Here is a 72,089-nt window from a genome sequence, read left to right as displayed (position 1 = left end):
TTGTTTCTCAATGTTTAATTTGTTAAGGAGTCAAGCGACACCATGGTAAGCAATATGGTTTGTTAATGCCTTTACCAATTTCTAAACGTCCATGGGAACATATTTCAATGGATTTTATAACTGGTTTGCCTAACACACAAGCTAATTATAATATGTTTTGGACTATTGTAGATCGATTTAGCAAACAAGCATATTTCCTTCCATGCAAGAAAACATTAACTGCATCTCTAGCTGCACAGTTGTTTTTTAAGACTGTTTTCACTAACCACGGTTTGCCAAAATTTATTATTTCTGATTGTGATTCTAGATTCTGTAATAATTTTTGGACTACTTTGTTTGCTAATCTAGGTACTAAGATTGATTTCGCATCTGCATTTCATCCTAAAACCAATGGACAAACATAAGCTACTAACAATACCATTTTAGATCTTTTGCGTGCATACACAATTTGAAAACCACAAACATGGGATACACACTTGCATCTACTTCAATTTGTATACAATAATACACCACACACAGCTACACAGAAAGCACCTTTCGTAATCATTTATGGACATAGATTGCCTACGCATGTTACATCATTGTCAAATTAAGTTAAAGCTGCTAATGATATTACCAATATACATGCTACTATTTTTGCTAAAGTTAAAGATACGATTGCAAAAGCCCATCAATCATACACTAGACAAGCTAAGAATAAAAGAAAGGCTATGAGTTTCAAAGTTGATGATCATGTTTGGTTATGCATTATGAGAAACACCCAGCTACTAAATTAGCACCTAGATTTTACAGACCTTTCAAAATCATTCACAAAATCAATGACAATGCATTTAAATTAGAACTACCCCCACATTGGACAATCCACAATACTTTTCATATCAGTTTACTACGACCTTTTAGAGGGCAATTACCTGTCCACCCTATCTATGAAAACCCTCTTTTGTTAGAAGAAGAAACTGAAATCCTTGAACCTGAAACTATTCTAGATACTGATTTTATGAGTACTAGAACAGGCCATAGATATTCTAGATATTTGGTTAAATTTAAAAATCATCCTATCAAAGAGGCCCAATGGATGCACGCTCGTGACCTATGTGCTTACCCCTCACTGCTCACTCCACATTGAGCTAATAGAAATTAAGGACAATTGCTATCCCACCCCGAGGGTATGATGCCAAGAGGCATATTCTACGGTGGATTCCCTGAGACCACAGTGGATTCTTTGAGGTTTTTATTCCACGATGGATTCCATGAGGTTTTGCAGTGGATTCCGTAAAACTATATTTATTTGCCGAGGCTCGTACACAAGGTGGATTCCTTGTGCGAGAAGTTGACAGGGATGCCTGTCCTTTTCGGGTGTCATGTTAATTTAATGTGCACATGGGTGATTCCACAGTGGGTGATTCCACATAATACATATTTAAATTAATGGGGCGTTTATGAGTTTAGAGTGCACTCGTATTAAATTAAGGTTACGACAGAGTTCCAATCTATTTATTTATTTGATAGCTGAAGATTGCTAGGTATTCACTTTTGTCGATTTAATTTTATTATTTTCTAACAATTGTGAATACTTTAGTTGATGTATAGAGCAGACAATGGTGGCATTGGAAAGCACCGAGCGATGGCGTGTATTCAGATTACCTAGAAGAAATTATCATTTTTTATGGGCGTGTGCCTTATCATTAAAGACATGGCCCTAATATTTATTTAGGCGTGCTTATTTATTACATCGCTTGATAGACATCTATTATTTTGTATGTGCATAGGCACCCGGTTTAAATATTTCATTATTGGACATTGTATTTAGGCACAACCCGACCTTTGGGACGCCCAACCCCTTAATTCTTTATTTGGGCAAAAGCAAACACAAAATCCAAAAGCATGCTAATTGTAAACTGGGCTATTTTTGAGCTTAGAGATTAATAGATTTATAAATACATGCCTTGTGGAGTGCTCACACAAGGCATGGGGGGAGATTGTATCCAATTTGTCTTTTTGTCTCATGTTGTGCAAACTCTATTTTTACTTTTATGAGTTTTAGTAGAGTTATTTGTTCTTGGGGACCTTCCGGTGCTCACTACGTGCGCATCCAGCATCCAATTTGCGCACCATGCCTATCCATCTTCAACACAGTGTATATGCATTTTTTAAAACTATATAATGATGAGTCTCTCTCAAATAGAGATAGAGAAGGGGAGCACTACCCAAGAGAGGGAGAGAGCTAGCCAAGACAAGGTTTCAAAGAGAGAGAGAAGTAGCACCCCTAGAACATCCCTTCAAAGGTTTTGTGGGGGATGGGAGACCACCACGTAGCACCCTCTTGCAAACATTATAGTAGACTATGTGCTCTGTGCGTAAGACTTGCACAAGCATGGGTCTTAAGGGTGCATGTCGAGCAATGTTCTAAAACCCCCTCTCTTACCTCTCCCCCCCCCCCCCCCCCCGGCCCCCATCCCTCTCTACCTCTTCTCTATCTAAAGAATGGTGAACTAAGTCAAAGATAAAATACAAAAGTGGTTAAAAGAATTTTCTATAGAACTTTCCTATACACAACGCTGATTATGGCATTTCTTATCCATGTTTTGGTTCTCATCAAGTAAACCTTTCAATTCGAGTGAGACTTTACTTGGAAGAATGTAAGATATAATATTCTGTAAGTAAACATAGGAATCTTTTGATACAACCCCAAAGGTGATAATATCTATGCTTGTAATTTGTTGATTATCATTCCAAATATCAATCAAATAGAAAATTGCACAAGTTTCATAGAGAATGGATATTGGATCCAATTATTGTCTTTGTCTCGATGCTATACTTGTTAAATGACTTGCATATAAGTCAAGTATCATTACACAAACCTTTAGAAGAATTGAAATTTCTAGGCACCCTTGAATTTAGGAATATGACCATTGAAGTCTTGAGACTTATTATTAGTATGTGAGCTAGGATTGCAAGTGCCACTCCACGACCACTCTGTCAAATGTTCCATCCATGGTAAACCCTACTATTTGGTAGTTTCATAACTAAAATATTTTCCTTTAAGATGATATTTTGGCAATTATTTACAAGGTTAGTATAAATTAAGAGATCAAAGTAAAAGCTATAGACTTAGAAAAATTAAGTTTAATCATCTCTCTAAGAGACCCTAAGTAAGACTCCTCATGGAGTGAGGAGTACATTATGGAAACTAAAAGTCATACTTATGTGCATTGTTCGAACCTAAAATAGACCCCACAAAGGGCTAGGTAAGTGTAAATGTGTGGACCTATCTAACAAGGTAGTCAATCAATGTCCACACGTGTCGAGCTTGCCATTTTCTATAGTGATCATCCCAAAGTATATCTAGTATGACTCATAGATGGTACACAAAAAGCAAGTAATATGCAATCTAAAAATTTCGGTGTATCGTTACTCCTCCTCCTCCATTATTCTCTCTTTTCTGTTTCTTCCTAATTGATAGAATCCTCTTACTTTTTTTCCCTACTTTACTCCCAACCCTAAACTTCATGCAAATGAGTTCAAATAGTGTCCTTGCAACCTCTCCCACTCTTCACATATGCATGGATGATGGGTAGTGTAATAAATTTGGTTCTTCTCCTTCATAGGTACTTGCTTTCCTTCTTTGAAAAACTTGATTTTCTTCCTATAGACTTGAATCTCTTGCTCTGCACCATCAAGCTCACAAAGAGAGTAGCTAGCACTGTCACATACATGCTTCAAAGTGTATGGACCCAAACCATCTTTTTGCAAAGTTTCTAAGAGTGATGTGTTGATTATCAAGGCTAATATCATATATGAGCCCCCAATCTCCTTCTTCCACTGCTCTTAGAGGAAGTTGATACTTTTTATCAAACCTGTCTTTATTCTTTAACCTAGCTTCCTTCAACCCTATCACTGCAAGCTCTATATCCTCATGTATTCTCTCCAATTGTCAAATCCTTAGGGTAAGAACCTCTTATCTACTCATTTCTCTTCCAAAGTTACTACATTCCATGTAACTACAACTTTCTCTATCAGCATGATAGACTTTTGTCCATGCATACACTCTACAAACATATAATTTGTATTAGCACTATGAATAGTACAATCAATCCACAAAGCATAAGGAAGTAGCCTTGGCTACTCCCATATCTTCCCTCTATATGCTTTTGCTAGACCTTAATAATTGGGAAGTACACGATAGTTCATTAGCCAAGTCTCCCTTGCTAAAGGCAGCTCCAAGGAGATTTAGGTGGATTTGTTGTTCCACAAGATCCATTTGACATTGTGTGTTGAATTTGAATGGATATCCTAACAAGGTTCCTCATCCCATGCTTTCTCAATTTGGGATAATGAAAAAGAGCATTGGAATGCTTTTAATTTTGATAATCACCTTCAACTTGTGATTTTTAAAGACTTAATATTACAAAGCTATGTATGGATTTTGTTATGCATCGGATGGTATCAGCGATGAGGGCTGTCCAACTAAAAACTTATTTAGTAATAAGAACTAAATCTTTCCTAGACACTTATTTAGTACTAAAAACTAAGTATTAATATCTTTGCATGATAAAAATGTTTAGATTCAAGTGAAGAAAATATTTGCAAGCATGTTTCAAGGCAATGGATAGTGGGACTTGAGACAAGTTTTACAAGAACCTATGTGAGGGGTAGTAGGCTATTTGAGTAGTCGTAATGTATACAAAGAGTGACTTGGGGGGGGGGGGGGGGGGGGGACTCTAGGCATCTATGGTAAAAGAGATAATCATAAAAAAGCATCTTAGAAATAGTGGGCACCATCTACAATGATAGTTGCATTGGTTGTGGTTGAGGGCATATACATTGCTATAGCATTCTTGCATCAATATGAGGTTCCCAGTATTGGCATTGGCGTAACTTGAAGGACCTTATCACAATGGTGGACATGTGGGGTATGCCTCACTTTTTTTTTACATCCACTATAGATGGAGGTGACTAGTATAAGGTGGGCTGAGATCAACACATTCAAAGCCATTGCAAAGTAGTTTAATCCAAAATCCTCATGGAAAGATTACTCTGTCGAGTGCCTATCCTATTTCATACTATGTTCCACTAGTTTTTTTATCAGTATATTGTTGAGAGTGCTGCTTGTATAGGATCTTGTATAGGATGCATCCATCATCATGTGATCAGTACAAGACTTGGATTCAAACAAGCAAAAACTAGTCTTTACTACAATTCTTTCCAAGTCAAGATCTCCATCAAGGCAACCTTGAACTACATGCAAATTCTGATACTTAATAAGAAGCAAGGCTATCGAATACATAGACACCTCCCCTATTAGCAGATGAGAATGAAAGCCCACAAGGATAGGGACATATCGTCATGTACCTTGTTGATCTATATTGCGCTCCCAGGACCATCACTCTTACACAATGTGATATTCTACGAGCACCACAAAAACTATAGCATCACCAAACATACATCTACATGTGATTTCAAAGACAATCTATGAGACGCTTATGAAAACATCATCCAATCTCACAAAAATACTAGTATGATTCCCTAATTTCCACTCAAGCCACCGGTTGTTTTTCAACACATTATTGAAGTAAGTAACATTCAAATCAAAGAATGAGCTCATAAGTGATCAAAATATAACACAATAACACTATGTAGAGTGCCAACTTCGTGATCTCATCGTGAACGCCAAAGACCTGGAAATGAACATCATTGAGTAGACACAAATAAATTTACTTGCATCAGACCAGACACACCAGCAAATATGATCATCCAAAAAATCTCATTCATTAAAGACAACCCAATAAATTTTACGACAGCTCCAACATCAATTAAGTGCATTAGAACAATGTTGCATCAACATGAACTAAGATGTTATAGCTGACAAAAGGGTTCGGAACAATATAAGGTAGTACTTTAACACAAGAATAACAAATAGTCTACAACCATCTGATCAATGCAACATCCGATCTCAACATCGTTACTAGAATACTAGGTAGTGGGAAAAGCTTTCTCATATGCTACTATAGTCATATCTCATTGCCAAGAATAAAAGTGTCTTGTTAATAATGAGTACAGCAGTAGCCACATTTAGACTATCTAGCCTGTTGACCATGGTTCACTATCAATTTAAGATATTGGTCTATGTGCAACAATATCATGTATTATTACAAGAGACGAATGAGCGGTACATCGTGTTAAGAGAAGTAAACACAATCATCATTGACAAGATGTCGATGTTGACCTGAACAACATTTGATATAATAGTATGCTAGACTCTCTTCTCAATCTATTTAATGAAAAGCTCGTGATATTGTTCGGTGACCTTGCACAATTGCCATTGATCTCCAACCATTGAAACGAGTTCTGCCATTAGTATCACATCATCTCATCAACATATTGGGCACATGTGCAACGCTACACCCTTCACACTTTTGTTTGATATGCTCATGACCTACCATTTCTACAATTCCTACAAGTAAGTAGGTGCTGGTATCTAGCCAAGGAAGAGATATGATAGTGCCTAGACGAATGCATCTTTGACAAGAACAAGGTCCTAGAGTTTGTAGACTAGAGAACAACAATCATATGCACACAGAAGGAAGACATCCATAAGCACAACAAGTAGCTTCTGCATAAATATTACACATACGAACAATACACACTATGAAACTTCAAACAAATGCAACTAAAGAGCCAACATTCTGCACGCTCGACTTTCTTATATACTTAAAATATATATGGCGAATATTATGTTGGCACAGAGGGAGAATAGATGAGAGAAAAGAAAGAATCCATCTGCCTTTGCACCAATACCATACACAATAACATGACTCACACACACAAACAACACATCTCAGCATAGTTCAACATACACCACTACAATATGACACAACTTGAAAACATCGCCTACACTTCTTACGACAAGTACGAAACACAAACAAATTTGTTGTTTATTTTTTAACAAATTATCTCTTGTATTAGAATCCTTTCACATATACTAACATGATTACTTTTTGCTATTTTTTACAAATAAACAATATTCGTAAATGCAAAGATGACTCTAGATCAAGTACACATAATACAAATAGTATTACTTAGAACAACATCGAACTTTGTATGGAAATATTGAAGCTATATATTCAAAACCACAAAAACGCCCAACAACAAATTGAGCACTGTCCTATTAACGCACAACAACGCAGGTATCTAGTAAGAAACTAGATGAGAATGGCAAACATTGTTGGCCATATACCATCGACATACATTGACAGCTTTATAAACAATACTGATCTCTAAAACTTGATGGACACATGCAAGTGTATACTCAACAAAAACCTGCATGTAGAAGAGAATAGAATCACAAATAGTACAAACACTGCTATCATCTTTAATACTTTCTTTTTACTATCTAATCCTACTAACACAAACAAATCTCATACGCAAGACTTCTAAAACACATACTCAACAATTTCAAACTATAGTACAAAGATACACATGACAATCCAATATGAACAGTTTTTTCCCATGTCATACTAGACACTAGAACAAATGACATCTCCATATACTGAATCAAAATCTTATATTGCGGATTCAATATCTCGCTTGAGGCCTTGGCAGAAGTTAAAAAAGAAGAAGTTGATACAACATTCAAAAAATAGATAGTAGAGAACAAGTATACTCACAATCGTGAAAAAGCCTGTCGTGACTATTGAAAATGCCACATACTTGCTCAACAAAGACATCTACAACCGTATCCATGGCACCCAAAGTGATCCATTGAATGTGCTATCATATATCTGCCATGCAAGTACTCAAAATATAGCCTCTTTAAAACTCATAATATGTTTTACCCAAAACAAAAGATTGTCCTTAACAACAATAACACTCCTTGTAGAAGAGCAAAGTCCAGCAAACCAATAAGAAATCAAATTTCTAATGGTGCCAAAACACCAAGCTCAATTGCTACAAATGCTACCACTAGCTCAAACACAGCTTCATCATCCAATAATGATTCCAAGCAACACCTAAACCAAAAGTGACAATACAAGGAGACAAGAGGATGTACTTAATCTGTAGCATCGGATGCAAACAAAATGGAAAGGTCTATGTAGGCCACATGACGAACATTGAAAAAAAACTCGAGCTAATACAAAAGAAAACCCATCAAAAAATTGAAAAAAGACATCCAATGCTATCAATCATTCGAAGAAAAAATTGAGTTTAGTATTGAGGCAACAATTGATGGGATAGAAAAGGTCAAGAACTGGGAGCAAGATACGAATATGAAAAAGAATGGAACTACTACAGGCTACAACAACCTATATGGACACCCCAACAAGAATTTGAATAGCTTTTATTGTACATGATCTATTCCATGCTTCTCGACACTTAATAAATAAATACAAATATCCCACTTTGTACTTGATCTATGTCTTTCAAAAAAAAAATTCAAGTACATTCATTGTTCCTCCAAATCCAACCTTCAATAGAATTGTTAATTTTTCAATATACATAAATATAATACTGCTGGGTAAAAGGCCTCTGGGCTTGACCGTGTACACTGTGACCGCCCATTCTTTATTCATATATAATATGATACTGCAATAAGGCTGTCAGTTCAGTTGGACAACACCTACATTGCGTGTGCTCTTCTCTCCCGCATCTTCTTCTTCTCCTTCTCCATTGCCATTGCGTCCCCTTCAACTGGTATCAGAGCTTTGGATGAGAGCTTGATCGTGGAACTTGGACCAACATTACTTTAGCCCGGATTGAAGACCTAGAGCTTGGAGCTTCAATGCCAGCCATGGCTTCTTTCCCTCGAGGTAAGATTTCATCTCCCGCCTCTCCTCGGTCCTCATAGGCTCTTTGCAGGTGTTCCTTGGCTTCATTGGGCACCTTGTATGCCCCCATTTGCCCCCTTATCCTCAGCATAATCAGCAGGCCCCACAGTAGCAGCTCACATTTTTTTGCGCCTGTATCAAAATCTTGCTCAAAAATTCCATTTTTTCTCATATCTCGGGCATTCGAAACCTGATTTAGGCAAGATCCGAGTTTATGTACACAACAAGAAAATGTCATGCTCTTAGCTTATGTGATTCTCCCGAGGCTTGGTATTTGATGCCCAAATGCTTTTGGGGATGTTTGCCCAATGTTTTGAGATGCTTTGGGACTTGGTTTGAGCTTTCATAGCTCCATTTATGTAGGGACTTACTGCTGCACATTGTTTAGGTAACAAGGTTTTATCAGGGACGGCTTATGCATAATGCTCTTTGTTCACATTCGGGTGTCCTGTTGGATGTATTGATGCTTGGTCATCATGGTTTATGCCCGGATATGCTAATTGAGAGCTGTTGAGCCTTGATTTTGATGCGGACTGTTGGTTGGGATTTATGCTACCTTGGTTGACAGGTTATTTTACCTCTAGTTTGGTTATGCCTATCGTCTACGGGTGCTCCCGACTACTCAAGATGATATGCTGATGTATTTGGATGATGCCACTTTGATGTTTATGCTCTCGGATGCTTCTTTAGTAAAGAGTAGAGCTCAATTCTTGGTTCATTGTCATTTTCTTTGCAGCTGGCATTTCACTTGACAAGGTTTATGCCCCATGCTACCCATTAAGGGACTGATGTCTAATGTGGATGCTTTTGGGTTCAGTTGGAGTATGGCAGATGTTTGGGATTGAATCGACTTGCGTTTGATAATTTTGTGGAGCAATTTGGATTTGGTTGGCTTATCACTTATGCAGCTTGGATGCTATTTGGCCCTTAATGCCCCAATTATGGATCTTTGATTTACTTGGATGCAGATACATGTTTTGAGAAGTGCTTGCTGCATTGTCTTGGCAGTTGGTTTTTGAGATTTCATTGCTCATTGATGCTTGGTTCTTTGCGGGTTACTCCTTGATCACTAGACTTCTTGATAGTGCTTGGGTTTAACAATTATGGCTTTGTTGCTTCTGATTTGCCTAGCCTCTATGCTAGTTGGGTTGCTTTTGCCCATACAGGTCAGAGAGCAGTCGCTCTTGATGCTTACCCGGTTATACACTTTGTCTATTGTCATGTACTTTACAAAGCCACTTATTTGGATGTTGTTGTACAGATACTTGGGCTTCTCCTGGAGCTTGACCATTGCAGGATCTTATGCCACTTATCGGTCTTGCATTGACTTGGATGCTACTATGTGGTCTAATGTACTACAAAGTCATGTTTGCCATTATGGTTATGGGCTAATTTCATGGCTGAATACCATATGCTGTGGATCCATCTTTCAAAGTAGAGTACCTAGGCTTGGTCACCTTCAACAAAACCAATTCTCATTTTTAGAACTCTAAAGGTTGCCTCTTCTCATTAGCATACATCTTCATTTGGTTTTGAGCTTTCCTAAGATTCATCTTACACTGTTGAAGAAGGGTCTGCATTCTTTCCAATTCTTCTTTCCCATGAGGGTTGATTCTTTCATTAAAGATGACTGTGGGTAAGGGCATCTAATAGCCATACATATGATAGTGCAATAAGGCTGTAAGTTCAGTTGGACAGCACCTACATTGTGTGTGCTCTTCTCTCCCGCATCTTCCTCTTCTCCTTCTCCACTGCCATTGCATCCCCTTCAACTGGTATCAGAGCAAGTCTTCAAGAGCTCATCTCGGCCTTCCACACGAGGTATGAGATCTTAATTCTCACTCAATTTTCAGCTCAACAGGATTTTCACAGGTTGTGGGCAGCCATAGCTCACACCTCTTGGAGCTTCCTCACCTGGATCTTGCTTCTAGCCTATCAAGGCTTGCTGAGGCTTGGTGTAGGCCTTCTTTGGCCCCCATTTGCGCCCCCTTTGGGCCCCATTGTTGACATGTGGGACAACAGACCCCCTAGCCAGCTTACGTTTTTTTTGCACCTGTTTCAAAATCTGGCCCAAAAATCACTCATTTTGTCATATCTCGGGCATTCGGAACCCGATTTAGGCAATGTAAGAGTCTAAGTTGGGGTTTTGGCAAGCTCCGGATGCGATGGTGATGTCGGATTTGCCAAATTATAATGACAAAATATTTTGCAACAGATTTCAGATCCGAGACATCATGTATTTGTATGCCTATGGCTTATGTGATGCTTCTATTGATGTCTATTTGATACTGGATCACTTGTGGATGTTATGTCTCTTATGTGAGATGCATTTGGAGCTGATTTAGCTCAGCCATTGACTATTTTGAACAATCCCAGATCTGTCCAAAACAGGGCAGCCACCTGTTACTTCAATTTTATGATTACAGATCTTGGCATTTGATGCCAGATTATGCCCGATTGGTGCCTATACATACGGGAATGTATGCATATGGTTTGCCTATGGATTTGAGCTTGGATTGAGCACTGATTTGCTTAGTTTATAGAGGTTATATGCTGCTGGAAACTTCAGGGCTGAAGCTATTTATGCTATAGTTAGGTTACGCCTATTGGTCACGGGGTGCTCCCGGCTACTCAGTATGATGTCATGATGTATTTGGACTATGCCACATGTCTTGTTTATGCTCTGGAATGCTTTTGAGCTGAGATTAGAGCTCGATTTGGGTTTGAATGTCACTTCTTTGCAGCTGGCATTTCATCTATGACATGGTTTATGCCTAGGCTACCCAGTACATGTTATGATGACTTGGTGAATGCTTTATGCTTTGGCAGTGGATGGCAATTGTTTGAGCTCGTCTCGACATTCATTTGAGTATTCCCTTGAGCAATTGGACATTAACTTGGCTTTTTCCGTTACGACCTTGGATGTTATATGGGATTTGATGCTTCGATTATGGATCTTGGCTATTACTTGGATGCACTTATAGGTATTTAGCAGTGAACTGCTCCCTTGTTTTGGTAGTTGCCTATTGAGCTGTGATTGCTCGTTTGCATTTGATATGCGGATACTTATTGATCAATGGACTTGGATAGTACTTGGGATTTATAGTTATGGCTTTCTTGCTCCTTTGTTGTCTAGCTTCTATGCTAGTTGGGCTCCTATTACCCGTCCATGTTAGAGAGCAGATGCTATGTATGCTTACCCATCTATGCACATGGTCTATTGTTGTATACCTTACAGAGCCACTTATTTGGATGTTGTTGTATAGATGTTTCCTGGAGCTTGAGTCTTGCAGGATGCTTTGCTACTTGTCGGTCTTTACTTGACTTGGATGTTCCTTAGTGGCATGATGTGCTGCAGAGCTATGCATATGCATATGGTTATGGGCTGATTTCATGGCTGAATATCATATGCTCTTATGACAGATGTCTTATGCTTTACTGTACTGTGGTTGGTTATGTCATGCCGTTGGCTACGACTCTTCTTCATGTGGGAGCTTTTGCATCCTTGATTGATGCCTTTATGCCCTCCCATCCATTGAGGTTTCATGAGCATTTGCAGCATGCTTCTACCATTGATGTACTAGCAGATGACTGTCTTTATGAGCAGGTTCCCTATGTTAGGACAGCCCTCGACTGCTTGAGCTCCGTGGATGATATGGATAGCCCTATTCATGATGACTTGGATTCATTGTCATCTTTTACAGGTTATTCTACTTCAGATGTTGTTTGCTTCCATTGTGGGAAGCTTGGGCATGTTCAAAGAAAATGCTTTAGACGGATTAGAGAGTAGCAGAGATAGAGACAGAGACAAACTCGACATGAGCAGAGAGTCAACGATGTAGCAGGTATTACCACTCTTTCTAGTGGTGAGGTACATGCAAATACCCATGATAATGCAATTGAGCATGTCCTCCTGTCATCTAGTTTCCCTACAGCTTACTTGCTCAATGATCAGGCCCATGCCTTTGATTGGCTTTTCGACTCTATGGCATCTTGTCATGTTACCCCTCATAGAGCATGGCTCTCTTCTTATAGGGAGGTTGATGGATGTATTGATCTGGACCTTGAGCAGACTTATGCTATTGTTGGTACAGGGAACATACACCTAGCTTTGCCTAATGGGACTTCTCTTATGCTCAGGGATGTTCTACATGTTTCTATGTTCAGTAAGAGCCTGATTTTTGTTAGTCAGTTGCATGATGCAGGCTACTTTGTTTCTCTTCAGGATAGGTCATGGAAGATCTGTCATGGTTGCTTGGTTTTGGCCAGAGGTTTTTGAGTTGGTTCTCATTACCCAGTGCATGTCTCTCATGTGGGAGATTCTATGGTTGGAGTTATTCGGATACCACATGCATTGTTATGGCATTATCGCCTAGGCCATATGCACCATAGAGAGATGGAGATCTTATCTCGTTCAAACTCATTGCTGCCTCCTATGTCACTTACAGATCTTGATGCTTGCCTTGATTGTACTCTTGGTCCTTGTAGAGCCCCCTTGGCTTATGGTGATCGTATGAGGCATGCTCCTCTAGATCTTGTCGATTGTGCAGTATATGGACCTATGCCTTCCCGGTCACTTGGTGGAGTGTTGTACTTTGTGACCTTTGTTGATCATGCTACCCATTGTGTTTGGGCTTTTCCCTTGGTGCAGATTGAGGATGCTGTAGTTATGCTTGACAGGTTTATGGATTCTGCTGGTAGCAAGCCTAGGTGCTTGCGGATGGATTATGAGACTCATGCTCTCTCTCCCAGCTTTCAAACCTCTTGTTAGCAGTATGTCATTGATTTCTTATGCCCACGGTATTATGGGATTGCTCATGGCATGTGTCTGACCTTACAGGTAAAGGTTGCTTCTATGCTTACCACAACTGGGTTGTCTTATGGCTTTTGTGCTGAGGCCCTTATGACATCAGTCTATTTGGTTAACAGGACATCGTGCTTGACCTTGGATGGTATTACACCCCATGAGGCATGGAGTGGCATGCAACCCTTCTATGATTACTTGAGGATGTTTGGCTGCCAAGCATCTGTACGTATGCCACATGAGCCTATGTCACGTAGATGTATCCCCCTTGGTTATGGAGATGGTGACTTTAAAGCCTACAGATTATGGGATTTGGATGCCCAGCAGGTCATACGCAGCCATCATGCTGTCTTCTATGAGACGCAGACACCTCTCAGGCCTCTTGATGTGAGCGTTCAGTACGCTTTATGGCTGATTTTACAGCAGCTACAGTGCCATTACAACAAGCTGTTGATGCTGAAAATGAGGCACTTATTGGCCAAATGACATAGCTATGCATAGCAGTCAGGGTTAGGATGTTGGTGGTTAGTTTGCTAGACCCCTTGTAGGCTCATGAGAGCCGTTTTCTTGTAGTTTTGCAGGCTGGACAGCCAGTCATATGTCAGTCTTCCGCTTCGCTGGGGTCACATGTAGTCCTGAGACCCTGTTGGATGAGTGTCGGGATGTTGGCCCTCTTTCAGTGATTGAATCTGGAGAGTTTGACTGCTCTCCGTTGTCTTGTATGCGCCACGGTGATGCTATGTGCGACTCTGATGCTTTACATCCGTGCACTGATGAGTTGTGCTTGCTTCATGAGAAGCATTCTTGGATTGCTCCATTATATGGAGATGCAAGATTGCTTATCTCTTGGATGTCATGAACTTAGGGATGCTTGACTCTTCTTTTGTAGAGGTTCCCAACACTTCTTGCACAGCTCACTTTCCAATTGGACATTGGGTGAGATGTCATGATCCCTTATCTTGTCCTTTTTTTTTTCTTTTCTTTGTTTTCACTCCCTAGTCATATTGGCCTTTTAATGGGAGGTTGTTGGGGTAAAAGGCCTCTGGGCCTGCCCTTATACACTGTGACCGCCCATTCTTTATTCATATCTAATATGATAGTGTAATAAGGCTATCAATTCAATTGGACAGCACCTACGTTGTGTGTGCTCTTCTCTCCCGTATCTTCCTCTTCTCCTTCTTCACTGCCATTGCATCCCCTTCAAATACCATACCTTAATTTGATGCTGTTCTTTATAGAGGATTCATAAATCGAAAACAAATTTCTTATGTTTACCTTTCATTTCTTAGAAACAAAATACTAGGCATCCTTCTCTAAACCACTCAAAATCAACCACTTGCTTACATGTGTCAACCTAGTTTGTGAGACTCTCCTAATATGTGCCACGCAAGCAGGAGCATGTCAAGTTTGGCTTAGCCTTGGGAAATGTGAAAATTAAGAGATATGCAAATTAGTGTCAAAGGGAGATACACAGACACTGATAGACATAAAGAGCTTTCCACCTCTAGTATATCTGAGAGATACTCAAGGTGCCACCCAAGCCCAAGGCAGAATCTCCTGGCTTTTCAACACACACACACACACACACACACACACACACAAAGAACTCCTTGAAGATGATACAACTTGTAGAAGAGAACTATTAATGTCATGCAAATAAATGAGAGAGAGAGAGAGAGAGAGAGAGAGAGAGAGAGAGAGAGCTCTCCTTGAAGATGATACTTGTATGAGAGAACTATTAATGTCATGCAAATAAATTAGAGAGAGAGAGAGCTTGCTATTTTAGAAGAGAATATTATTTGTATTATGCAAATTGTATTATTTAAAAGCATTAGAAAAATAAAGTGATATTTTTTCTTGAGACTTTCATAATGTGTGCCACAAGGATTGTGTCAAGTTTGGCTTAGTGTCAAAAAATGTGAAAAAAAGAGATAAAAATTTAAAGTATTAAAAAAATAAAAGTTAAAAATAAGATGATTTTTTTTTTCGAGAGACTCTTTTAGTATATGCCACATAGGATCGTGCCAAGTTTAGCTTAGCCCTGGGAAATGGGAAAATAAGAGATAAAGAGAAAGAATATATAATAACAAGTAAAAAAAATGCAATTAAAAACACCTAAAGATTTTTGTTAAAAAAAAGGTTTTTAAAAACATAAAAAAGTGCAATTTAAAAAGCCGGGGGGAGAGGAGAAGGAGGCGGCGGCACGAAACGAACAGCCAGCCAGAAGAGTGGCGCAGGATAGGAGGAGTCGTCGTGGGAGAGAGAAGCGCTAGCGATGGCTGCCTCTCACTCTTTGGCTTGCCACAGCCCGAAGGTGAGCAATTTGAGGGCCTTCCGATCCCTCGTCTCGAAGCAGCCCGCGCTTAGACAGCCGCAGCCGCAGCAGCTCCTCCTCTTCTTCTTCCTCTCCAATGCCAGCAAGAGGAGGAGCATCAGCAGCCATGCTAATAGCAACATCAACAGCGACAGGGCCGCCTTGTTTCGTCGCTCCATCCATGCCTTCGGCAGTATGCGCACCCCGCCACACGTCGTCCCTCGGCACAGCCATCGCTCACCTTCCAGTAGATGTTCCGGCACTGCTGTTTCGCAACCTGAGGCCCCCCCTGCCGTCACCGCTACCAGCCATGCCTCCTCCGCGCCTTCTTTTCAGCAAGCTACCCAGCGCCTACAGGTGAGAGGCAATTACAATTGTTGTGTAGTCACCGGAGTTCTTTTTGCTTTGTTATTGTTATGGAACCTTTTACGAGCCCTTTATTATTCTGTACAATATTCATAGTCGTCTGTAGGTTGTGCAGTTATGCAATCGAGCAATACAGAGGTGCAACATCCTAAACTTTGTCTTCTGGCTTTTATATTGGATGATAAGTCGCTCAATCGTACATCATTTTATTGCTGGTCTCTACCAACTGGTGCAAATTGTGTCGTCTAAAATTTCAGGGGCACTGACTGGTTCAAGTCATCCAGTCACATTCTGCACATACCATTAGCCCTGTATACAACTGCATGTGTACTTGCACAATTGAAGGAAAGATTGGAATGTGGCTGTTACATGCACATGCGAATGCTTCTGAACTGGGCAAGCAAAATGATTCGCTGAGGCACTTTCAGAATGACTGCATTATGACATTGATAGACAATGGACATTTTAAGTAAGCAGATATTGCTTGTAAGTCAGACAGAGATGCTCTAGAGATTGCTCATCATTCAGGATGTCTTCAGATTGCATGGTTTGCCTTGGATGAGCATGTCAAATTAAGATAGCAAGTCTGTTAGCATCAGTACACATCTCCTGAACATACACAACTCGAGCAAGATTAGAGGTGGACACGGTCCATCTACTTGTGTACTAGAGCAGAAATATAGTATGTAGAAAGGGTACGGTTGCACAAAAATGTATCCAGAGCGCACAAACGGCCCATGTGAAGCTTTGAGGCTTCAGGCTGTACAATACAATCTTAGCACTGACCCACACTTGTGAGTGTGAATGCTTGCTATGGGAGTCTAGGAGAGGATGACGTAGACTGATGACAGTGGAGCTTGGAGTTGGGAGGGCTGGCCTTTTATAGGGGATGACCCTGGGGCTGACTTGCAAGCTAAGTGACTTACTGGTATTTCTTGTGACAAGCCAATTGCCATGTGACAATCAAGAATCTGTTCATTCCTCATACTGCCTATGTCTCTCTGTTGTGTTCTGTCTACCTGCCTAGCTAAGATTGACCCATCCAAGAAGACATGGAGAGGATGAGATGAGGATTGCATACCCTTCTGTTTTTTCCCTAGAGATAAGACATACTCATCTGAACATTGGTAAGTAGGGTGCCTCCCCTCCAAATATTAGCTGAAAGAGCATGCAAGAGACATGCTTGCATTTTTCCTTTCACATGTGAAAGAAAGAGTTATTTAATTAGGTCCTGTCACATTTATGTGTGACATTTAAAACCAGCTTTCTTAATTAAGCCTTTTAGGGAATAGGGTTCGTTCGGGTAACTTATAGCACTGACATGAAAACAAAGCAAATAATCCTTTTGACAAATAAGTTTCTCCTGCCCATACAGGAGAAATTATATATCCCTTTTGCCCTGCAGAAGTAATTGGTCCAAATCACACGGCACTACAATTTTCATCCTTTATCTAGAATAGGATCTTCCAATGCCACAGATGTTGGGGCCACGGGGGTCCTCAACTCCGTTCCGGACTTGGCAAGGGGTGTCCAAAGCTCCACCTAATCCACAAGTTGCCTAGGAGTGAAACACCATTTCCGTGGTTGGCCTTTTCACCACTCGACCCTCGGCCCATGAATCGAGTAGTGCCCTTTTCAGGTTGATCCGCGGTGCGATCTTGGAGGTGATCTACCCGTGCAAAGAACCTTTCCTTAATTAATTTCTTTAAGAATCAAGCACAATCAAGGCAGTTAGGCCTAATATCCTCTTCCAAAAAAACATTTCTTTATTGCCATGGCAATTTGTCATTACAGACCTCCACCATGAATTTACCATCAATCACAAGCACTTGGAATAATCACCCAAACGATAAACCAATAATGAGTTGAATGTAAAAGTATTTAGGACGTTGTTTGATCAACCAACAAAACCAATTATATTTCCAAACAATGCAATAATAGACGTGATAACATTTCCATCCGTATATTCGCTCTTCCCCTTGGGATCTAAGAGCGATACTATGCAGAAATTTACTTAACACTCCCTTCCTTCGGCTAAGGCGTATGTTAAGGTCTCATACAACTATACAAGGTGTAAGTTCTATTGATCACTTACATTGATCGATAACCCAACCTTCTTCCCAACAAGTATAAAAGTATCGGTCTTTCTTTGACTTAGGGTTTCCTAATCCTTGAGCTCTCCACTTGTCTTCGAGGCGTGGAGTTGTTTGTATCTAGCCTAACCTTGAATTAGATTGATAAACATAGTAGCTATCAAATGGATCTCAAGGCATCTTAGTTTTAATCCTTAGGATCATTACTTGTACTAACTACGCACATCATTAAGATCCTAATCTATTAAATATGAGCTATGAGTTCGTGATATTAGCAAGAGTCTGGGTAAAGACCCAGAGTTTCTAAGATGAATCTCTTCTCGACTAGGTTGCTTACTATGCAATCCATTAGGCGTGTAAGTTGCAAAAATATACCTTTAATGTGGGGAAAACATAACCACTAATTTGCAAGAAGAGGGAGTTGACAATACCTTGGAACCTTATATGCTGTTTATGCTACGTATAAATTTGTTGCATAGCATCTAGATGCAATTTACTTCTCTTGATACATGCACTCTGAAGACTCAGTGCGAATGTTTGGGATTTTATCCCTTTTCAATGATTTTATTTGGATACAAGGATTTGTGCGAATTTCAATGTACCATATGCATAAATCAATGCAAGATCATTTATGGTTATGGCAAACCTGATGCGGAAAGGATTATCCTTTGATTTCCTACGAGCACATAACCATTGAAAAATAACTTCATCTTCATCATTGTCTTTTTCATCTTCTTTGTCGACGTCATCCTCCAGTTCTTTCCCCTCGTCGTCATCCACTCCTCCCTCGTCACCATCGTCTTCTTCCTTCCCCCCGCAACCTGTTCGACGACGACAGGGGGGGGGGGAGGGTGATTAAAAAATTAAAATAATTTAATTGTTTAGGGGGGGGGTTCCTATGCAAGGGGTGGGAATATTACATTGCATTTATTGCAGTTATATCACCTATTTCAGTAGGTTGGCCAGATTTAGAGGCTTTTTTAGCAGTCAACCAGTTTTACAGGAGTTTGGCTATATATAGCGACAGCCCACACTTGATTGATTGCTTTTTCTTGTAGATTTCAGCACACTTTGGCTCCCAAACACTCTCCCACTTGGTGTTGCCATCATCTTAGCTTGATTTGGTGCCCTCATTGATGCCTTGGGCTGTGTGTAGGGATTGATCAGTCCACATCATTGTATTCAGCATTCATCTGATGTGCAGTATTTCTTCCTTCATTTTCTGCTCTCTCTCTCTCTCTCTCTTTCTCTCTTTGTGTTCGTGTTCCTTCCGTTGTGCACTCTCACATGGTATCGTTCTATGAAGGAGCACATCACGAAGATGGAGGACATGAGAGGTGAGCTTGCCTCTCTTGGATGGAAGATATCCTTTGAGGATATGGCTATGATCCTGTTGATGCAGTTGCCATCTTCTAGGTTTGATATTTTCTACACTAGTCTCATCACATCGAGGACTTGCGAGAGACTCTTATGGGAGGAGCTTTCACTGCTTGTCTTGAAGCATAATGAGCAATTGAGAGCGGTAGGGGCTAGTGGTCCTGGCTTCTCCAAGGCTTTTATTGTAGGTACCAATAGTGGGAGAAGAAGAAGGAGAAGGCCAAGGACAAGAAGTAGGAGGACATGAAGGACGAGAAGGAGAAGCAACCCAAGTGCCCACACTATGGGAAGGGCACACCTCGAGGAGAAGTGCTAGTAGAAGTACCCCCATTTGAAGTCAAAGGAGAAGGATTCGAAGGCCGCACTTGCCATGATAGGGTCGGTCTTCGTGTATATCTTTGCCGAGTAGGATACATCCCTTTCTTCTTTCACTCAGGTGAGACCATGACTCGTGGATGGTGGAGCTTCTTCTCACATGATCTTTCGGCATGATTGGCTTTAGGACTTGAGTTCTAGAGGGGTCATTGTCACCATTGGTGACAACTCTACGATTCTAGTTCGTGGACTGGGGACCATTCCCCTATTACTAGATAGGCAGTCTTCCTATGCCAAAGGTCTTTGTGTACCTAATTTGGGCTTTAACCTTTTGTTTGTCTATGGTCTTATTCGGCTAGGTATATGTGTGGTCTTCGCTAGAGGTGCAATTAGAATGGAGAATGAGTCTACAGGTGGAACTCTTTGGATAGACACATAGGAGGGTGGGCTTTATATGCTCAAAGCCTTAGCCACGAGATCTTCCCACGAGCTTGGGCTACTTTGGCATGCTCGGTATGGTCATTTGAACATGGATGTGATCTGATAGGCTTCTCGAAGGAAGATGGTGGAGGGACTTTCAGATTTCCCTCTTGTTTGTACCCTTTGCCCTAGCTACTTGAGGGGCAAGCACCATCGGCAACCACATCCATAGATTGCCACTTAGAGGGCTTCTATATCGCTCAAGTTGGCTCACACTGACCTTGGACCTATGGACACGGCCCCCCTTGGGAAGGCCAAGTACTTGATGTTGATTGTTGATGACTTCAGTCGTTATGTGTGGCCGTACTTCTTGGAGTACAAGAGTGAGGTGTACTCTCGTTTCTGCGAGTGGAAGGGGTTTGCTGAGAAGCAGATGACCTTCAAAGTTCGTGTTCTTTGAGCCGATCATGGTGGAGAGTTTACTTCTTACTGCTTTTCTCAATTTTATAGGGATCACGGCATTCGGGTAGAGTATACCCATCCGAACACATGATCCAAGAATGGTGTGGTGGATGTATGAATGGACCATGTTGGAGATGGCTCGATTGGTGCTGGAGCATCGAGGATTACCTCATTCCCTTTGGGGTGAGGCGGCGGCGATTGCGGTTCACATCCGCAACCATTCTCCTACCTTAGCTTTGGAGAATAGGACTCCATATGAGGCTTTGTTTGGACGAAAGCCTTATGTGTTTCACTTTTGCATCTTTGGGTGCTATGCATTTGTCCATGTGGACAAGAAGAAGAGGAAACCAAGCTCGACTCTAAGTCAAGAAAGCTCATCTTCGTAGGGTACAACACTACCACGAAGGGATATCGGCTCTATGATCCTACAACATAGAAGCTTGAGGTGAGCAAGGATGTAATCTTCGACAAGGTTGTAGCCTCCCAGGATCCGATTGATGGTTCTAGTGCAGGTGATTCTTCGTCATTGACTACCCCTCCCCCACCCTCTATACCTTCCCCCTAGGTTACCTCTTCGCCTCCTTGGTTATCGACTCCTCGCCCACCACCACCACCACCACCACCACCACCATCTCCTCCTCCTCCTACTCCAGCTTTCCTACCATCATTGACGGGTTCCTCTACTCCTTTCGAGAGTACCCCTACCCCTTTTGCATACCCTGAGCCTTCGGGGGATGCACAACTGTTAGTTGGGGAGCCTCCTTCGGCCAAGGAGGATGTACCTTCACTTAGTGAGGGGAAGTTCCTTTCCTAGATAGGTGCTTTACAGGTATCGGAGGCTCCATAGCCTCTCTTGTAGCATGATGAGTCTATCACCATTTCTCGGTGGTATTGGTGGCTCATGGAGGATGTAGTTGCCCATTTTCTTGCTGCTCCTACAGGTCCATGCAGATTACCTCGTTTAGAGGCCCAACGGGATAGTTCACTTTGTGTGAATTATGCTCTTATGACCCAGATTCTCCATGACAATGAGCCTACTTCAATTGTTGAGGCTATTGCACAAGATGTTTGGAGACAGGCTATGCAAGATGAGCTTGATGCTATCGAGCGAAATCAGACTTGGGAGTTGGTTCTGCGTCCTAGGTAGTGGAAGGTGATTCATGTGAAGTGGGTCTATAAGACCAAGTATCTTGCAGATGGTTCCTTGGACAAGCATAAGGCTGGGCTTGTTGCCAAGGGTTTTGCATAGAGGGCAGGATTGGATTATTTTGAGACCTTCGCACCTACGGCCTGTATGTCTACCATTTGAGCTATTTTGGCTCTTGCAGCCATCACCATTGGCCTGTCTATTAGATGGACGACAAGTTTGTGTTCTTGAATGGCATTCTTGAAGAGGAGATTTATGTCTCTCACCCTCACGGTTTTCTTGTGCAGGGAAAGGAGGACTATGTTTATCGATTGCAGAAGGCCCTCTATGGCCTGAAGCAAGCTCCGAGAGCTTAGTACTAGAAGATTGATCACTTCTTTCGTGACAGTGGCTTCCAGAGATCAGCTCATGACTCTAACCTTTACTATAAGGTTGAGGGTGACGTGTTTTGATCATCATAGGGAGCACTTCTACGGACGTTGCTTGGACTTGCGATATTCTGAGATAGGAGTTTGAGATGATGGATCTTGGGATCCCCCACTTCTTCCTTGGTTTGGAGTTTTATCAAATGGCACATGGCATCTTTATCTTGCAGCACTGGTATATCTCCGAGTTACTTTCGGAGTTTGGTACAGCTGAGTGCCGGCCTATTTCTTGCCCCATGGACCCTGAGTCCAAGCTTGTGGTAGCAGGAGATCCCCTTTCAGATGCTACTCGCTACATGTGCCTTGTTGGTCTTCTTTTATGAAGACTCCTACGAGGATCATTGGAGAGTAGTCATTCATGTTCTTAGGTATTTATAGGGGACTCGATCCTATGGAATCATGTATAGAGATGGGGTTACTCTTTCTGGATGGAGTGGCTCTCTGACTGGGGGCAGGTGATGTGGATTCGAGACGGTCCACTACAAGTTATGCCTTCTTCCTTGGGTCAGGAGCTATGTCTTGGAGCAGCAAGAAGCAGCCTACTGTGGCCCTCTCTTCTACGGAGGTTGAGTATTGTGCCCTATGTTTGACGGCTATGGAGGTAGTTTGGCTCCATCGTATGTTGGCAGAGATTGGCTTTCCACAGATAGGACCTAGGGAGTTGCACGTGGACAACTAGAGTACCCTTGCTTTGATGAAGAACCCAATGTTTCATACCCGCACGAAACACATTGAGGTTCAGTATCACTATGATCGTGAGCAGATCGTGGATTTTGAGCTTGTGGTGGCCTACTGTCCCACGGAGGACAATGCGGTAGGTCTCTTCATGAAGCCTTTGTCCAAGGTGTCTATGCTTCATCATATGAGATTGTTGGGTCTTCAGACACTTGGAGGATCTAAGAGGGGGTGTTAGCCTGCCCTTTTTAGTTATGTCAGTCTGTCATCTCCTAGTTGTGAGCTCCTGTCAGAGTCTGATGGAGACATTGGAGCTCTGATAGTTTAGTGTCCATTTCTATGCATTTCCTCCATTTCAGGCACATTTCTTGTGAATTTCCTTTGTTTGTCAGTTGGATTCCTTCCCTTAACAATGCCTACTTGCTCCATGACTACCTGGGATATTTTGTCATTATTTTTCCATTTTTTTGTGCAGTTGGACTGCATTTATTGCAGTCATATCACCTATTTCAGCAGGTCGGCCAGATTTAGAGGCTTTTTTGGTAGTTGGCTAGTTTTAGAGGAGTTTGGCTATATGTAGCCACAACCCACACTTGGCTGATCACTTTGTCTTGCAGATTTCAGCACACTTTGGCTCCCAGACACTCTCCAACTTGGTGCTGCCATCATCTCAGCTTGATTTGGTGCCCTCATTGACACCTTGGGTTGCATGCATGGACTGATCAGCCCACATCATTGTATTCAGCATTCATCTTTAGTCTGTGCAGTATTTCTTTCTTCATTTTTTGCTTTGTGTGTGTGTTTGTGTTCTTGTTCCTTCTTCCATTGTGCACTCTCACATGATCATTCACTGAAAACTACAAACTGATAATCAATCTTTGATGATCCTAAACTTATGCAAATGTATAGCTTTAGAGCCATCGTAGAGACTATGTCTATCCACATACCAATTGTAGTGACTAGTACATTGAATAGCGACCTTGTGGCAAACATACTTTTAGTAAATAATACCTTGGATGCACGGTGAATATATTCGAGATCCATTACATACATGAGCTGTGCATCACTAGAGGAGTGGAAGTGCTATCTCCATCTTGAGTAGCATCATGTTAGAAGTCATGCAAAAATGGAAGCATAGACAAGTGCCGAAATAAACTGCTGAACACAAGAAGACATAAGAGAAAGAAAACAAAAGAATAGAAGAACAGTGCAAAAGAAGAGAACTTAGAGATATGCTTGGGAAATGAAATCCATATACCAAACATGAGACACTCACGCACAAAAGTGAGTCACTGGGTGCGTAGGTAGTGGCATTGGCTTCTCTCTCCAATGGGAAGTCCACCTGAAGAATGATGATGACTGAGTGGGAGGAGGAGAAGGCCCCACAATAAATAGGCATGAAATAGGCCTAATATAGCAATTGGTTGGTGAGTACTAAATGCTGGCCAACTGGCATTAAATGTCACAAGTGCCACACATAAATCAATAAAATAATGCCAAAAATAATGATGATGTGTCCAGCTGTGATAAGCATGCATAGAGTCACACATGAGTTGACAATCATGCTAACACCCTCTCTTAGATTAGGGGTGATTTGATACAATACAATAATACAATGATAATGGCTCATCACAGTCCATACAACATAGAACCACTAGAGTAGAACCATGGATACCCAAGTAGTGGGTGATCAAGCCACTGCCAAGGTGCCTTGGAGAGAACTTGATGTTGATGTCGTTTGTACTCGCTCTTGAAAAATAGAGAAGAACCATAGCTTGTCTCTGTGTTTGTCATAAATGTCTCATAGTAGGATATAAGACGATCCTGTCAAAATTGCCTTTGAACATATATGACCATGGATTCCCTGCCTTTGGCCAGACTGCCAAAGTGTCCCCTCATCTGAGCACTAGACTAGGAGCTAATCTCGTTCGCTATCAAATAACTAGCTCATCATGAATTTGGATGTCAATTCCAGTTCCAGAGTTTGAACTTGCCGAACTTTGGTCAATGCATCAGGGATGTTCCTCTCTGGAACTTGTGCACCTGTATACATGTATAGATGAGGCTTAGCTGCCCTATCTCACCACCCTCTCACACCCTCTTTGGCAGGGGAGCTGTGAGGGATGGCTACACCACCACCTAGACTAGAAAGCATTAGAGGAAGGGGCCAACAAGCCCTTTCTGTAAAGAAATATCCTAACATAGAAATATAAACAGAAACCGTACGACAAAGCACAGACTAATAAAAGAACACAGTTAGGGTTAGGGTAACTCAGAGATAATGAACACAGTGAATGAATTAAGTGATATGACTGTATCTCAAGGATTGGGGCAGGGGTAATGAGTTGGAGAGTGTGTCGTACTCTGAATGGATCCTGAATCGCAGCAAGGCACCTTTGGATGTCGAACCCCAGCAAACATAGCAGTGAAAAGCTGGATTTGACGCAGGCAGCAGTGAGGAGAGAGAAAGACTAAAAACGCGAGCAAGACAGCCTGAAGGAGAGAGAAAGACTAAAAACGCAGACTACAAGACTGTGGTGATATGGCAGGTTGTACGGCAGTAGGTCTGCATAGGAATAGCACTCGCCTGGCTAGAATCAGCTCCAAACTGTGTGAAGAGGACTGGAAATCAGGCGCCAACTGATGGAGACAGCAATGGACAGCTTCAGCTGAGATGTCCTCCGTGAACGGGGCGTGGGCAGCAAGTTGAAACACCTGAAATCTGCAAAGACGAGATTAAGGGCTGAATGGAGGGCAACATACGTATTTATAGAAAGTTTGGGCCCTCCCAAGTGGGTTTGTGCTTATGGGACACAAACTCTCTAGGATCGCGTTTCTTTTAAATAAATAAGGTTTCTTCATTAATTAAGTATGTTTTGGGGCTGTTTAAGTAAAGATAATGCATTTTTAGCTCAACACTTTCCTCAATCTGAAGAAGCAGAGCCTATTTGCACCTTATACTTTTCCTTGGTTGGAGGATTGGAGTCGGAGTTTGAGGAAGAGGATGACTCATTGGACAAGTTTGTATCCCGCTTCTTCTTCTTCTCCTTCTTCCTCCATGAGGTTGCTAACTCCTTGTAGTCCTTCCACAAGTGTCGCTTCTTGCGATAGTGGTAACACTAGGCCTTTGACTTCTTTTTCCTTTCACCTCTCTTTGAAGTTGTAAAGGCCTCACTAGATCCTCCATAATGAGGCTTCCTTGTAAACGCAACGATGCCTCACGCTCAAGCAACATTGAGGACATATGTGTGAAGCTCAGAGGTGTAGATGATGTTTGCACCTACAAAGCATTCAACACTCTATCAAATAGGTATTCTATGAATCTCAAAGATAAAGTCCATAGCAATGCTTTGCCAAGGCCCATCAAGAATATGCAAGGGGTTCAATGAACTTGACATTTTTTGCCTATGATAATTTACTTTTTGACATATGATGCATGTCTTGACAAATTGCTCAACATCATGTCTCAAAGAAGACCAATAAAAGAAATGCTCCATTAGCAAAGAAGACCAATATACATTAGCAAAGTCTAAATCAGCAGCATATTGATCTTTTATAGCAACAAATTCAGTGTGATATACCACCATGAGCTGAAATCTAAGGCTTACATGATGATCCATTAGCCACCATATTCTTTTTTCCATCTATATGCACAATCTAAAAGTGAAATATAGATAAGAAGCTAGCCCATCTGATATGCTTCTTAGACAACTTAGTTTGAGTCAAAAAGTAGCGCAATGTTAGATCTGTTTACATTGTGAAATCATCTCCTAAGAGATAGTCGAAAGTGGATGAATTACAACAAGCAACTCTTTCTCATAGACGTGCAAATTCCTCTTAGCACCATGGAGAACACAACTCTCGTATGCTACAGCTTGGTCATCTTGCATTACAACAATCCCCATGTATGTTTCAACATGCATCACACTGAACAATAAATGACTTCCTTAGATTAGGCCGTAGAAGTACAGGATTTGAAGTTACAAATGCTAACTTATTCACTATTGTCCACTTAAAAGGCACACCGTTCTTTTACAAAGCATGCGCCAGAGCATTCGGACAAAGGGTGCGCGTCGGTTGCCCAGTGGCCTACTAAGACTACAGAGGCGATGGTTATCTTACCAAGGAAGCCCAAGTGATCACCCCAGAGAGGACATGGCATCAAACAAAGGGTGCACGTCAGTTTCCCAGTGGCCTATCAAACCCTACAAAGGCGTATGTTATCAGCTATGGACTTTTTTTTGGGTTTTTTTTTTGAGGGCTTTTTAGGTTTGATAGATTAAGCATTAAGTGAGGGTTTCAAATTAGTTTTCGTCCTATTGAGTATCCGTGCCCTAAACAGGAGAGTGATAATGGATGGTCAGACCCAAGACCTTCACAAGACAAGCATACTATCCCTACTATTATTGGGTGTTGATGATGGAGAAAATGGCTAAGGTGTATGTATAGCAAATATGTCAAGCAAGCAAGACAAGCAAAGCAAGCAAGCAAGCTGGGAAAGACTGCCTTGGAGACTGCCATGTGCAATGCCACGAATATGGTGGATTCTAGAGTCGACCACTCCAAACGACCGAAAAGGGATTAATGCACACATATGTATATTTACATGAATAGAATGCCAATGCATGGGGTAATGTAAAGGGAGATGCAAGATATCATGCTCATGCAATGTGCTATGCAACGATGCCATTGGGGCAGTGCCCTCGCAGGGGAATTGTTCACTTGTCCAAGTGCCCTTTTACAATCATGTCATCCTGATAGTGTGGATGAAGTTACAAATGTCCAAAATACAATACAAAAGAATAAATGAATGTAATGTCTTAAAAAAAATTGTAAGCATCATCACTGTCACTATTAAGAGTAGAAGCCGCCCCCTCTCAAACTGGAAGGAAAAGCAAGAGGAAAGCACCCTCTCCCCGTCAAGCTGAAGAAGTAGGGGAGGGTGTATCCAAGCCGACCTTGGGTAGCAGGTATTGAAGAACCGGCCGGTGTAGTGGTCGGGAGGTATAAAGATCGAGACAGTAGGAGTTCTTTGCGCGCGGACAGACGGAGAGAGAGTGAGAGAGTAGAGTAGAAAGTGTGCACGATTTGTGGGTACAATGATGAGTGTACCACTTTAGGTTTTTAGATATATATATATATATATATATATATATATATATATATATATATATATATATATATTTGTACGTACAAGTGCTAAGGGTGTGTTCACACCCGAGCACATTAAAAGACACGAGGGCCTTCATTCCCAACAACCTCCCACCTAAAGGCAATGTGCCTTAAGAGGAGAAAAGAATAAGCTAAGTCTAGGTATGTACAAAGCTGAAATACATATATCTATCCAACTCCCATCATGTGTCGGTAATGAGCAAACCGCTCCGCTGGAAGGCCCTTCGTGAGAAGGTTTGCAGGATTATTATCTGTATGCACTTTGACAAGCTCAATGCTCTTGCTGTCAACTACATCTCTAATGAAGTGGTACTTCACCTATATATGCTTCGTCTTTGTATGAAAGACGGGATTCCGTGCTAGTATGATAGCACTCTGACTATCACAATGGAGAAAAGGTAACTCTGTAATGCTAATCTCTCCCACCAGACGTGAAAGCCATAAAGCCTCCTTGCATGCCTCAGTGGCAACCACATACTCTGCCTCTGTAATAGACAATGCAACACACTTTTGTAGCTTGGAGATCCAAGAGACTGCTCCTCTTGTGAAGGTAAACACATACCCAGAAGTGGACTTTCTGCAATCCGCCTGACCAGCATAGTCTGCATCTGTAAAGCCAACGACAGATGCCTTCTGCTTTCTAAAGCAGATGCACAACTCCTTTGTGCCTTTGAGGTATCTCATAATACCTTTCACTGCTTCCCAAGGCATGAGTATCCCTGCCAGCAATCAGCATGTCATCAACATACAGAACCAATATAATCAGGCTGCCATTTGTTGCCTTCTTAGTGTACAAGCAGTGATCCACTTGACTTCTATGGAAACCTTGAGATTGTATAAATGTATCAAATTTATGATACCATTCTCTTGGTGCTTGTTTCAGCCCATACAAACTCTTTTTGAGTTTACATACCATCTTCTATTTTCCTTTTTCCACAAACCCTTCAGGCTGCTGCATATATATGTCTTCATGCAGATCACCATGTAAGAATACGGTCTTTACATCCATCTGTATGAGCTCCATATCTTCAGCTGCAACCAAGCCTAAAATGGTTCTCAAGGTAGTCATCTTGACTACAAGAGAGAACATCTCATCAAAGTCAATTCCATGTTTTTGTTTGTACCCCTTCGCAACCAATCTTGCTTTGTACTTTGGTGAGGAACCAAAAGTGACGACCATCTTGTAAATCCATTTGCATGGAAGTGTTTTCTGTCTTTTAGGCAACTGCACCAAGTCCCAAGTGCCATTTTTCTCAAGAGATTAAATTTCTGATAGCATGGCCTTATACCATTTCTTGCTGTCGTGTTTGTCCATTGCTTCCTTGAAGCAAGACGGTTTACCACAGTCTGTCAACATGACATAATCAGCCACATTGTTTGCACCAGGAACAAATCTATTAGGTTGTCTAGTAGCCCTGGACGATCTCCTAACCCAATGATCACTGTTTGCTTGCTGTTGCTGCAAATTTCCATTTTCAGCATGCTGTCCTAGCATTTCAGCTTGCAAATCAGCATTAACAGCTTGCTGTCTTGGTTGTTCCTGCACATGTAGTGGCTCATTATCATGGACAATAGCTGGCTGATCATTTCCAGCATTATTTTTTGCATTTACAGGTTATTTTACAGCAGGTATTTGCTGCTGTACAGCGGGCACATTTTGTTGTCCAAAAGGTATTTCTTCCCGGAATACAACCTTATAGACCTCCTCAGTCTTTTCGGGCTGTTTATGCATCCAATCTTCCCGGAAGATAACATCATTGTTGTGTACTACTTTCCTTTTCTTGGGATCCCATAATCTATATCCCATTTCACTCTCGTCACCATATCCTAGGAAAATACATTTATAGAACTTTGGCTCAAGTTTGCTGCTTTTTTCTTTACGAATGTGCACAAAAGTCTCGCAGCTAAACACTTTCAAGTGAGCATATGAAGGCAGCTTGCCCGACCACGCTTCTTGGGGAACTCCCTCCCCCCCCCAAAAGACCTATTTGGTGACTGATTAATCAAGTGTACGGCTGTCATAACAGCCTCTGCCCAAAAACCATGGGATAATGCAGCATGAGACAGCATCGTACAGACCTTATCCTGTATGGTCCGATTCATACGCTCTACAACTCCATTTTGGGGTGGATTATGAGGGGCAATGAGCTTCCTCTTTATCCCTTTGTTGTCACAAAATGTGTGAAAGGCCTTGAACACATATTCCCCACCATTATCAGGGTGAAGACACTTGAGTGTCTTATCAGTTTGATTTTCAACCAATGTCAAGAATTTTTTAAACTTGTCTAGCACTTCATCCTTGCTACGAATAGGATAAATCCATATCTTCCGTGTAGCATCATCGACAAAGGTGACAAAATATTTCTTTCCTCCTAAAGATAATCCTAGCATTTGACATACATCTGGATGTACTAGCTCTAGAGGAGAAGATTTCAACGAAAGAGACTTTTTGTGAGATGTTTGTGCATGTTTACCATAAATACAATGATCACAATGCTCAAAATTAGCATAACGAAGACAAGACAAGTAACCCAAACGAGAAAGCACTTTCATTCCTGTTTGACTCATGTGTCCCAACCAGCCATGCCACAAAGAAACGCTTGACTGCTTGATCACGGTAACAACATGAGCACTCACACTAGATACATGGAGAGGATACAAAGTATCACTTTTACAACCTCTGGCAATCACTGTAGATCCCTTACAGATCTTCCATTTTCCATGACTAGAGGTGGTATGAAAACCATCATCATGTAGTTGCCCTGTGCTAATCAAGCCCTTCTTGAGCTGAGGTACATGCTGTACATGCTGAAATGTGAAGATAGAGCCATGCTAAAACTGCAACTGCATACTGCCAATACCTGCAATGTCACATGCATAGTTATCCTTAAGATGGATAACACCATGTCGACCCCCTGTATAGGAAGAGAACCACTCTCGATGAGGGGTGACATGAAAGGAAGCACCTGAATCAAGAATCTAGGTATGCATGTCCTCATCTGTATCTGCAAGTAAAGCATGTGCACCAAAGTGTGAAGAGACCAAAAGTATGTCATTCCCACTGCCCTCGCTATCATGAGTGACTACATTCACCTCTTCAATTTTGACACTGCTCTTCTTGGGTTGACCCTCTTTCTTATCTTCCTTGCTATTATCTGTCTTCTTGCCCTTTTCTTTCTCTTTCTTCCATTTGTAGCAATCACGTTCAAAGTGAACCTTTTTACCACAATGGTGGCATTCAACATCTTTGCCACGTGATTTACTGCATCCCTTGCTATCAGATTTGCCTTTCTGCTGTGATCTGTCCCTAGTATGCAAAGCACTAGAGGACCTACTAGATGCATTGTTCTGCTGATTCATTTCTTCCATGAGTAGAGCACTCTCTACATCAGCATACAGAAGAATCGCATTGGAATTGCTCATAGCAGTCCTGAATGTATCCCAACTCTCTGGAAGAGTGCAAAGCAAGAACGTAGCCTTAAATTCTTCATCAATCAAGAACTTCAAGGCAACCAGCTGGCTGAAAATGGAGTTAAACTTACTCAAGTGAGGAGACATTGCTGTACCCTCTTTTGTACGCAAATCCATAAGGTTTTTCAGCCAATACACTTTGCTTGCAGCACTCTTCTGTGCATACAGTTCTTCCAAGCGAGTCCATATAGCATATGCAGAATCCAAACATTCAATGTTAAACAACAAGGCATTAGAAATCAATAGCTTGATGGTTGAGCGTGCAAGCTCATTTAACTTATCCCAATCGTCCTGTTCCATGTATGCGGGTTTTGCCCCTTTGGTTTTGATCGGCTTTGCCTGCTTCTTTTGCAACAAGATATTGTAGCACTGTTTTGGCCAAATTGCAAAGTTATGTGCTGCTTCAAGCTTCTTTATGTGCATGAGATTACTGCTGTCACTGCTGCCAGCCATGATTTTTAGCCCAAATGTGACAAAAAAAAAATCAGCAAATGCAACCCCAAACTGTCACCTAACTGACCAAGGTACAAACAAGTACCAACCAACAATAAATGACCATGTAGAAGCAGAGACTTCAGATCTGAAATTAAATTTTCAGAAGCACCAAACCATGTGCTACAGCATTTCACAACTGATTACAGTTGTTCCAAGGGTATATGCATCACATTACATGAGAAATCCCAAGTTTTAGCTGCAATTTCTGTTGTAAATGTACCCATGGATATATAATTTGACACGCATGGTCAAAAGCCCTAAAATTTTTGTGCTCAAAGCATCAATCACACGTCTGCATTTTCTCTGTCATGCATAGAACATGCCAATTTTGCCAAAATTGAGCAATTTCAGCAAAATCCCCAAAATTTCCAAGCGTTGGATGTCCAAAATTGCATGGAATTGAGCCTACACGTATATAAAATGACCAAATGGTGCACAAATTTTGCTCAAACTGCAAAAGCCCCAAATTGCACGGGGTCCAATGTGCATCAATGTCGAGAAATTGGGTAAATTTCAGCCCAATTTGTTCATGTACATGAAAAGCCCCAAATGTCGGAGGCAAGATGTCACAAAATTCCTGCAATTTCTAAGACAAATTGTCTTGTCCTGCATCACAATCCCTAAATCCGAGAAAAGCCCCAAATTTTCAGGCCAAGATTGCACAGATTTCAGTGAAATTGACTTATCCAAGGAAAAAATCTCACTTGCATTTGAGAATCCCCAAAGAATTTCTGAGGCTTGTGCATTCAATGTCTGCAATTTCTAGTCCAGAGAACATTGCATTGTGTGTTGGGCACAAATTTGGGAAAACCCCCAAATTTCAAGACACAGATTTTTATCTGTGCTTGTAGGTGTGAACACCTGGTAAAAGGGGTAAAGAAAAGAGGAAGTAAATTAAAAAAAAAAAAGGCTGTTGACCTTAGCTAGACACCGCTCACGCGGAAAATCCGCAGTCACGTCGCGTGCAGCTCGCCACCAGTCCTGTCGTGTGTGCAGCGTAGCCCTGTTGCCCGCCACGCACTCCTGTTGCCTGCCGTATTCTGTTTGACTAGCAACACGTCAGCTGCCCTATCACACACTCTTGTCGACTATTGCCAACTTCGGAAAGCGTGCACGACCTGCGAGCTTGTGACAACTCTTGCCTGTGACAACTCCTGCTCATCTAGTCCATCTAGGACTCCTGAACACTTGAGTTGTCTCTTAACCGCTCTAATACCAGTTTGTAGTGACCGGGCGGGAGGTATGAAGATTGAGACAATAGGTGTTCGTTGTGCTCGGAGAGATAGACAGAGAGTGAGAGAGCAAAGTAGAGAGAGTGCACGATTTGTGGGTACAATGACCACTGTACCACTTTAGGTTTCTAGATAGATATATATATGTAAGTACAAGTGCTAAGGGTGTGTTCACACCCGAGCACATTAAAAGGCACGAGGGCCTTTATTCCCAACAACCGGTTGATCGCTTTAGTCAAGATATCTACAAAATTATTTGATGATGGCACAGACTCTAGGCCTCTGGAAAAGTGGAAGTGGACTCCCACATGCCATGTCTGTGGTGTGATGATCGGATTGCCTGCAAGGGCAATGGTACTCTGGTTGTCATAGTAGACAATTGTGGGAGAGTCACATGGAAAGTGAAGCGCCGCTAGTAAACTCCTCAGATAGATGGCCTTGGTAGTGCCATCGAAGAGAGCCCGGTACTCAGCCTCGGCCGTGGAAGCTGCCACTGTCTCCTACTTATGGCTTGACCAAGAAATGGGAGCCGTGCCCAAGGTAAAGAGGTAGCTGCCATGGGAACTCCGGGTGTCAGGATCTCCTGCCCAATCAGAATCGGTGTACCCCTGCAAACATAAACTAGAACCATATGTTAGGCCATAAGAATAAGTACACTGCAAATAACGCAAGAGGACAGCCTGTAGGAGAGAGAAAGACAAACGAGATTGAGGGCTGAATGGAGGGCAGCATATGTACTTATAAAAAGTTTGAGCCCTCCCAAGTGGGTTTGTGCTTATCGGACACAGAAACTCTCTAGGATCGCGTTTCTTTTAAATAAACAAGGTTTCTTCATTAATTAAGCATGTTTTGGGGCTGTTTAAATAAAGCTAATGCATTTTTAGCTCAACACCTCCTCTCAGGCCCAACAACGTTGCCACGAGAATAGAGGCTAGCGAAGCCCCATGCGAGGACTATGTCCCAGTGGCACCGTTGAAGAGCATATTGCGTGAGCATGATATCTTGCATCTCCCTTTGCATTACTCCTTTACGTAAACATGCATCTGTGCGCACTTATTCCTTTTCGGTCGTTTGGAGTGCTCGACTCTAGGATCCGCCATATTCGTGGCATTGCACATGACAGTCTCCAAGGCAGTCTTTCCCAGCTTGCTTGCTTGCTTTGCTTGTTTTGCTTGCTTGACATATTTGCTATACATACACCTTAGCCATTTTCTTCGTCATCGACACCTAGTAAGCTAGAGAGTATTGATTGAAATGAGACTTGGACATTGGTGGATTGTCCGAGCCACAAGAAAGTCATCGGGATAAAGTGGATTTTTGGGACTAAGCTAAAAGCTGATGGAACTTTAGATAAGTACAAGGCTCGCCTTGTTGCGTACAAGGATTTCGATAGAAGCATGACATAGATTATAAAGCGACCTTCGCCCCTACTGTGCGATTGACTTCCTTTCGGTTGCCACTCGTGCTAGCCGCTCACCACGGTTGGCCGATACATCGGATGGATCTCAAGAGTGCCTTCTTGAAGGGTTTCTTGGAAGAGGAAGTCTATGTGGAGCAGCCGCTGGGCTTTCCTTCCGAGAACCCTAGGGATAAGGTATTCCGCTTGCATCAAGCTCTTTATGGGCTGAAGCAAGCGCCGCGGTCTTGGTTCCATAGGATGGATGAGTTCTTGCAGACTCACGAAAACCAATCTATCCCTTATGACCCGAACTTATATGTTCGATCTACTGCAGAGGGTGTTAGCTATATCCTGCTATGTGTTCATGACTTACTCATCACAGGCTCAGATTCTGCTGAAATGAAGGCTAAGCTTAAAGCTACATTTGAGATGACAGACCTTGGTTTGTTGTCCTATTTCTTGGGGATGGAGGTAGTTCATTTTGGGGGCTGTATTTTTGTGTCACAACAGAAGTACGTACTTCAGCTCGTCAAACAGTATACTCAGGATCAACCACGGCCATTGGCCACATCTCTAGATCCTACTGTTCACTTGTCGAAGGATACCCTTGGACAGCCCTTCGATGAACATACCTATCGTTTTGTTGTAGGAAAACTTCTTTGGTTAATTCACACTAGGCCAGTTTTAGCTTACTCAGTTAGCATACTCAGTCAATATTTCATAGTACCTAGGATGTCGAATTGGATTGCATGTCTTCGTGTGTTGCGTTATTTGCGGTGTACTTATTCTTATGGCTTGACATATGGTTCTGGTTTATGTTTGCAGGGGTACACAGATTTTGATTGGGTAGGAAATCTTGACACCCGGCGTTCCCATGGCGGCTACCTCTTTACCTTGGGCACGCTCCTATTTCTTGGTCCAGCCGTAGGCAGGGGACGGTGGCGGCTTCCACGGGCGAGGATTAGTATCGGGCTTTGTTCGATGGCACCACCGAGGCCATCTATTTGAGGAGTTTACTGGCGGCGCTTCACTTTTCAAGTGACTCTCCCACAATTATCTACTGCGACAACTAGAGTGCCATTGCCCTTGCGAGCAATCCGATCATCATACAACGCACACGGCATGTGGGAGTCCAATTCCACTTTTTCAGAGAGCAGGTTGAGGTAGACACTATTCGCCTAGAGTTTGTGCCATCATCAGATAATTTTGTAGATATCTTGACCAAAGAGGTCAACCGGCCGGTTCTTCAGTACCTTCTACCTAGGATCGGCTTAGGTACACCCTCCCCTACTTCTTCAACTTGACGGGGAGAGGGTGCTTCCCTCTTGCTTTTCCTTTCAGTTTGAGAGGGGGCGGTTTCTACTCTTGATAGTGACGGTGATGATACTTACAGTTTTTTTTAGACATTACATTCATTTATTCTTTTGTATTGTATTTTGGACGTTTGTAACTTCATCCGCAGTGTTAGGATGACATGATTGTAAAAGGGCACTTCGGCAAGTGAATAATTCCCCTGCGAGGGCACTGTTCCAGTGGCACCATTACATAGCATATTGCATGAGCATAATATCTTGCATCTCCCATTGCATCACCCCATGCATTGGCATTCTGTTCATGTAAACATGCATATGTGTGCATTTATCACTTTTTGGTTGTTTGGAGTACTTGACTCTAGGATCCACCATATTCGTGGCATTGTAGATGGTTGTCTGCAAGGCAGTCTTTCCCAGCTTGCTTGCTTGCTTTGCTTGTCTTGCTTGCTTGACATATTTGCTGTACATACACCTTAGTCATTTTCTTCATCATCGACACCCTGTAATGGTAGGGATAGTATGTTTGTCTTGTGAAGGACTTGGGTTTGACCATCCCTTATCACTCTCCTGTTTGGGGCACGGATACTTAATAGGACGAAACTGATTTGAAATCCTCACTTAATGCTTACTCTATGAAACCTAAAAAGCCCTAAAAAAAAAAACAAAAAAAGAGTACATAGTTGATTCCATCCGCCTTTGTAGAGCTTGGTAGGCCACTGGGCTGTCGACGTGCATTCTTTGTGCGATTCCTTGTTCTCTCTAGGGTGATCACTTGGGCTTCCTTGATAAGATAACCATTGCCTCTGTAGTCTTAGTAGGGCACTGGACAGCTGACGCGTATCCTTTGTCCGATGCTCTGGCTGCTTTGGGGTGGAACGCCGTGGGGTAAAAGATAAACAAAGAAAGGGCTTGGCTGGCCTCTATTCTTGTGGCACCATTGTTGGGCCTGAGAGAGGGTGTTGAGCTAAAAACGCATTAGCTTTACTTAAACAGCCCCAAAACATGCTTAATTAATGAAGAAACCTTGATTATGTAAAAGAAACGCGATCCTAGAGAGTTTCTGTGTCCCATAAGCACAAACAGACTTGGGAGGGCCCAAACTTTCTATAAATACGTATGCTGCCCTCCATTCAGCCCTCAATCTCGTTTTTGTAGATTTCAAGTGTTTTCAGCTTGCTGCCCGCACCCCGTTCGCAGAGGACATCTCAGTCGAAGCTGTCCATAGTTGTCTCCATCATTTGACACCTAATTTTCAGCCCTCTTCAGACAATTTGGAGTTGATTCCAGCCAGGTGATTGTTGTTCGTGTGTAGACCTGTTGCCTTACAGCTTACCATGTCACCATAGTCTTGCAGTCTGCGTTTTTAGTATTTCTCTCTCTTGCAGGCTGTCCTGCCTGGGTTTTAGTTTTTCTCTCACCTGTTGTCTACGTTTTTAGTCTCTCTCTCTTTTGCAAGCTGTCCTGACTGCGTTTTTGGTCTTTCTGTCACTTGCTGTTTGCGTTTTTAGTATTTTTCTCTTCTCATTGCTGTCTACATATTAGATCCACCTTCTCACTGCTGCGTTTGCTGGTGTTCGACATCCGGAGGCTGCCTTGCTGCGATTCCGGATCCATTCAAAGTACGACACACTCTCTAGCTCATTCCCTCTGCCCTGATCCTTGAGATACAAGAGTTCAAGGTACAATATTCATTCACTGCGTAATGTGTTTGTTGCATGAGCATCGTATATTTAGTAGTCATATCACTTCATTCATTCACTGCGTTCATTGTCTCTGAGTTACCCTAACCCTAACTGTGTTCTTTTATTAGTTTTTGCTTTGTCGTACGGTTTTTGTTTATGTTTCTAGGCCTAGGTTTCTCAGAGAGTACCAAGCTCTGATACCATGTAAGCTCTACACAAGAAGCAAGAACAATAGTAGGTTCAAATGACTTCGAACACAACAACACTGAGTCAGTCTTCAAAATGAACTATGCCGAGAATTGAGCGAGAATGGGCCGTTCAGCTTGCTTCACAAAGTTCCGACGTGGTGGAAGAGACTTCTGATTACATGGAAGAAAAGCTAGGCAAGTTGATCTTTGAGGAATACAAACTGATCATAGCTTATAGACAAAAGAAGATTGAGGGGCTCGATCGAAGGATTGCCCTTCAAGAAAAGCTTCTAAATGACGATATGCATGAATTTCTCTCTTCAGATGTTGCGCGTAAATCTAATAATGTTGCAATGCCGTCGAGGCCTCCATCACGGATAGGGCCCCCTTTTGGAGAACAAGACCCGGAGTATGTTCCTTTCTTTTATCCTCTTCCGTCCACTCTGGTGCAATGTACTTTAGATTTGTCTTTTGTTCCTTCTTCTTTTATCTTTTCTGCTTTGCAATATTTTAGTAGTGTGGAAGAAAGAGTCCAGTCTATTGACTACAGAAAGTTTCTCTTGAGGACCAATTCTTGTATGTTAACATACGTTGTGGGGATTAAAAGAAAAAGCCAGGTACCTCTTCTTCTAACCTTCCTTATTTTCTGTCTACTTCACAAAATCAGAATGAATTTAGTGTTCCTTTTTCTTCATTGCATGGTGCATCATTATCTTCACATTTTTATTTTCAATCATTAAATGATCAAAATGAACAAAATGCATATGCACCTCACACACCACATTTTCAAAACCCACCCATCCCACCACATTTTTCCGCTGCTTCTCCACTTCCATTCACAACATTTACATTTCCATTTCAAACACCTCATGTCACACTTCACATCACACCGCAGGGTTATGGAAACATAGGCATATCCTTTAGGACCTCATCCTTCCCTCAGCGGGTGGTGTTCCACCTATTCACACACATTTTCGGGATCATTGCAACCTGGGTACCCCTCCCCCTCCCCCAACAGTCTCTCACGAATGTGGATCAGTTGACTCCAAGTTTGCCTCCATGGGTTTACCTAGTAGACCTTCTGGTCATACTGTTGTGTCCCACCCTCACTTTGGACAGGGCTTCCGTGTCCCAGTGCCTTTACCTACACTGGCACCTTATAGAAACATTCATGTTCCAGTGCCTCCGCCTCAATTGGCACTCATTGAACACTCACAGCCTACTTCTGCCAACCCACCTCTAACCCCTCCTACCTATCAGATATATCCACCTCCACCATCTTATCCCCCACATCCATCTCACCCCACCTACTTGACACCTCATGGTTCTAGCTCATCTTCTGCCAAGAATACATTCAATGACAAGACTCGTTTTAAGGGGTCAAACTTTACCACTTGCTCAAACTTGTTGAGACATGTCATTGACTCCCAGAAACTATGGGATCTTGTGCAGGGGTTGGAACCCCAACCCGATCCCACACTTGTCCCATACGAGATTGTCCACTCAGGGAAGGCTAGGAATGGCTCCACTATTGTGGAGCTTATGCAGGGCTTATTGCCCGAGTTCCATTCTCAGCTTCAGCATTTTGACTTAGCATCTGAGCAATGGGCATACTTGATGTTATGCGGCTCGGGATAGGACCCATTGTATCAATCTTGACCATGAGCTGCAGCTTTTCTAAATCACTGACCGGGATGACTTTAAAGTCAATTTGGCTGAGTATCGGCGTCTTCTCACTGAATTCTCCACTACGGGGACTCCCAAGTTCTTTGACGATCAGGTGACGACCCCCAAATTGCAGTTGGCATAACTTATCGTAACTTTTGTCTTTGACGCCTATTGAATCCTCGGGGTCCTGCCTGTTACCATGAAATAACTACCATGTGTATCACATGTGCTAAACAACCTTGCACATTTGATGATAACTTAATTAAATGTTATCAGTAAGATTAAAGCATCTCAAAATTTCACATCCTCATGACAATGCCAGCTGAGGAGGAAGCCATTGCTACCATAAATGTAGATTTGGAAAGGAGACGACTGACGCCTGGTAGCAGCAGATGGAGATGGTGGAAGGAGAAAGTGTTTTGATGAATGAATGAAGTATTGTGGAGTGGTGAATGAATGGGTGGTGCTATATATATTGGCCTTTCCGGGGTTAGAAGGGGAAACCAAAAATGGGAATGAAGAAGGGAACTGATTTGAATGATGTGGTTTCTCAACACCCCCTCTCAGGTCCAAAAAGGAGCACAAAATAGGAGTGAGAGAGAGAGAAGAAGATCCACCATGTAATCCGAGAATACCATGTGAAAGACAACTTGTAAAGAAGAATAGAAGACTCTAGGAACAAAAGAATCGGAAACATATCGTGGAGAGAGAAGCCACTAGCTCCGTGACTCCATATTGGAAGGAATACAGAGGCCTAGCCACCAAGTCTTTGGGCTGCTGAAATCCAAGGCTCCAATCGAGGTAGATCCTTTAGAGATTGGGTAGAAGCAGAGGAAATGATTGCTTGAAAGAGAGCCACTCTGCAAAAGTAAAGGGTGGTGGGTGAAGAAAGGTAGGATGTGTTAGCAGAGTATTTGTTAGCTCATGTGTGAGTCTGAGCTTGATCTGGGCTGGGCATTTTTATTCGGTATTTTAGGTATTTTTCTGGTGTGGCATTTTATGCCATTGGGGCATTTTATGCACCAGTCGGCCAGCATTAATGCTGTCCGACCAGCATTATTGCTCCCCACTTTTTCAGCCTATTTATACTCGGTGGCTCCTCCTCAGTTAGTATCATCATCATCATCTTCACCATCTGCAGACTCTGTGGAGAGAGGAGCCAGAGCCAGTGCCATTGCCCACGCAGCAGTGACTCATTGTTGTATGAGACTGTCTCGTGTTCAAATATATGGATTCCATTTCCCGTGCATACATCTGAGTTCTCATCTGTATCGTGTTCTTTTCTTTTCTCTTTTTGTCTTGTGTTTCAGCAGTTTATTTCAGCACATGTTTATGCTTCCACTGCTGCTCCACTTCTGACATGGTATCAGATTTCAGGATCTGTGCTCGTGCTGTGTTTTCTTGCTGATTTCAGGACTGTTTTGTACCCCTGCTGATCAGACGACTGCTGTCGCAGCCTGGCGACGTGTTTTGGGGCTGTTTTTAGCCTGCGTTTTTTGCAGTTTTGCCATCGTCTGCTGCCTACGCACCCTCTGCTGCCTGCGTTTTTCATCTGTAGCTGCTGGCGACAGTTTTCTACCTGTTTTTCTCCAGTTTACAGCCTGTGTTTTGCTGATTCAGCGTCTCTTGCGGCTGGGTGACTGTTACTTCAGGCTGTTTTTGCAGTTTTTGGCAGTTTTTGACTGATTTTTTGACTTTCTGCAGCAGATTTTGTCTTCTATTGATCAGATTTTGGGTTATATTGCATGTGAACTCTCATTTTCTGCAGTCTGTGCTTGTGTTTTGGCTGTGTTTCCTCTCTAAATTCCATCTCTTCTCTACTTCTCTTCTTATCCTCTCCATATGGCTCCTCTGTGCACTTCCACTGATGATAAGTTACATGGACCTGATTATCTCACATGGAGTGCTGTCATGAAAGCTTGGTTTGTGCAGAAGTGATTATGGTACATCGTCTGTGGAGCTATTGCTTGACCTCTCCGTCCTTTTCCTCTTCCTGAAGACTTTGATGAGGACAACCATGAGGAAGCGGTGCTCACATGGGACTCGGACGATGCTCGTGCTTACTCGGCGTTGCTTTGGTGTATTTCTAAAGCGGTCTTACTGGCGGTTACCTCTTGTAGGACATCTCCTGAAGTATGGCAGAAGTTGCAGCAGATGTACAAGTCACCTTCCACCATGCGGGCAGTCACACTTTATGGCCAGCTCCAGCAGATGAAGTTTGAGCTGAAAGATACTATTCAGTCTTTTCTTCTTCATGTTACGCAGGTACAGGACCAGCTTTGGCACATGCAATCTGCTCTTCCCGAGGCGCATCTCGTCGGGACGGTCCTCTACAAGCTCCCCCCGGAGTTTGATGGAGTGGCCAATGCTTTGCGGGCGCAGACATCATCGACTCCTGTTAGTTTTACACATGATCTCGATGCTTCTTGAGCATGAGACATCCTTGAGATTACAGGGGTGGCTTTCGGCACATTATGGAGGTGAGGCTTATGTAGCTTTAGAGAGGGGTGACGGGAAGAAAAAGCCGAAGGCCCAGTGTTACCACTGTGGCAAGAAGGGACATTTGCGGAAGGACTGCAAGACGTTAGCGGCTTCCAGGAAGGAGCAGAAAAAGAAGCGGGATGTTGACTCTACCGATGAGTCCTCTCCTTCATCAGACTCCGACTCCGATCCTTCGACCAAGGTGAAGTCCAAGGCGCGGAAGGGATCCTCTTCTTCGGATCGCGGGACGGGCTTGGTGGCCCCTTCCTCGGCTGCTTTCTAGTGGTGGTGATGAGGTCATCCCTCACAACTCTCTTGTGCCAGAGAGGGAGTGTGAGCGGGTGTTCAGATGGGGCAGCCGCGCCTCATCTAAACTTTTATACCGGTGCACAGGTTCCAGAGAGGGACGTCCCTGACGCATCAACTTCAGTCTGGCGGAATCAAATCCTGGAGCTGGGATTGACATCCAGGTTCATGATGAGCTGGTTATCTGACAGAGAGAGGGAGGCTTTCGTGTGGAGCTCACATGAGGGGACACTTTGGTGGTCTGGCCAAAGGCGGGGAATCCATGGTCACCTATGTTCAGAGGCATTTTTGACAGGATGGTCTTGTATGCTACTGCGAGATATTGGTGATGGACATAGCGACATGCTATGATCTTCTCTATTTTCAGGTGTTTGGTACGATCGATATCGACATTACGTTCTCTCCGAGGCACCCTGGTGGTGGCTTGATCACCCACTGCTTGGGTATCCATGGTTCTACTTGGTGGTTCTATGTTGTATAGTTTCTGATCCCTTTTCATTGTACTATTGTATTGTATTAGATCACTCATGATCTGAGAGAGGGTGTTAGCAGAGTATTTATCAGCTCATGTGTGAGTCTGAGCTTGATCTGGGCTGGGCATTTTTATTCGGTATTTTAGGTATTTTTCTGGTGTGGCATTTTATGCCATTGGGGCATTTTATGCATTAGTCGGCCAGCATTAATGCTGTCCGACCAGCATTATTACTCCCCACTTTTTCAGCCTATTTATACTCAGTGGCTCCTCCTCAGTCAGTATCATCATCATCATCTTCACTATCTGCAGACTCTGTGGAGAGAGGAGCCAGAGCCAGTGCCAGTGCCCACGCAGCTAGTGACTCACTGTTGTATGCGACTGTCTCGTGTTCAAATATATGGATTCCATTTCCCGTGCATACATCTGAGTTCTCATCTGTATCGTGTTCTTTTCTTTTCTCTTTTTGTCTTGTGTTTCAGCAGTTTATTTCAGCACATGTTTATGCTTCCACCGCTGCTCCACTTCTGACAGGATGAGTAGGGACCCCCTTTGACACTGGAGAAGTAGAAACCCCCTAAGGTTGTAGAAGTAGTAGAAACCCCCTCTGAGGGTGAAGGAAGAAGATCCCCCTTTAAGGTCGTAGAAGTAGTAGAAACCCCATCTGAGAGCGAAGGAAGAAGATCCCCCTCTGAGATAGATAAGGAATCCAAATGCTTATGGATCACGGACTCGGAAACATCTAATGATGAAGCAAGTGTTGCCGGAAATACCATAGGAGGTATCTGGAGCTGCAGTATAACATAAGTTTGAGAGAAATGGAGGTGTCCTTGTGAACCTGAGGAGAAGAGGGTGGGGTAGGAGGAGGCTAAGGGTGAGCCGAGGGTGGGAAACAGTCGCAGTCTCTCAGTGAAGTGGATTGTGAAGTCAAAGAAGAGGTAGGAGTTGAAAAACTACTTCTTGTAGAGGAGCAGGCTAACGAAAAGAGGGCCATGGAAGCCACAGAACTCGAAAGAAGGTGGGTGAAACCTCTGTAGTGCAGGGTGGTGGTCTCTAGGAGGGCTTATCACCTTGTGAGGGGGTAGTGCTTCCATTTGCTTGTGAGGACTTAGTGCGTGTCAGATGTGGCTTATTGCCTTGAGCGTAGAAATCTAAGAGTTGATGCAGAATGATAATTTGGCCTAGAAAGGTATGGTGGCACAAGGAGTGCCTGGCAGAAGACGCATATATGCTGGTGGGGTAGGGAGCAAAGGTCGAAGTCGATGATATTCAGTGGTATGACGGTTCTTGCCGCAGTAAGAGCACCTAGTGGATTGTATGTCAAGAGAAGCCACAATACTAGAGTGATAACTTGGAAAATGGAGGATGGCAAACATTGAGAATAGAAACTCAAGAAACACAGATGATGAAGCAATAAATCATGCTAAGTGAAGTGAATCTGATACAAGGGAGCTGTAGCTTGAAAGATTGCGTGGAGCAAGGACACTGCTGAAGAAGCCTCTGAGTCTACAAATACAGGTTTGGTATTGATGCCAGTTTTGCTAGAGAGTGAGTAGATGGTGTTAGTTTGCTAAATGCAAGGTCGAGTGGCCATTGATGCTAATGCCAACTAGAGGTGGAGGTTGACAGATTTTGAAGGAGGATCCCCAAGCTGATCAAAACATCTTAGGGAAGGTTTAGCACCTCGATGCTGAAAGCCATAATCAATGTGCTAATGCCTTTTAGTTAGCGTGCTATGATAATATATATTTATTAAAACCACCTTTTAAGCATCCTAACGGTTTAAAGCAGTTATTTCATTTAGAAATAAATCGTGTCCTTCGATTCTATAACTTATTGCGTTTTCATCTAGTAAAATTGTTAAGTCCTGAAGGTGACCTCCTTGATAGCCAAATGCAAGTAGTTGGATGACACCATGAGCAGGTGCATTATCGCCTAATGATGGAAGGGGGAAAAACTAGCGAATGCAAGGTGCAAGGCCTTTGGCGATGACGACGACAACTATGGATGTGATGCCAGGTGAAGGAGGAGCAGCTAGGAAGCCAAACACACGCTCTAGCTACTTGTGATGTTGACGCCAACTGATGGAGGAAGATGCTAGCCGAGGAGGAAGTGATTGCTACCATAAACGCATATCTGGGAAGGAGATGACTGACTCTTGGCACCAGCAAATGGAGATGGTGGAAGGAGAAAGTGTCTGATGAATGAATAAAAGAAGTGTGTGGAGTGGTGAATGAATGGGTGATGCCGTATATATAGGCACAAACAGTCTCAAGTCTTGCCCACTGAAGTCTCTCGAGTGGCGCCTAGAAAGCCTTTTTGGGGTTGGAAACAATAACTAAAAATGGGAACGAAGAAGGGAACTAATTTGAACGATGTGGTTTCTCAACACCTTCTCTAGTTATAAACTTAGCAACTCATCAATGTATAGATCAAGGAGTGTTGGGGATAGTGGGCAGCCTTGGAATAACCCCATAGTGCTTTCTATCTCATGTGATAAACCACTTGGGCATCTAACCCGCCCCACGGTTTTTTCAAACAATGCAATGATCACTCATATCGCTTTGATGGTATCCCTAACATGTGTAATCTCTAGAGAAGTTTGTTTTTTGGTACTATGTCAAAGGTATTGTGAAAATCCACAAAATTAGAATAAAGTTTGTGGCTGTGTGCCTTTTCTTGTTCAATTAGCATACTCAAAGTGAAAATTGTTAGGAGCAAAAAAAGCAAAGAGATGGAGTTGATAGAATTGCTATAAACACAAAGAAGAGCAAGAATACAATGAACTCGAAGAGAATAGATTGGGAAAATGAAATCCATATGCCAAGGTTCAAGAGTGCGTGCAAAGGCACTGGCTGCGAGCAACCAACATTATTGCAGTCTCCCTCTCTCTAGCAAGTAGTGTGCGCTTGTATGATTAATAATGGAGGAGAGGAGCAACCAATATATAGGACAAATAAATAATCATGTTGGCTACATTAAATGTGCTAGAAATCAGGTTGGCCAACATTAAATGTACCAAGACTCAAATGAGAAATGCCTTTGTCTATGAGCTCTACAACCTAGGATATGTGCAATGCTAACACCCTCTCTCAGTTCATGGGTGATTAGTAGAATGAAATATACAATGATTAAGGACATATCATAGTACATATGACAATGACAATCGGATAGGACCATGGATGCCCAAGTAGTGGGTGATTGAGCCACCTCCAAGGTGCCTTAGGAAGACATCGATGATATTGTCAAGCGTGCCAATCTCTAACCACAAAGAGTAGAAATAGCTGAATCTTGATGCCTGTCACGAACCAACTCTTGAAAAGCATTATTCATGACCATGGAAATCCTTGCCTTTGGCTAGACTACCAAAGTGTCCCCTCATGGGGAAATAGACTAGCAGCAAAGACTATTTATCAAACATTCCATCATGAACCTGAAAGGCAAATGAACTTCAGGATTTGAATTTGGTAGACTTTAGGTGATGCATATGAAAAGCCATGCTCAAGTCTACCATGTGTGCATATGGATGAGGCTTAGATGCTCCACCACTAGCACCCTTTCACTCCCTCTCTCGCATTGGAGAATCGTGAGGGATGACAACACTACTAGGGCTAGAAAGTTACAAAGGCAAGTGCGGCCTTTGTTGCCTAATTACAATCGGGACTAGAGTTGGAGTTGGAATTTGAGGACGATGACTCTTTGAAGAAATCCTCACACTTTCTTTCTCTTCTCCTTCTCCTTCAACAATGGTGCTTGTTTCTTGTGATCCTTTTGGAGATGCCCCTTCTCACCAGTGATGGCAGCATTGCCTTGTCTTCTTCTAGTTGTCACCCGCATGAAGACATGCATTTTTGCAAGCTTGACTTAACATGTAGATTTATTTTTATTCACATGTTTAAGTAAATGTTGCACGTGAGGTGCAACTGAGGTTAGTGCAAATAAATGAGCCTAGGATCCAAGGGAATCAATGGATCTCAAAGGCGAAAGCTATAGTCAGTTATGTTGCATAGATACTAGGTGGTATTTGGTGCCAGTTATTGGCCTAAGTCATTTATTTGGCCATAAGTGTCACTTGGTAACACTAGAGATGTGGCTTTTAATTGTACTTAACGTTGATCTTGTTAGCAGAGTATTTGTCAGCTCATGTGTGAGTCTGAGCTTGATGTGGGCTGGGCATTTTTATTAGGTATTTTAGGTATTTTTCTGGTGTGGCATTTTATGCCATTGGGGCATTTTATGCACCAGTCGGCCAGCTTTAATGCTGTCCGACCAGCATTATTGCTCCCCACTTTTTCAGCCTATTTATACTCAGTGGCTCCTCCTCAATCAGTCACATCATCTTCACCATCTGCAGACTCTGTGGAGAGAGGAGCCAGTGCCAGTGCCCACGCAGCCAGTGACTCACTGTTGTATGCGACTGTCTCGTGTTCAGATATATGGATTCCATTTTCCGTGCATACATCTGAGTTCTCATCTGTATCGTGTTCTTTTCTTTTCTCTTTTTGTCTTGTGTTTCAGCAGTTTATTTCAGCACATGTTTATGCTTCCACCGTTGCTCCACTTATGACATGGTATCAGTTTTCAGGATTTGTGTTTCTGCTGTGTTTTCTTGCTGATTTCAGGACTGTTTTGTATCCCTGCTGATCAGACGACTGCTATCGCAGCCAGGCGACCTGTTTTGGGGCTGTTTTCAGCCTGCGTTTTTTGCAGTTTTGCCATCGCCTGCTGCCTATGCACCCTTTGCTGCCTACGCACCCTCTGCTGCCTGCGTTTTTCATCTGCAGCTGCTGGCGACAGTTTTCTACCTGTTTTTCTCCAGATTACAGCCTGCGTTTTGCTGATTCAGCATCTCTTGTGGCTGGGTGGCTGTTACTTCAGGCCGTTTTCTCTGTTTTTGGCAGTTTTTGACTGATTTTTTGACTTTCTGCAGCAGATTTTGTCTTCTATTGATCAGATTTTGGGTTATCTTGCATGTGAACTCTCATTTTCTGCAGTCTGTGCTTGTGTTTTGGCTGTGTTTCCTCTCTCAATTCTATCTCTTCTCTACTTCTCTTCTTCTCCTCTCCATATGGCTCCTCCGTGCACTTCCCCTGATGATAAGTTGCATGAGACATCCTTGAGATTACAGGGGCGGCTTCCGGCACATTATGGAGGCGAGGCTTATATAGCTTCAGAGAGGGGTGACGGGAAGAAGAAGTCGAAGGCCCAGTGTTACCACTGTGGCAAGAAGGGACATTTGCGGAAGGACTGCAAGAAGTTAGCGGCTTCCAGGAAGAAGGAGCAGAAGACGAAGCGGGATGCTGACTCTACCGATGAGTCCTCTCCTTCATCAGACTCCGACTCCGATCCTCCGGCTAAGGTGAAGTCCAAGGCGCGGAAGGGATCCTCTTCTTCGGATCGCGGGAAGGGCTTGGTGGCCCCTTCCTCGGCTGCCTTCTAGTGGTGATGATGAGGTCATCCCTCATGACTCTCTTGTGCCAGAGAGGGAGTGTGAGCAGGTGTTCAGATGGGGCAGCCGCGTCTCATCTATATTTTTATACAGGTGCACAGGTTCCAGAGAGGGACGTCCCTGACGCATCGACTTCAATCTGGCGGAATCAAATCCTGGAGCTGGGATTGACATCCAGGTTCATGCTGAGCTGGTTATCTGACAGAGAGTGGGAGGCTTTCGTCTGGAGCTCACATGAGGGGACACTTTGGTGGTCTGGCCAAAGGCGGAGAATCCATGGTCACCTATGTTCAGTGGCATTTTTGACAGGATGGTCTTGTATGCTACTGCAAGACATTGGTGATGGACACAGAGACATGCTATGATCTTCTCTATTTTCAAGTGTTTGGTACGATCGACATCGACATCAGGTTCTCTCCGAGGCACCTTGGTGGTGGCTTGATCACCCACTGCTTGGGTATCCATGGTTCTACTTGTTGGTTCTATGTTGTATAGTTTCTGATCCCTTTTCATTGTACTATTGTATTGTATCAGATCACCCATGATCTGAGAGAGGGTGTTAGCAGAGTATTTGTCAGTTCATGTGTGAGTTTGAGCTTGATGTGGGCTGGGCATTTTTATTAGGTATTTTAGGTATTTTTCTGGTGTGGCATTTTATGCCATTGGGGCATTTTATGTACTAGTCGGCCAGCTTTAATGCTGTCCGACCAGCATTATTGCTCCCCACTTTTTCAGCCTATTTATACTTAGTGGCTCCTCCTCAGTCAATCACATCATCTTCACCATCTGCAGACTCTGTGGAGAGAGGAGCCAGTGCCAGTGCCCACGCAGCTAGTGACTCACTGTTGTATGCGACTGTCTCGTGTTCAGATATATGGATTCCATTTCCCGTGCATACATCTGAGTTCTCATCTGTATCGTGTTCTTTTCTTTTCTCTTTTTGTCTTGTGTTTCAGCAGTTTATTTCAGCACATGTTTATGCTTCCACCGCTGCTCCACTTTTGACAGATCTAATGGTAAAAAAGACACAGGGGCACTTGGGAGATAAAGTGGCCTAGCTAATTTAATTACTGGCTGATTAGCTTATTTTTCTAAGCATTGAAATAATTATTATATTAATTTACAATAATATTAGACTGAAAATGAATATAATAATGTGGATATTTTTGGAAATCTAGTTTAAAAGACTATCACTTGTGGCAAAACTTGCCCATGCAAGTTTGGAAAAACTGAATTGGGGCCGAAGGGAGAAGGAAATCTCGTTTTTGCATTTTGGAGCTGTTTGTCCAAGCTCTATGTGAAGTTTTTGCATTTTTGATATGTCCCAACATAGTATTATCAATGACTATAGATAACCATCACAACACCTTCTTGTCCTTTGCATTCCATTCTTTCCACGCCTTTAATTTATCCACAGTCACAAGGTTACTCAGCTCTAGCTCCTTTTCTTCACCTGAAACGAACTCATAAAGGCATTTTCCAATAAGAAAGTTTGTCACATGGAATTTCCATGATGAGTAGTTGTTCTTGTCTAGCTTCTCAATGATGGGTTTCCACTGATCTTTGCCATTATCACAAAAATGATATAAAAAAACAAGCAAGTCTTCTGCAACCTTTCACAACAAGTGCACAACAATACACTAAGCAACCTTTTTCATTGACTGCTCAACAATACATGTAATTTGTAACTTGTTTGCAGATAAAACTTATGTTTGCTTCCTGACAAATACCTCAAAAATTACAGATTTGAAATTTGTTACCTGTGCATCCACTTTCGATCAACACAACCGAAATTGTAGTATGTCTCAAAACTGTGAGAGATTGGGCTGCAATTGCTTGCTTTTGGGGCCATTTCTCAACCATTGGAGACCATTTTGGTGAAGGTGGTTGCATATTTCTAACCAAGAGGAGCTAGTGATTGTGGTTGATGCACTTTCTCCTAAAGATTATAGCCTTTGATGCTCCCTTTGTTATTAGCGAATCCATTTGGGACTGGAAAACTATGTCAGCAGCTCAATTTCACTAAATTCTTGCGATAAATCTTTGAATTTTCTCTCTCTACAGCATTCTTTCTCTTTCTCCAGCCATTTTTCAGCTTTGTTCCAACTTTTACAACAATCCAAGATTTTGGGTGAATCTCTGCTCTAAATCCTATAAACCCTAATTTACAGCAGCCAAACATTGAAGACTCCAAGACCTGAATTATTTAGGGATGAAGGTGATTGGCTGAAATCACGTGGAGGACTAGCCAACCATCAAATTTGGGGCATTTCCACTCTTCTTGAAGTGGGTGAAGGCCAATTGATTGCTTGCATCAAGGGGCAAATCAAATTGAAGACTTGTTGGTTTCTTTGGATAGTAAGGGGATTGGGAGAATCCCATTGTAAATCAACTTCTACTTCAATACAGCTAAAGAAATACCAAAAGGGGCGCCAGGTTTTGGGGCCCATCGAGTGTTCATTGTCCAAAGATTAGTAGATAAATTTGTATTTTCAGTTTCGCAATAAATGCTTGGTGTTGTAATTAAGTTGTAATTAGGGAATTACCATCCATCCACTATTGGAAGGTTGGTTTCATTACCCCTCTTTGAAGCAACAAAAGCATTTGAAGATTTGCCACTAGATTGAGATGGTAACCTCCCTTGTAAATGCAAAGTTGTCTCATGCTCAAGTAGCATTGATGTCATATGATCGAAACTAACAAGTATCGTTGATGTTTGAGCTCATAAAACATTAGCAACACCATTAAACTTTGGAGGTAGCTTCTAGAGTATGGTTCCCACAAGATGGGCTTCGGGAAGAGCAAGTTGTATGTCACGAAGCTGATCTTAGATGCGTGTCATTGTGAGAATAAATGACCAAATATTATTAGTTTCCTCAAAACTAGATGGTTTGTAACTAGCCGTAGAGGGTCACAACTTGCATGGTTGACAGAGCCTTGTACATAAGCTGAAGTGTCTCCCACATCTCCATAGATTTTGTGCAGGAGGCAATTGCAAGGAGAACTTTCTTCAAGGTGCACCAAAGAAGAGTAAAATATGCCTGGCATTGGCATTGCTTCAATCAAGGATTGCTTCTTAGTTGCTTATGCATGACCAAGCTTTCATTATTGCACTCCGAGTTAGATAGTTAGGTTTTTAAAGCTTGTTATTGGTGTTGCAGTATGGACGAGCCATTGTAGATGTCATGAGGATGTGAAATTTTATTGCTTTGCTTGGCATTTTATTAAAAGTTAAATCAAATGTGCAAATGTGACTTGCACATGTGAGATACACGTCAATTATTCCATAGCGTGGGACCTAGGACCAAGGAAGAGGTGAAGAATCCAAGCAGCAAGGTACATTTTTCTACTTGAGAAATATTGAATATGACTTTTTTTGTAATTTCATTTGGTTTGTGATATTGATCTTGTTTCGGTCTCTTTTTCAACCAAATGCAAATGAGAGAGATGCTTCAAAGGTATCTTAGTTTTATTATCACCTTTTGCCTTCAGCAGTCCCAAAGGATACTTTTTAGAGGAAGAAATTCGAAAAAGCAAAGAGACAATGCTTGGATTATTTGATTAAGTATTATTCTTTGGATATTGAGCTGGTGCAGAAGAATTTAGATAGTTTTGGTATTAGTCAAGATGCATATACATAAATTTTCCAGCTAATGCAATCAAATATGAAACGAGGTCAAGTATGCAAATTTTTACTTCCAAGGCCATCTATGGTGAAGACTATCAGACAAAGAGTTAATGATAAAGTGATGGAAGTTTTGGGTGAGCCTTTCCATATCAAGGCTAGCTTCAAGGGCAATAAAAAAGAGATTCTTTTTAATAAATTTAACAAATTTTTTCTCAACTTGCCTACCTCAAATGTTTGATGGTTAGATTCTATGATTTGTGTCTAGAAGAGGCACAAGGAGTAGCCAGTTTGTGATTAAACTCTGATGAAAGTGAGATTTGTAGTGTACAAAACTAGAAAGAGTCCCTATTACCTTGATGAATAGAGCACTTTTTAGTGTCCAAACTGAACATGATATCCAAACCTCCAAGTATTGGGAAAGGCCTCTACTATGGCTATGGCTGAGTGGAGACATGCTAATTGCTTGGAATCAAACATGGTGGAAAGTTCCCCACACACTGACAAGTTCTTGGTGTGAAGTGACTTTTCAAGGTGAGGCTCTGCTCTGGTGATCTCCTGGAGAGGTGCCAGGCTTGGCTTGTGCCCAAGGGCTATGCACATGCAGTAATTTGATTATTTGGACTTTGGAGACTGTTGCTGCCACATTTGTATTGTTTGAGCGTGATATTAGCGCTTGCAGCACATTATATTTTACCCAACTACCAAATGGATGTGAAACATGGTTTTTCGAATGAAGACATTTAAAAAGAGACTTGTGTGGAGCAGAAAGAGGGGTTTCTTATTGTAGGACGTGAGGACAGTTGGTTTGCCTGCGGAGGTCCTTTTATTGTCTGAAGAAGCCAATATGTCTCCAAACCAGTGCTGCCCTCTTGCATTTTTGTCTAGAACAATCACCAAAGGAGGCTGAGTTCTGTTGTGTACATGATGGACATAGAGCAGCAGGCTGCAGATTTTCCAGCCTCCTGGGAATATCAGGATTGGGACTCCCTTGTACATTTTTTTGCTTCAGAAAAAAGAGTTTCAGGGTTGTCTTCTACCTTTTTTCCTTGTTATTATCTGTTTGAGTCCTTGTTATTATCTATAGCATAGGCAATGTGAAGAATGCAGTGTGTATGTGAAGAGGTGTAGAAACGGGAGTAATACCTCAATGCGATTTTAAATTGTTGCCTAGTTGAATTTTGTGTTCTGACCTGTACTCTTTTTATTGATCACTTATGTACCTATGATGAGTTTATGTTAAAGTGCTTGATTTGTAGACCAAGGAGTCTGGTTTCTCTATGTATGCAGGAAAAGCAACAGGTGTTCTCAAATTGCCATTTCTCTCATTTGGCAGAGGCTGTCCAACCTCGTGTAGCAGGTATCAATATCTTGCAAACATTTGAATATCCAAGCTATCCAAACAGTTTGTTTGGTTGTTTAAAAAGGTTTGCTGTTTGCAGGGGTGTCACAGAACAATGGGTCTATGCTACATCAAAAAACAAGCTGCTCGTCTTTTAGTTTTTCTGTAAAGAAAAGGTTTTTCCATGCTACAGGTACACGGTTGCATGTGAGTGGGGCCAACTATCCTCGTGTTAGAAATATATTGTCAATACTTTTGAGTTATATGGAGCATCCAAGCATAAAAACTCTTTCTTTATGTAAGGTATAAATGGCATGGGAAAAAGGGATTATTATGATGTTCTTGGTATTAGCAAGCATGCCAGCCAAGATGAAGTCAAGAAAGCATATTATGCGGTATGTCATGACTAGTTGGAACTTGAGTTGAATTGCTTCAATCCTTATATATCAGATTTCTTTCACAAGTATAGGACCTCTGACTGGGCAATATCTTGTGTCTAATGTACAATTTCTAGCTGGCTAAGAAGTATCATCCAGATATGAACAAAGATAATGCCACTGCACAAAGAAAGTTTCAAGAAATTCAACAAGCTTATGAGGTCAGTGTGGGTGCAATAAATGCTGTTTTTGTGCTGCTGGTTCATCTAGCTCATCAGTTTTATCTATAATGGTGCAGGTCCTTAAAGATGATGAAAAACGTGTGCAATATGACCAGGTGTGTTGACATCGAAACAAGAGTTTTTCCTGTCTAGTTTCATGCACGAACATCACATAACTTGTTTAAATCACATGATATGTGGCATCTTTGATAGCCTGCTTAGCTCCGTGTTGCCATTCAGGTAGGGCCAGAATTTTTTGAAGAGATGGGTTCTGGTGCTGATCCTGGCTTTGGACATAGTAGTCCTGGCTTTGGAGGCTTTGGAGGCTTTGATGAGGTAAATGTTGAGACAAGTTAGTAGGATAACTGCTAGTCTGATTCAGGAACCTGTTTTTCCTGCATCATTCAGGGGTATTCATAAAGTATCTATTTTTATTTTGGGCTCCCATTGTACTTTGGGGCGTGCATGGATGTTGATTAGCAATCCTTCTGATTGTAAAGGTGGTTGAGTTTGTTGTTTAACTTGGGAACTAACTGTTCATCTTCTCAGGTATTTGTAAATGTAAACTGCATTGTCCATTTCTCCTTTCAAGAATCTTTCTTACTGTCTCAAGCACAGATATGGCTACTTCCTGATGGGCTAGCTCAATCTTGACCATATTAGAGAATGTACACTGTACCTCCATGAGTTCATGAACTGCTCGGTTTTTTTGGTAGTCCAACCATTTCAAATAGTGAATTTTACTCGAGGTGTAAGATTGTGCACTTCATTTAACCTTCACTAGTCAAAAGACATTGTTACATGGTTTTGCCAACTGAAATTGTGGTCCATGATTTCTAGAAACAAAAATGAGTGTGGAGTCTATTGCCGTAGGGTTCTTAGTCACGATGCTATGAGTTCTGATTCTTAGGGGTCATTTCCTCATAGCCCTATCAACCTTTTGTCAAGTTCTCCTCATTTAGCACTGTATGAAAGCTCTTGATGGTTACCGGCAAGGGAATTTGACAAGAGCTTGAAAGGGCCCATCGTGCTCACTGCTTTCCCCCACAATTTAGAAATTCTGCCAAGCTTTTCTTACTATGTATCAAGTGTGTTTTTCAGCATGGCTTTGGGAAATTTCTCTCTATTGAGGAGTGGACAAGAATATTTTCAGCACTGCTTTGGTATTGCACCCTAAGGAGAGAACTGTTTTAAGGATAAGAATGGCTTGTGTTTCAAGGATAGGAGAACTTGTGCTTTAAGAATTACAAAATCCAGAGAGGGAGAGCTTTCATTGGGCTTGTGCACAAGAATGTTTGCATTATTGCTTTGGGTGTACACCCTAAGGGGAGAACTGTTTAAGGATGTTGAAGATCGTGAGGACAAAGATGATGACTCATGCTACATTGTGTGTGCATGTTTTAGGTCGTGTGGACACTCAGGTGCATAAATAAAGGGCAAGGCTAGTTGTATGCATCTTGCCTATATAAACAAGGTCTTGTATCTTGTACTATTATTTTCTTTTTGTCCTATGAAGAGCTACTCTTTGAGTCTTTCTACTCTCTTTATGTTGATATGCTCTTCTATTGTTACACTTATTCCAAAATTTAACCCTTTTTATTGAGTTCTCTGTCTTGACCTCCAAAATCTTACAAGTTAAAACATGGATTACCATCATTGTATATTGGACGACTCTTACATATTGACTTGTTGCTGAGGCAAGTTAATCTGAGTAGTTGCTAGTGCGCTTCTGACTTTGGCTACAACTTTGATCTCATTAACATCTTTCAAATGTTTATTGCAGTCTTCTGGTCACAAGTCTTGAGTTTCTGATTTTTGTTAAGCTACATTTCACAACTTCAGCAGTATTTATGATGCTAAGAAGGAATTCTTTTTTGCAGTTTTTTGGAATGTTTAGGAGTTCTAGTGCAGACATGGAGAACAGCGGTGAAGATGTAAAGGTTGGCATTATCATTTTCTCCTTATTGTGAACATTGTTTTCCCAATAATGGGCAGCTTGTAAGTACGTAAGCATCAACATATGAATGTGCTTTCCAATTTCGCAGGTATCACTTGACCTCTCTTTCAGGGAGGCAGTGTTTGGTTGTTCAAAAAGTGTGTCTTATCAAGCATCATCACCATGTGACGCGTGTGGTAAGTTGTTGAGCTCTTCAAATAATGTCAGCATAGCGATAGTCTGCCACACTATGCGGGCTGGGTTCTCCTTTTTGATGCTTGTAAAATTTCCCTGCCCTTGCTTGAGGCAGGAGGAACAGGGTCGCCACCAGGGATCAAGCCGCAAGTTTGCAGAGCTTGCAGAGGAAATGGCAGGGTATATTCTTGCCTTTGCTCTAAGTATGTCAGCGAACTTCTCAGAAGCTAATTCTATGTCCTCTTGTGGCAGATCTTTGACCAGACATCACAACCTGGATTCATGTTTGAGTCGGTTTGCATGCACTGTGATGGTTCTGGCCAGTTTGTGAAGGTATTTTCATCATCATTTTTTGAGAGTACATTAATGATGAACCCTTTCCTCATTCATTATATGTGTAGGAAAAATGTAAAAAATGTAAGGGGTCAGGCTCTGTGAAGTCCAGAAAGACTGTGGAGGTCGATGTTCCTCCAGGTAAATGTCTGATAAGTTCTCTTGCAAAAGATGTCTCAATGAGGTTTTTAGACTCAAGTTGGGTTCATGCTGTAGGTGTTGACACTGACAGTAAGGTGCGAGTGGGTGGAGCTGGTGGCTGGACACGTGAGTCTCAACAGCGGGGTGATCTTTTTGTTGCTATAAAGGTAATTTAATGTGATGATTTTTCTTATTTCTATTTGAAAGGTTCTGCTGCCTTTATTTCGAGGGACTCTTCTGGTTGCAGGTCTCTCAAGATCCAATCTTTAAGAGAGAGGGTGCCAACATCCATGTAGACACAACCATTAGCTATACTAAGGTAGCAGAATACTTGCATTTAGCATATCTAGATCATAGGCTATAGAAGAAACACTCACTGAAGAATCTCTCAGGCTATACTTGGAGGCGAGGTGCGACTACCTACTTTGACTGGGGATGTTAAAGTTAAGGTTAGTGGTTGTCTGGATTCAAAAAACTGAGGAAATTTTTATTTGCCCTCATTTGTTGCCCCTCTACTCAGTTTCACTCAGGAGTCCTTTAAAGCTGTAGACTAAGGTTTGTACCGAAGATTTGCAGCTAACTTTATATTATTTCAGGTGCGTCCAGGGACACAGCATGGTGAAAAACAGCTATTGAGAGGCAAAGGTCTCTGGATGGTTTCTTTTCAAGAAATTTGTGTTATTGAGTGACCAACAATGTTCTTATATGGCTCTTGCATTGAAAACTAATGCAGGAATAAAAGTTTTGAACTCCTTCCAATATGGTGATCAGTTCATTCATTATCGTGTTACAATTCCATCGTGAGTAACTCTAATAATGTTGTGAAGGTATTCTGCATTTGACTGATTGTTTTCAAGGATCATGACATGGGTTGGTTGATCCTTCAGGGCCCTAAGTCAGCGGCAGCGTGCTCTTGTTGAGGAATATGTTAAAGAAGAGATAAAGGACACTGCTGAAGAAAACGAAGCAGCAGCTGCAGGAGCAAGCCTTTGATTACATGCCTTTTTTCTAGATTGAAGCAATGGTGCCAGCTAGAAAGCGGGTGTGTACAATAGCGGTGCAAGAGAGCAAATGACACCAACGACACCACTTGTGATACATAGATGATCACTTTTGGCAGCTCAGCAACACGAAGATAAAGCTGTTGGAATTTCAGTAGCCTTACTACATTATATTTGCTTACTGCCATTTTTTGGTAAGCCAGTGCTTCAATATGTGCTCAGAGATCTCAGTAATATGATATTTGCCAGAGCAGTGGTCAACTTGGACCAGAAAAGTTACCTTACCTGATACATGGGTGCAAAGAAATCAAAGTGGATAGTAAAGAACTTGAAATTCATCTTGTTATCTTGATGATTGCTCAATTTTTACCAACATTTTAGCTACCATGAATTGCAGCAATGTAAGTTTGCTTTGGCTGGTTGATTTGAGTTGACTGCTCTGCAATTGGTTTTCTGTTTGATTATTCCAAAATACAAGTGAAGTTAGAAAGGGTCCTTACATCTAACAAATTCATATGATGCTACAAGCCTCATACCTTTGAAGTTTCCATGAGCTTCTGTTTCTGAATTAAGCAGTAAGTCTCACTTATGGCATGAAGTTTCAACCTTGACTCCCTCTTGAAAGACAAATGTATGTAGCTAATGATCACAACGTTCATCAAGATAAGTAATGTGATTTCATTAAGAGCGGCTTAAAGAATGGGTAACTTTTTGCAGTATTCACTAGCCATGTATACTTATGGCCATGGATTTCTCAAGCTCTTGGCCAAACTTACACAGCAAGCCCACATGATGTTGAGGAATCAGTAATGATTATTGTGAGACTTTCATGATATATCTGCCCTAAGTCTAGAGTGTGCATGTGCATGTGCATGCATCTTTAGCCTTTTGCATGCTCACTGAGTGGTATCATGGATTATCATCTTCAATGATAGAAGTGGTTTGGGATTGTACTCTTTCTTTGGTCAGAGGGGATCATGTTTTGTGCCTCGTTACCTTATGCACGTGCATTTATGATATATCTGCCCTAAGTCTAGAGTATACATGAGCATGTGCAGGCATCTTTGGCCTTTGGCATGCTCACTAAGTGGTATCATGGATCATAATCTTCAATGATAGAGGTGGTTTGTGATTGTACTCCCAGATTACATATTGAGCGCCCACTGCATGGGCATTGCCCACAGTTAGTAGAGGGCATTTTCCATTGCTACTTATGCCATGTCATCAAGGTGGTCCATTTTTTGGCGGCCACATGATAAGCTTGGCCAGTTTTATGGCCGTTGCCTATTTATGCATCCACGCCCACTTGTACATCATTTCCATTCGAGCCATTATGCAGACTTGGGGCTCATTATAGAAGCTTTCTTTGCAAAGGATAAGTGTTTCACAACTTATGGACCTTTGTTTATATGCTCATTATAGAAAGCATATATGTAAGCTTTGAATGCAAGCTATTTAGAGCTTGACTGGATTGCAATTGATGTGATGAGAGTTTTGTGTTGTGACTCGTATATTCTACAACTACAGCAATGTACGATTTGAATGCTTATATCTTATGTCAAATGGCTGTATCTAAAGTGGTGTGGCAAGCATGATATTGTTTTTTTCTTTTTCATATGGTACATGTTACAGGGCATGTGTGAGTGTGATCTACTTACATTACATAAGCATGGTGAGAAAACATAGAAACATTATGTGTATGAGAGTTTCAATGTGCATATTGATGTAATTGTTTTCAACCTGAATGTTACAACCTGCCTCTATGTATGATCCTCCCTGAGAGTTGTAGGAAAAACTAGAGCCTTATTGTAATTAGATCGTATTGTAAGGAGCTTTCTCCTAAGGCACAATAAAGTTAAGAGTCTCCTCAAAATTACTCTTTGGTTGAATGCTTTCCTTGTATTATGAATGTTTGAAGATGACCACATTTGGTTCAACAACCCTTAAATATCTTTAGTGCATTTTAATTGTTGACATGCGAAGCTATAATTTGCAAAGGATGAAATGTGGGATTAACCCTCAAACTTTTGTGGAGTGGGTCCTTCAGGGCTCTTGGTAGGCAATGAAAATCTAATGGATGTTATATTGGATCGATTTTTGAGGTGATAAACATGTTGAATTTTCTACACATGTTTCATCATTTTTGAACCACATAATGCTATGAATCAAAGAAAATCTCTTGAAAAGTAGCCTTTAATCCTAGATCCTTTTACAAATTTGGCGCTTTATTAGTCTATCGTGTGCCTCTAATTCTTGAAGGATTATGCTCATGCCTCTTCTAATGCAAAAGCATAACGAAAGTGGCAAATTATATTACGCAGAAGATTTTTGTAGAGAAGCACATGTGCTCAATAGTTTAGTCAGATTTGACTCGAAATCACAAGATAGTCATATATACAAGCCTTTCACAGTGGTTTGGGGGGTATGGATGAGAAGCCATGCAAGGGTATATCCCTACCTAGGGCTATCGGCTTGGATTGTGAAAAACAAGTTGTCTAGACCATGAGAGCACAAAATGATGTCAAAGTTCATTGGGCCATGGAATTGCCTTGCTCTTGGTCCTAGCGGCCGTGCAATGAGTGGATGATGGATGCTCAAAGCTTTGCCAAGGTCACGTGTATGGAGAGGTGCCACCAAAAATTAGTTGATTGCATGCCGTCCAAATGTGCGACCATATGAGGCTCCCAATAATGTCCACATCTTTGAAGATGATGTTGTGGGCCATCACACTTGATGGATGGTTAGTGCATCTAGGCCAACCACAATGCAAGAATTTGCCTCAATGAAGATCGTGCCATGTGCCTCATCCTTGTATAATGGGTAGCAACCTTGGATGATTGATTTCCACCACTAGGCACCCCATGATATGCACTCCAAGCTAGGTGCCACTCTCGATGGAGGAGGCAACAAACTCCTCTCCACACTAATTGGGTTGTCTTGCATGACCAAAGGAATGCTTTGAAGATTCTAAATGTTGTTGTGGGCAATGTTTACAGATTCCATCTTACTGCATTTGGGCCAGTCAACTCCCTACTGCTAGCCCCCTATGTATAAGAAGCCAAATGCAATAAGATATCCTTCATGGCCTCCAGCTATTCCATAGGCATCGCTAGAAGGTTTAGGGAAAAGCATCCATGATGTTGTGCTTCGCCTAGTGCTTGTTGCGTGTGGACACCCAATCCATCTCCGCTTGCATGAGAACATGTTTATTGATCCTAGCTATGTAGGCCAAGAAGCTTTGCATTTTCTTGGTAATGATTGCTGGGGCTAGCCAAAGCCACTTAGCAGTCAGCCAAGGCCAAATCTAGAGGTGCCACTCCTGGAACTCAGTCAAAGGTACATTGGGTTCAACTGCCAAGTCTTCCCTATATGGGCCACTAACAAAGTATATCCCTTGCCTTGAGAAACAAACGAGATTGGATGCATGTGCTAGCCACCATTGATTTGTTGTTCTCAGCTGAAGAGGAGGATTATAAGCAGGCTACCAAGGTAGCCCGTGAATCCCAAAAAGTCACAACATCTCAGTTGTCGAAGGGTAGGGTCCCACCATCAATACTGCTCTGCATGATGGCCATGAGCTCTAAGAGACAACCAACACCTATCCCTTTTCACATTCCGTCTAACAAACTCCAACTCCAAGGAACCCTGGAATACTTAACAAGAGGGCTTGTAGGTAACCTAGCTGCCCATCTCAAACCCCTCAAGGATCTCACGGACGGGCCGAAATGGTAGTGGACCCAAGTGCACAACTTGAACTTGATGTACAATTGGGCATTGATCATGGATGAGAATAGAAACCTAGGAGATGATGAGCAATTAGAAGATAACAATTCGAACGATGAGTACAAAGATTGCTACTCTACAAATGAGAAAAGTGAGGAAGAATCCGACACAATAGAGTATGACACGCACGGCCAAGTGATTGAGCAAATACGAGTAGACTTCAAGCCACAGAAAGCCACTTGGAGGTTGATAATATGGATCTATTGGATATCAATGCTCCACCCCTCATGTAACTGTGTAGGTGATTGTTGAATTTATCATTGTGAGCCTCTCGTATGAGGAAAATGCATTAGTATGAGCAACACATTGACCTAGTAGGTCCTAGTTTCAACATTGGATGGTGGTCAAGTGTGGCCAAATAGCTAGAGACAAACCATTGTGGAGGTTGGTACATTGTTAGCTTGGCTACATACATGTGTAGAATCATCACTACACTAGGTTCTTATTTATAGGCCCTGAGGTGGAGTGGCTTTTATCATTAGCCTTATCGAGTATACATTCAGTGGTTAGTTTTGGATGCATGCTCGAAAAAGCGCGCCATTTAGTGTATTAGTGTGTGGCTCATTTAAGTTTCTACAACCATGCTTTATTGTATATATAGGCTTTTCTCTCATTTGTTTCTTGTGTGCTATTGAAGCTTCCTAACATAAGCGCACAATAGGGAAGCATTGGCTATCTATTGTACTCTTCTCCGATATACCAAATTTTTGATTTTCCATATTCTTAGCTTGTCACTTGCTTACAAGCTACATGTACTCTGTCATGTCTTGTTGTCTTATAGGATTCTCCTCCAAGGAATGGCTGGCAAATCCTTATCATGGTGTTCTATGATTAGTTGACCACCCGCTTGAATTGCAAAGAAAGTACCGAGGGGAGTACCACCCAATCTACTTGCCACTTGTTGCAAGGGTATGCACATAAGCAAGGATTGAGCCATACACAACTCTCCATGCTGCACAAGCTCTCTAGTGGAAGGATCTTGCCAATCTTATGGGATCACATCATGGTCTCAAACTTGACGGTTCTAGATAATAGGCTAATTGTCAACATTTAGAAGAGGGTTCGGGTGGCGTGGTTAGTGCTGTAGTGAGAATCCACCTCAAGGATGCTCTCCACTCCCCTCCTACCCATGGTCAACACTCCTTAAATCCCTCCTAGAGAAGGGTTTTCCACATCTTCTATCCACATGGGGTGAGAGGCCTTGGACCCCTAGCTTGTTGAGTAGGGCTAGACTTTGATACTTTGGGTCAATGGTCTCAAGACCCCCCTCAAAGCAATGATAGATGATAATCTCCCAAGCCAACTTGGTATGAGAATCCATGGACCCATCGAAACCACCCAAAGGAAGTTCCAGACTAGTAGGTGACGTAGTTGAAGCACACATGATGAGAAGCACTAGCAAGAAGTAATGTACCAAGCTATCGCCAAAAGAACATGGTTACCCACTAGGGTCCCCAACAATGCTCTAGTAGGCTAGCTTTTGTTAGATTGAATCAAGTACTGAGATGAGTTGCTGGGCTAAAGTAACGCTAACTAGTCCCACTTGAAACCAAAGGTACTTGATTGTCTACCCATCTGAAACCCAAATGGATGCCCTACTCTAACTCTAGTTCCAATCTCACTCTCTCTAGCATGAATTCATCATACTCAATGTAAAAGAGTTGTGTCATCAACACACTTTGAGTCCACCAACTTTGTCTCTACCCTCATAGGGAGCCTAACCCTTGTAAGCTGCTCATTCTTGAATGAAGGAAGTAGGACATTGCCTCTGCAAAGAGTAGGAAGACGTATGGGGTGAGAGGCTAGCCTTGACGGATGCACCTATCTAGTGGCAAAACTCTACCCCTCCCTACGATGATCACTTTGTTGGTGGATGATTTGTATAATATAGATGCAACTCTAATCCGCTATTGAGGAAACCCTAGTTGTGCCATGGTAGCATCCAGTAATTCCCAATCAACCCTACCCCAATCAACCCTACCATAAGCCTTCTCAAAGTCCAAAAGGAGCACTACCACTTGTTGGCTATTGTGCTTTTGCTCTGACCACTTTGTGGACTCCAAGAAGGTCAAAACATTATCTAAGTTACTCTTTTCCTAGATGAAGCCTGTATGTGTATCATGAATGATGTTTGAGAGTATGGGTTGGAGTTTATTTCTGATCATCTTGGCTAGTGCCTTGTAGGAAACTAACAACACATTGATTGGCACCCACTAGGATAGTTCCAAGAGACAAACTAGACCAACTGACATGTTGCCCCAACACCATTTTTCTGAAATTGAAGATCTCTCAAAATGCACAAAGCAAGGGGGTTCTTCACCTCTTCCAAATATGCATTGAAGAAGGCCCTAGCCATTTCGTCCTCATCAGGGCATTTTTTCCCATCATGTGAATGGAATGCCCAGGCTAGCTCCTCCTTACTGAAAGGGGAAAGGAGAGTCCATCCCATCTCCCTTGTAACAAGGGATGGAATGTAGTCCCAAACTTGTTGTTTGACCAAATCCTATTTTTTCTTTCGAAGGAACAAAGTATCTTATCTTGTTACTCATTTCACTATAACTTTTGATTAAACAATTGAACTAGACTAACTAGTAGCCCGTGATAAAATTGAGGTGCTTACTCTATAATGGTTTTAATTGATGTGGTTGTTAATATACTAATTACAAACATGTAACATCTTTGCAAATGATTAAAATTGTAGTTGTTTTTTTCATTGTTTTGCAAGCCATATGTTAAGGGCAAAAGCCCAAAAGGTCAAGTCGAAGGTAAAGGCACATTTGAAAATGCAAAGGCATCACCAAAATTTTAAAAAGAGCGCTAGGTTCCCTCTTATGCAAATTGTAAAATCTAGACGAGCATAGGTGAAGGGATAAGGCAACTAGAAGGAAATAAGCAAAGAGGATCTTGGTAAGATGCCCAGTCATGTAAAAAAGGGGGTGGGTGCCCAAGGGATTTAGGGCTTATATATAAACTCAAAAAGTGAATGAGAAGCTCATTCTTGGTGTGTGTCTAAAGTGGCTTTTTCTTCCTCTCTCATTCTCTCCTTCTTGCTTGTGTGTGCTTGTGCTTGAGAGAGGGAGTGTGAGAGTGTGAGCGAGTGAGTGTGTGAGAGTAAGGGACCGTGGTGGAGAAGCTCTCAATCTTCTCCTCTCTTCTTCTCTTTTCTTCTCTTCTCTTGTCTCGTGGGCACGGCTATGGAGGATAGAGCTCGAAGAGGAGGCTTGAGGTTGCTTGAGCTCGCGAATAGGATGGTGGAGCTACCGGAGTGCTTGTGGGAGAAGTCCACTCATTCGGGTATCAAGGTAAGCTCATTACACCCGTGGGATCAGAGGTGTGTTTGCTAGGTGGGAGATAGCCATTAGAGCTCGCTTGAAACGCTTGAACAATAAGTGGTCAGTGGGTCTTGTCGGTTGAGTGTGAGCTCCCACTACACCACACAATATCTTTGTGCATCACTCAAATTATACTTAGGTAACTCACTAATAATTGCATTAGTAGACATTCAATTGGGAGAACTTTAAAAGTAAAATTGATTTTTTATGCAATCTTTCTCTCCATTCCTCCCTCCCTCTTCCTCCTCCACACCCCCTCTCTCTCTCTCTCTCTCACCATTTGTTAGCAATCATGCTTGTTTTTGACTCAAAGCAGTGTAGTGGGAGCTCATGCTCAACCACCAAGGCCCATGGATTGCTTATTCTTTCAAGCATTTCAAGCAAGCACAAATGGCTATCTCTCACCTAGCCGATGTGCCTTCGATCCTACAAGGGTGTAGTGAGCTTACCTTGATGCCCGAATGAGTAGCCTCCTCCCTCAAGCAACCCGGTAGCTCCACGATTCGAGATGCGAGTTCAAGCAACCTCAAGCCTCCACCTTCAAGCTCCATCCTCCATAGCCGTGCGCGAGACAAGAGAAGAGAAGAAGAGAGGAGACGATAGAGAGTTTCATCTCCTCGATCCCTCACCCTCACACACTCACTCCCTCAAACTCTCACACTTCCTCTCTCAAGCACACACAAGCAAGCAAGGAAAGAGAGAAGAAGAGAATAAGAAGATTACTTTTTCCACACACCAAAGAATGAGCTTCTTCATTCACTTTTTACCTTTTATACAAAACCCTAAATCCCTTTTGGGCGGTCATCCCCTTTTTACATGGTCGGTGGCCCTCTTTCCTATTGTCCTCCTCTCTTCCTAGCTTCCTTCCTACTGCCCGTCTACCCTTACAATTTGCACAGGAGGGAGCCTTGCACTCTTTTACAAGGATTTTGACTATGCCTTTACATTCAAAGGTGTGCCTTCTCTTTTTAAGCACTTTTTGGGCTTCGGTGGTTATGCCTTGGACTTCTTGTGGTAGGCATGTGCTTTTGGGCACTTCCAGGTCCGATTTCCTTCTGGGCATCCTCTTTTAGCTCCGAACCTGCGCTTTTTCACTTTTTCCACTTTTTCGTGTGTTGAAGTTAACATTACCCCCTCTTAGCCGAGTGCCAGTCCCATGGCACTGATGAGTAGTACTTGGAAAGTGGAGTGGGTGTATCCAGATGGCTTTTTGAGTTTGTATACAAGCCCTTGTTGAGGATGGTGTTGGATGGATCCGCCCTTTGAAATTGAAGATGCTGTTGGGGCAGCTCCCTCCCTGATGCTGACGGTGGATGGATCTGTCCTTTGAAATTGAAGATGGTATTGGATGGATTCTTCTTGGAGAATGGCATCTGTCCTTGAAATTGAATATGGTGTTGGACGGATCCTTCTTGGAGAATGGTGGATGGACGGATTGGTCCTTGAAATTGAATATAGTGTTGGACAGATCCCTCCTCGTGCCCTCCGAGGTCGATACAATGTCATCTTAACTTGTAAGACAAAGTTGTGCAGTTCTTTCTAAGGGATGTATCTACCTCTCCGTATAGTGCATGGTGTAGGTGCTAGTGGAACTGGGAGCTGGGTCGAGAACCTCAGGCAAGCCTGCGGTGTTGTCCCACACTTGATCATTGTAGGTGCGGTGCACGGCTTAGGGAGACAAGTTTGGAAGTCCTACCCTTGAGGTGCCCTAAGTGTGAAGTGGGGGATGGGGCTAGGTAAAAAATCCTAGGTGCAGTGATTGTGGCACTTGCATGATTTCAGGGACTTAGTCTTTCCTTTTCTCTCTTTTTCTTTCTTTTCTTTTCTTTTCTTTTTCTTTCATTTTTTGGGGTTTTTTTTTGACGAGAAGCTAGTTGTCATCATCATTCGAGTCATGAGAGGGTGGTTTTGAGGACTTAATATTTTTTTAAAGGAATTTATAGCTTCGCATGTACCCTTTGAGGTTCAAACGTACTTGGAGAGTGGTGGTGGAAAGAAATGGATGATTGCAGCGGGTGAAGCGGCTATCATTCATATCTTTTAGGAGGGCTAGGCAAAATGAGGGGAGTAGAGCAGCTAGCATCATTAATCTAGCCATAGCGCAACTATCTATACCATTGGGATAAAAAAAGAGTGCTGGGAGGTGGTGCTCTTGTGGTGTCGGGTCTTGTCTTAATAGTAGCCTAAGCAATCTAAGATAGTTACACGTGGTGATGAAGGTGGGATCGGGGCAAGAAGAGAATTCATCAATGAAGCAGACTATTGAGGCATATAGGTCCTCTGATGTGAAGACCAGGGTTTCTCTGAGTTTAGTAGCATTCACATTGTAGATCAATGGAAAGTCATATCTGCCATGAATGCTTGGATTAAAATCCACTCCTACCTTTCTTGGATATGACATGAAAGTCAGATTATTCCTTTCGAAGGGTAGGGTGTTACAAAATGCCATCTAGGCGTCCATGTTTACATCCAAAATGCACCTTCTCCACGTCGGTTGCCATTCATAGCCTTTCACTGCTCTGGGCAGTTCAAAAACTTTGTTTTGCCAAAAATCTGCATCCTCTATCCCCCATATGGTAGGGTTCTGTCCCCTCTTGGATATCCATTTGTCTCCCAGCCTCCTTCTGACATTAATTATCTCTTCCACCACCTCGACTAGAAGTACTCTCTGCACAAGTTGGTGGGAAATTGAAAATTAAAGTCGAAGGGCTTACGAGCAGTCAAGGCAACCAAACCAGCATTTAATTGACTCATTCTCCTTCTTCATTCTGCGCCTCTTTCACTACCTCTTGGATAAGAGCAGTCAACACACCATTGTATCCAATGAATGAGGCTTTCAATGATGGTTTCTTTCTTTCAGCTTGTGCTGCCTTTGGCGTTGGGGATTCCCTAGTAGCGGTCTGCTCCCTAGGGCTAGTGCCTTAGTTGATTGGTCGATCGTCTTCCTCACATACCCATTCCAATCAATCTCATCCAATGAATGGGATGCTAGGCTCTCCAATGTGGACACACTGGTTTTGTGTATGAGCGAATTATACCTTTGGCTAGAGAACATGGAGTGGATGACTTTTGCCTCAAGCCTCACTTCTGGATCCGGGATGTCTTGGATGTTGATGCCATCATTGGTTAGAACCTGGTCCTTTTTCATGTTGAGCATGGCAGAGACATCCCTTTTTTGTCTCCTTTCCACCTTGGGTTCTAGCCCTAGTGCCTTCTCCACCAAGGCCTTACTGAGCTAGACTTGTACCTACTTGGATCCTACTCCTCTTCCAATTGTCACAGTGCCACATTCTCTATCGAGGTTGTAGGTTCTCAGAAACTCTACACACTTACTGTGGTCGGTCTCCTACCCAAATTTCTCGATTTTTTTAGCAAGATTGCACTGTTCCACAACTCTTTTGGTAGCCTCCTCCTTGGCCATGACTTCTTTGATATTGTGGATAGTTCTGAACTTTAGCTGGTTGTAGGTGCGGTTCTTGAGGGAGATGTGGTACCTTGCTCTTTCTTCTTCTGTGACTACTCTGTTGCCATTTTGAGTTTCTGCTATGATACCATAGTTCACCATTAGTGTCCTTAAGATAATTTCTTGCTGAAAGCTAAGTAGGAATTGATTATGCTTTTATGGAAAGAATAAAATTCTTAAGTACAAAAAGAGAAATTTTCCTTCAATCAGTCCATTCATTCCAAAAAAATTATGACTTTCTTCCTCAATCACAAGTTGATTTTCATTCACTCTTTTTCACTTTTGGACATAGATTGAGGCTTTTTTTCCTTGCATGTTCATTCACCTTACATGTTTACATTTACATGTTTGATTCCATGTTTGATTCACCTTGACCCCTCCCCTTTGGAATTGAGAAAAATCCTTTCTAGGATTAAGGTGTGAGAGGTCAAGGGCATTCGCCGTGTGCTTGCGGTGTTTTACTTTCACATGAGCCAAGCATAGAAGTTTGGATTGTATTCTAGATTAGGATAGCAGTCCATGTCGAAAGAACATATGTCTACTTGAGTGATGTAGGCGAGAACATCTGTGAGAAAGTCATCGGGGTGGGTTCGATTGGCAATGTGTAACTCCTCCTCAGTCAAAATTTGATCTAAATACAAGTGGGTCAGGATGTGCTCTTCTAGGGGTCGTACGAATGGTGGTGAACACCCTATAGGGGGTTGGAGCTACATAAGTGGGGTCATACTCCGAGGTTTTGATTGCACATCTGCTCGTCCTACTCTGTTTGTAGAAGGACTAAAAAGTCCTCCTCCAGCATCACCTATTCTCTATTTTTCTCACCATGGGGCTCTTCTACGACTTTCTTCTTCGCTTTCCCTTCTATTGCGTATTTGGCTTCCAATTCTTTCCTCAAGTCACTTATTTGCCTTTGTTGGATGTCTATTTGGTGTGTTTTTTTGAGTTGGTAGGCTGAGAATGTTTTTTTTTTCAATTTTGAGCTCTGCTAGTGCTGCCTTCCTGTCCTATTTTATTCTTTCCAACTGGCCTAGTAGTTCTTGAACGTACTCATCATATTGTGCCAACCCTAGCATGGCCAAGGGTATGGTCATGGTTGAGGCTTCCACCCTGGCCTTCTCTTCGGGTCCTTCTTCCTGGACTCAGCATCCACAGCAGGAGGCCTTTTTTCTTCCCAATATGGGGGCTCCCCCACTGGATGTTAGTCCGAGATGCTACAATGTGTTCAACAGAAATCGCACCCATGCCATAATGTTGCTTTGGTCCACTCCCCCTTGTGAGGCCTCTTGGATGATGGCAGTAAGCACGCCTCCAAAACCTATGTTGGAGGCCTTAGCTGCTAACATTTTCCTTGCCATCTCCATTGTGGAAACCAAAGATTCCCCACCTATTTCTCTGGCTCATGTGGCTAGCACTTTCGTTGAGGATTCCACGAACTTGCTCACGTAGCCATTCCAATTAATTTTGTTTCTAGAGACTTGGCCCCAAGACTCTCGAGTGTTAACTCTCAAACGAATAAGATGGAAAAGATGGAAAATCTAAAGCAGAAGACAAAGGCCAAGGCAAAAGTGAAACGGAAGACGAAGTCATGCCAATAAAAATAGGGAAGCACAAGAAGTGCAGAAAAGTCCTAAATAAAGGAAAAAGGTGCACAAGAAAAAGCGCAAGTCAATACTTTTGTAAAAGAGCGCAAGCGCATCATGATTTAATTTAAAGAGTGCCGGGCTCTCACCTGTGCAATTTGTAAAGGTAGATGGGTGGTAGGAAGGAAGCTAGGAAGATAGGAGGACAATGGGAAAAAGGGCCTAGCCGGCCATATAAAAAAGGGGATAAGGGGATGACTGCCCAAAAGAGATTTAGGGTTTTGTATACAAAGTTGAAAAGTGAATGTGAAGCTCATTCTTGTGTGTGGCCAAAAGTGGTTCTCTTCTTCTTCTTCTTCTTCTTCTTCTTGTTCTTGCTTGTTGGAGCTTGTGCTTGAGAGAGGGAGTGTGAGAGCGTGAGGGAGTGAGTGCGTGAGGGTGAGGGACCGAGGAGGAGAAGCTCTCCATCTTCTCCTCTCTTCTTCTCTTCTCTTCTCTTCTCTTGTCTTGCTCGTGGTGATGGAGCTTGGAGCGTGGAGCTTGAGGATGGAGCTTGCTTGAAGCTTGCACTTGGATCGTGGAGCTACCGAAGTGCACGGGAGAGGAGGTAACTTGATCGGCATGGAGGTAAGCTCACTACACCTGTAGATATGAATGGCACGTCGACTATGTGAGAGATAGCCACTAGTGCTCGGCTTGGAACACTTGAAGCAATAAGCGGTCCGTGGGTCTTGGAGGTTGAGCGAAGGCTCCCACATTTTGGTTCCGTTGCCGGGACCAACAGATTCATGCCTTGAGTGTTTGCGCGCTTCGAATCGAGCATTGAAGTAGGGTTTTTCCCAAATCGGTGCTTGAGCTAGATAGGTAGGAAGCGAGGGAGTTTGAAGAGGTATTCGATCTCCTTAGCAAGTAGTTTTTTGTTGTTTTGGACTTGGGAAAGTATGATGGATTAGTGTAGGTATTTTCCTTATGATTTTTTCTTGTATTTAGAAAGGATAGGAGCAAAACATTGGAGCAAATCGTAGGGTTTTCTGTTGCTATATATAACAGGCTGAAACATGAAAAAGAAGGGCAAAAAATGAAAATTTGGGTTAAATGTTAGTAAGGGAAGCAAGATTAAGGTGAGTATAGGCTTGGGTAGGGTGATAAGGGGCCAGGAGTGGCAAGAAAGGCCACATTTTGCATTGCAAGGTTTGAGGAGAGTAGGAGAGAAGAAGAGAGCTTCATTGCGTGGACTTGCTTTGATTTGGTCATCTAGGAGTTATTTGCTTAGCCCAGGTAATTCCACACCTTCCATTGCATGAATAGGTTGGATTTGGAGCTGCTCGACCAGTAGGATGGTCTTCATCACTCGACCGACGAATTTTTTGAAGTCTGATGAAAAAAAGTGTTGCGTTCAGCCCGTCCGAGTGACGGCGATTCTGGGCCGAGTCCCAAACACTCGGCCCTCGAACCGCTCGGCCGTTCGGCCCACTACACTCGGATGCCTTTCACTCGGCCCGTCCGAGTCCCTTGACCCTCCCGACTCGGCCCACTTGACTCGGCCCACCTGACTCGGCTCTCGGACAACCAGGCTCGGACTAGTCGAATTTGACATTCGGACTAGTTACATTCGGCCCTTGGACGGGCCGAATCGGACATTCGGCCCTTGCAATTTGGACCTGTTGGGCCGAATTTGGATTTTTTCAAATTTTAACCTGTAGACCCTGAAACTGACCGAGAGACCATATAGAGTGGAAACCACATCATAGATCTATCACTAGGCTGAAATCTAGAGCAAGTAGTTCAAAACTTGGCTATAAACAGTTCTTCAAATTGTGCATGGCATTTACTGTAACGGCCTTGCGGGTGGAGGGGGATTGCGCCCCCCCCCCCCCCCCCCCCCCCCCCCGGACCCCCGTAGAGGAGGCTTTGACCCCTCCGCATCTTCCCTGAGTAGGTTGGAGAGAAAACTGCACCGTGATAGGTCTTCCAAATTAGACCCTAGTGTAGTAATGGTTCTACACGAGCATGGATTCTCACTTGCAAAAGAGCAACCAAAAGCCCATACCCGAACAGAGACCCTAGAGCCTCAATGGGCCAATCTAGCCAACAACACGTAGGTGTTGCATTCGGACTGCATCTAGTCAAAGTGGGAAGCAACAACATCAAGCTACAATAGCGAGGATGACTAGATATGATAGTCCTGAGATAGATGGACCTTGAATAG

The 72,089-nt window shown here is 42.4% G+C and overlaps 1 protein-coding gene across 4 annotated transcripts; it reads left to right on the top strand.

Annotated features, from left to right (window-relative positions):
• The first annotated feature begins 15,815 nt into the window (after positions 1-15,815).
• On the top strand, positions 15,816-58,320 carry LOC148040996 (chaperone protein dnaJ GFA2, mitochondrial-like). Of its 4 annotated transcripts, none has more exons than XM_087675440.1 (19): positions 15,816-16,300; positions 16,406-16,447; positions 53,467-53,536; positions 53,619-53,711; positions 53,822-53,913; positions 54,033-54,116; positions 54,194-54,232; positions 54,357-54,452; positions 55,997-56,056; positions 56,162-56,249; positions 56,363-56,427; positions 56,500-56,580; positions 56,649-56,721; positions 56,797-56,888; positions 56,969-57,040; positions 57,114-57,170; positions 57,318-57,366; positions 57,455-57,521; positions 57,609-58,320. In XM_087675440.1, exons 1-19 carry the CDS (start codon positions 15,905-15,907, stop codon positions 57,712-57,714), a joined length of 1,722 nt encoding a protein of 573 aa, XP_087531566.1. In that variant the 5' UTR covers positions 15,816-15,904; the 3' UTR covers positions 57,715-58,320. The 4 variants fall into 4 exon arrangements, with proteins under 4 accessions (XP_087531566.1, XP_087531572.1, XP_087531577.1 ...); XM_087675451.1 differs by having other exon boundaries at positions 16,188-16,300; positions 16,416-16,447; XM_087675446.1 differs by lacking the exon at positions 16,406-16,447.
• The last annotated feature ends 13,769 nt before the right edge of the window (positions 58,321-72,089 follow it).

Source organism: Lygodium microphyllum, chromosome 1 (genome assembly GCF_053477565.2).
Source record: "Lygodium microphyllum isolate KBCC chromosome 1, Lygodium_microphyllum_v1.1.10, whole genome shotgun sequence".
Classification (NCBI taxonomy): domain Eukaryota; kingdom Viridiplantae; phylum Streptophyta; class Polypodiopsida; order Schizaeales; family Lygodiaceae; genus Lygodium; species Lygodium microphyllum.
The sequence above is the reverse complement of the archived record's forward strand: the minus strand, read 5'-3'. Positions and strand labels throughout refer to the sequence as shown.

Bases quoted from the DNA above. Each gene is read 5' to 3' on its own strand.
- LOC148040996 (XM_087675440.1), top strand. From the start codon at position 15,905: ATGGCTGCCTCTCACTCTTTGGCTTGCCACAGCCCGAAGGTGAGCAAT. The intron at 16,301-16,405 runs GTGAGAGGCAAT...CAATATTCATAG, and splicing joins AAGCTACCCAGCGCCTACAG to TCGTCTGTAGGTTGTGCAGT. The intron at 53,537-53,618 runs GTATCAATATCT...TGCTGTTTGCAG, and splicing joins TGTCCAACCTCGTGTAGCAG to GGGTGTCACAGAACAATGGG.